This window comes from Amblyomma mixtum, chromosome 3 (assembly GCF_055824585.1).
Source record: "Amblyomma mixtum isolate Tamu chromosome 3, ASM5582458v1, whole genome shotgun sequence".
Classification (NCBI taxonomy): Eukaryota; Metazoa; Arthropoda; class Arachnida; order Ixodida; family Ixodidae; genus Amblyomma; species Amblyomma mixtum.
The window spans coordinates 432,724,817-432,796,905 of NC_143014.1; the positions used below are offsets into that span (position 1 = coordinate 432,724,817).

The following is a 72,089-nucleotide window of genomic DNA, read 5'->3' on the forward strand; positions in this document are numbered from 1 at the left end:
GTTCTTGCTGAGACTGGCAGCGTCATTTCCATATGCCGGAGCCCCTGGTGGCGTATTTTTATTTGACTTGCTTTGTAGGGCATTTATCTAGGACAAACAAGGTGTTTTTGTTCATCTAATATAAAACGCAGACAGGTGACAAAATGTTCACACAATTTGCAGTATATTTACTGTTTGTACAATCATCCAGCTCGCGCCAGATGATGCCATATCCGCTGCTGACACCCGCCACTCTGTGGGGACACCATCAGAGCCATGGACTTCTTTTTGAGAGGACATTAAAATATTAAAAACGGAACATACGCTGTTTTAGCGACGCTAATAGCACCATCGTAACTCACTGTATGCGATCAACAGGCAAAACAGTCAACTAAGATTGTGTTTCTGGGCCCCCTTAAAGCTTTCATATATCGCGGTGCAGGTGTCTGCTATGATGCGATCCACTGTTCAGTGGCCAAGTCTGAACTGCCGTCTCCCTCTCTCACTGTGATGACTTTCCTTTGAGCTTAGCGGTGTTTTGCTGGCATGCTGTTTGCGCGTGTTGGAGTTCATGAGCGAAAAGGGCTTCCTTGGCTGATGAATTGATGATTTATTTCATTCCCCTTGTTAACGAGTTTGCTATTCGGTAGGATACCAGTCGCGATGACTATTTAAAAGCAGGTGATATGGCTGCAGATACGTGGCCAGACGGAGGATACTTGGCCTGCCTACGGGCCTTACACTCTGCACTCTAAACACGATTTCGCTTATACGGGAGTAAAAATGGAGTAGGCTGTCCTTTAGCGCACTCCCTTTTCAAAAAAGGAAGTGCGCTGAAGGACATCTGGACTCCTTTCTGCTTAGAGTGTGGGTACATGCACTGCTTTTTTTTTTTACTGTATTCGTTCCATATTCCCAGTTTGAATGCGAATTACTCATTGATTTTGTGCTACAGTGCACCGGCTTTTAGAGTTTGTTTTGTTTGGTTTTCTTAGCCGCTTGCTCGATCCGTGGCCACCTCTATTTTCCCGTTGTCTGTCGTTGCTTTTCTCAAAGTAGCTCCGTGTTCTATTCGCGCTTTTCACGGCCTATAAGGGGCGCCACCGTTCGGTCAACATGGCCGACAGCATGATGATCGCTGCATAGCACAGCCAGCGCAGCTGCGATGTTTTGCGGCTAACAACGTGTTCACTCGCTGCAAACACGGCCAAGCTCACGTGTGTCTTGACGGTGTGGCACCTCCGGAAATTCTTTCCATAGCGTCTGTGTTTTCTTACGTCCGGGATCGCAAGCGCTGTCTAAACTATGGCGAAGCAGTCCTGGACGCCGGGCACCCTATGTGCTGCGGCCGCCGCCGATATTCAGACCAAGATGTGCAAGCAGTCAGTTTGTGTCTGGACACGAATAACGTGAAAGGACCACCGCATGAAATTCAAGTGGAACTGGACATAAAGGTGAATAAAGCATAAACCATTTGATATATCGCTAGCAGTCAGAAGGAACCATAGCAGAAGCAATGCTGAGTTGCCCAGTTTCGTTTTACAGGACAGGTGCCCTTGTAAAGCTAGACTGTTCGCTTATTGCAAGCATGTGATAGCGACGCAACTGCATGTAAATGGGTAAGTCTCCAATTAATCAAAATAAATAACAAGCGGCATCAAGTACGGCGTATTTCGTTTCACCGCTTTCTTCTTAGCCTTGGTAATTAAGCTGAGATCTTTAATCATTTTGCACTGCATTTGGTTCATTCAGTCATATCTTGTTGCGCATAGAGTCGGGCGCTAATCGATAGTTTTGTCGAAAAAAATTATAGTGAAAAAATTGTGGCCTGTCCACAAAGCATTCAGTATCTGCGCCCTCGCTTTAACCTTCCCCGCCGCTCACCCATAGCTAGCGCAACCTTGCGCGACAAAAACGTGTCTGCTCGCAGCGGAGCCTGATGTCCGATTTGCGAGATGGCTGTGTTAATTGACAGCGTTAATATGTGTCTCGTTAAGCGGGAAACCCGGATTCTAGCGAAACTCCGAGTGGCGTCATGCGTCAATGTCTGCAATGAAATTGATAGAAAGAGGACCTTAATTTGAATTAAAGGACGGCGCATGTCTCAACTGACTTAACTTTGTAAAGTGAGTAAAGAAAATATTTCATAAATCTCATTCGAACCCGTGACCCTTGGGTAGCGAACCAGTCCATGTCCCCACTGGCCACGTTGAGTAAGTGGAGTGGATGTATGTGTTGTAATGTGCTATCCAGTCGAATGGATTAGGTGAGATCATAATTAGAGTAATTAAGTGTACAAGTGAGAAGTTTCTGTCCGCGAACGTAGTTTAGTGATGGGCTAATGAGGGGAGTGGAAGTAGAGGTGTGCTAATTAGTGATATAGTAATTATACTATATATTTATGCATTAATATATTACATTTATATATTAATTATACATTTATACTGGCATCATGTGACTTGAAATATGTGCCCGCAGCGTATAACCGATTGAGATTACTAGTTCTGATATCATATGGCCCATGTGTTGTGTGCTAATAAGTCCCCCGACCATTAAGCAATCACGCCATACCCTTAAAGGCGGAACTTAAGTGTCCTCCAAATTTTTTTCCTTCTTGCAGGCTTGGCCTCAAAAACTTCCAAGTTTTTGCTCTCACTAATGCCCGCAAGGCCACGAGGGTATTTAAATAGATAAAAATAAATAAATCAGAGCTTCAGCAACAGTAGGGCCGGCGCTCGTCGAAAAACCTCTACGATCCAAAGGAGACAGAAAAATTCTGCCACGTGAAAAACATTAGAAACAGTGAAGCTGGACGAGTCTACTCAAAAAAAATCCTGCAGAACTTCTCGCAGGCGGATCTAACGTCGCCCTGCATGTAGGCGGCCGACATAGCGGGAATGTTGTTGAATATGAGATCGTTGAAAGGAAGGCTAACCATTCACTGGTGCAATTTATAACATCAGACACTAGTTTGGATGAGCTTGCAGCGCTCCACTAATTTGTTGTTAAAGATTTGCCGTTGCTGCGAAAAGGCTTCTTAGCCACACGCATTCTTGAAAGATCACTCGGCGAAACAAGCGCACAACACAAGAAACGGTTCACTGACGTCCTATGCAACTACCGCAGACGCCTCTGATTCCCCACCGCCGCTGTTCATCACGGAGACTGGGACGTCTTTCGCCCCACCGCGGCGCTTCAGTGTGTGAAACGCGCCAATAACGTTGTCTGTTGCACTGAGCCACGTTGCACAAGTTCAAAAAGGTACAGTAAATGCACGGCATTTGAAACGGAGGTGACGCTACGTGCTATGAGGTGCCTATAAGTTGTGGCAGTTTTTGCAGGTTTACCTTGTATCATGCGAGTCTGCGAAATTTATTAGTGATTACCTATTCTCTTACTACTACAGAGGTCTTGAAGGCTTCTGATGATGATGATCACCGAAAAGGGGATAATCTCCGACTGCAAGAGCGGACAAGGCTCGAAGGAATAGTATGGAAGAATGTGGCGCTTCTTACGTGCGACGAGATTTTTTAATGCTGTGCCCACGCCAACTCACCGCTCCGTCAGCGACGTGTACGGGCGGGAACACGAAGCGGTATTTATGTCATTCTTCTCCTGCACAGAAAACTGGATTTCATCTAGATTATCCTAAACTCTTGTTCCCTAAACCACACCTGACGTTCGGCCCGATACGCCTGCGTCAGCTCGCTGAAGGTATGCATGTTCTCTCTCGAGTCGTCCAGGTTCGAGTCCGCCGCCGCCCGGTTTATTAGTCCTCGGTCGTGGGCATTGGCGGCCTCGTTACCAGGGTTTCCCGAGTGCGCAGGCAACCAGATCAGCTCCACTTGGCGGGGCAGTGTAGCAGGAAGGAACTGCAAGACGGAGTAGGCGGTCTCGTGGATCCTGCCTCTAGCAAAATTTAGTAATGCGCTTTTAGAGTGAGAGCGAATGTACCGGGCTTCAGTGTGGGCAATGGTAGCGGCCATTGCAGCATCCTCTGCTGACTCGGGGGGGATGCGTGGGCAGTCCGTGTATGTTCGGTGCCCGTAGTATTTATGGAGGGCACGTGTGCATATCGCTCTGCGTGCGGTGTGATACTCCGGGTGTGTGTTAAGTGGGAGGGGCTTATGTTGTGTTGGGTTTAATGGCACATAGGCATCTCAGGCCACCATGCGCCAAACACAACTTGGAGGGGCTTAATTAGGAGGTTGGAGTGTATGTGTGAAGGGAGGGGCAGAAGCTGTGGATGGTTTGCGGGGATTCAGATATGGAAAATGTCTACGTATATGTGTCTGCCTGTAGAGGTTTTAGTGAGCCGCAATTATAGCCGACGCCAACCGTGTGGACCTTTAAGCCTGCTCGGCGGAGGCAACACATCACTTTGGTCCCAGCTTCCTGTAGACGGCACCACCGTTATGATCCGACCAGAGGAAATCGGCACTCCCCGTTTCCTGTCCTCCCCTTCATCTTTCCCTTTCCTATCTTCGTTCTGACCACTCCGCTCTTCTCGGTTTTTCTTTTTCTCCTGGCGGCTAGTGTTTACCTTGTATGGAGTAGTTACACTGTGTTGCTCCATATTGGGTTATAGTTGGGGTATAGAGCTGATGTGGGCAGGACTTCCGAATTCCTGTCCCGTCCCTCGTTGGGCTCCGTGTTGGGCGCCTGGCACCATGACCGAACAATATACTTATTTCATGGCTCCCTCTTCCCAACAAAATGATCGCCCTAATAAAACAGCGCCGACCGGTGCAACACCTCAGCTCCTAACGGTAAAAGAAAAATTTTCAACACACCATGTTATTCATGGTGAAATAATGGAGCAACCAGCCACAAAGATATCCCCGTTCAAAGTTGCTAACAGTCTGACAGATACGTTGGGCCGCGGCTACAGGGTAACAAACTAGCAAGGGGTGTTCTACTGCTCGAAATCTAAGATAATACGCAACATGAAAAACTCCCAAAAGTTGTCTTTTTGAGAGACGGCAGTCTCTATCACCGAGCACCGATCCTTGAGTACTGTCAGTGGGGTAATTTCTGAACATAGTTTTCTTCTGCTCACCAAAAAAGAGATGTTGGATGGACGAACTGACCAATGTGTCGTAAATGTCAACCGAATAAAAATCAGAAAAGGTGACAAGGAAATAGCAAACAAACACTTAGTACTCACTTTTGCCAGCAGCACACTCCATGAATCTATCGAATTTTTATATGACTAAATCCGCGTCCACGGCTATATTCCAAACCACCGTCGATATTTTAATTGGCAGAGGTTTGGCCATGGCTCCCAGAGTTGCCGCGGCCACCAAACATGCGCAAAATGTGCCTCAAGGGAACATAAATCCGAGAGCTGTGAAGCATCACCGCACTGCGCAAACTGCGAAGGCGAACACCCAGCATATTCCAGGTCTTGTCCATCATAGAAGATGGAAAAGGATATAATAACGTTGAAAACCAAGGAAAACATTTCATTCAAGGCGGCACGTAGACGATTTTCACTATCTAATCCAGTCGCCTTCACAACCAAGAAACTTCGCGGATGTGGTGCGCAGGAGCGACGCATCATGCCGCAATCCGGCGCCTGTCCAAGTCCCGTTTACCGGGACACAGGTTAGGACCATCCACGTCCCAGGCGGGGACAGCGAAAGTTGCCCAGTGACCTCCGAAAAAGATCCGGACACTCCTCGAGCCCGCGGACAACCAGTGTACTCACCACAGTGGACGGCCTGAAACCCCTCCACGCGCGGTTTCGTCGAGGGGCTTTCAGCACCTCCTCCGAGACGATGGATGTAACCCCTAGCATCTCCGTCCTGCTCGGGCGGCACAGCTCACTCGAGCGTCGAAGCAAAGTAAGGGCCAGAATAACGAGACCCGAAAAGCCAGAAACAGGTTTCTGCTTGGCCTTTCAAACAAAACAATAAAAACGTTGAAAATGGCATTTTTAATCCAATGGAATGCTGCATCTAACGCAACACGTCGTCCAGCAACAGGTAGCCTCTGATAGCAGCCCAGCAGTAGTCGTTAAGGGCGACCAGCTGGGTGCGGCAGTCGTTGGTCGGGAGGCACTCGACCTGCTTCTTCACTACCCCGGCAAGCCTCATGAAATCGTGCATCGACTGGGCCTGGCGCAGCGCTCTCCGTACCATGGTCGCTGTCTCTCTCTGGCTGGCGGAGAGCATCCTTTCCAGCTCCTCAGTAAGTGTAGGGAACTGGATCACTATTTCTAGTGCCCGGATCCCTTCCCTGTGGAGAAAAAAAAAAGTTGGCACACGTAAGCTGAATGAAGTCTCTCTGCCAAGGCCGAAGCCCGCCCGCTCACTTTGTGAACGCAGTCGCCGCACGCAGCGGCGTGACGAAACCGTACGTAGCCGACGCCACGGCTTGGTCTTTCCGCACTTAACGTTCATAGAGCCCTGGGAGCGATGATACCACTCCTGGCTGCCCTGGGATGGACGGTGCTGCCACCGGTCGAACCATCTTGTCACACATATACACGCACGCACACACACAAAAACGCAAACACACACGCCTGCGCACACACAATGGGACAAGTAAGCCTTGCGCCTTAAAAGGGTATCCGCACTTAAACCGCTGTTCGCCTACGAATATATTGCATTCAGTTCTGCACTTGCATCCGAACTAGACAGGACCGAAATTCAGGGTCGCGTTCACCTTATTCATTAAAATTTAGTGCGATCGATGTTTACCTGCGTGGCAATCTACCAGTACTATCTACCAGTAGGACTGCTGGGGGCAACCACTGCGCTTTCTACTCTTGGGAGGTTGCTCTGTCCAGCACAGACCCACAAGACCCGCCACGGCTGATCTAGCGGGCACGCCGCAGATTAGCCACAGCCAACGGACTCCTGGGCTATGCACACCGCCCGAAGAGGATGGCCACCAGCTGCTAAATAAAAGGCTTTCTGCATCTTCCTCTGAGAGCAAAGCTTCAATACGGAAGAAAATAGCGCTTGTTATCGTTTGATTCTTTTTGATGCCGGAGCGTCCAAGCTGTGTTCCATCAGCACCAATCCAAAGCAGGAACAGGCCAACGCTACCATCAAAACGGGAACGCGTAAATGTTAGCTGCTGGAGAGGATGTCGTGCCTACTAACCCTTCATCGCTGTGGTCTCCGCGCCATCAAAGTGAAAATGAAAGGCCCCATTAATCAGTCTGCCTCGAGTAAAATCTTTTTGTAGCGTGAGCTACATTGGTCACAGTCTCGCTGTTTCGCCTGCCCCCTCCGTCGACCATACCGCGCATGCGCGAGGAGCGAGTGATGTCACTGCGCATAGTTGGCGCGCTCGCCGCTGGCGCAGAGCCACGTGACGTCACTGCTACGTATATCCTGGCATAGCTGAGCTAAGCCACTCCTCCTCCCGTTTCAACTGTCATCTTCGCAGTTCATTTGATCCTAAGAGTACTTTAATTACGGCGTAATTTGTGAACAGAAATCTACATGGGCGCTTTTACCTTCTAAGCGTACCTTAAAGGGGCTGCAAAACACTGCCTGGGGGAATACCGGCTATACTTCAGGTGGGTTCTTTATATCACACAGATGCTGACTTAAAAAGAATTACAGGAATCGATGCACAGGAACGGGAGTTATTCAGTGAAGAAATTTCAAAATACAAGCAAACAAAACGCTGCCCTCAACTCGATTTTGGCGGGGCTTCCCACTCCTATTTCGCTCTCCCAATGACGGCACCTGGCGCAACCAATGAAAACAGCCAGCCAGAGCACGTCGCGGAAGTTTGTACTCCATGGTTGCCTGCTCTCTGTAACTCGTTCTTGCTGAGACTGGCAGCGTTGTTTCCATGCCAGAGCGCCCCTGGTGGTGTATTTTTATTTTACTTGCTTTGCAGGGCTTTTATCTAAAACAAGCAAGTTTTTCTTGTTGATCTAATATAAAACGCAGACAGGTGACATAATGTGTCTCTATTTATTCACACAATTTGCAGGATATTTACTGTTTGTCCAGTCATCAAGCTCGCGCCAGGTGATGTCATATCCGCTCCTAAAAACCCGCCACTGTGTGGCGACACCATCAGAGCCATGAAGTTGTTTTTGGGAGGACATTAAAATATTAAAAAACGGAATGTATGCGGTATTACCGACGCTAATAGCACCATTATAACTAACTGTATGCAATCAGCAGGCAAAACAGTTAACTAAGATTGTGTTTCTGGGCCCCTTTAAGGGCTTGCTGTTCTTTCCAAGGATTCTGTATAAATATTTGAGGCCTAAGTTATGTTAATTTCCGTCCTAGTAACTCCTTTTTTAAATCTATAGTGTATTGCCTAACGCGTGTTCAGGTTGTCGCTATGGCGTAAACAGGACTATAGATTTCGGTAAGTTTACTATGTGATGGCTGTGAGTGATTAAAGCACTACACCTGCGGTGCAACTAATCTTTTCCATAGTCCAAGGCCGGCCAATGAGCGTAGTGCGGAGAGCAACAGATAACACCTGCTTCCAGCAAAAATATTGAGACCACAAGGAAACGTACCTGTCGTTGCGCAAGCCCATCGCACACCAAGCGGCCTGGCACATAGTGGCCGCGTTCCTACAGACTTGCTCTGTGACGTCGATCCACTGGTCAGGTGTCTGGCCTTCGAGGTCGCCCCGAAGGGTGGCCTCTAGTAGCGTCCGGTTGTCCGCGATGTGCGCAGACAGGCCCCGGACGAAGGCGTTTCCTTGCACAGGCCCTTCCGTCTTGAAATCTGCGAAGTGCACGTTTCGGCTGCGGCCGACAGCAGCACCCAGAGACTCAGCGTCTCGCTCGGGTAAGTGTGTCGCTTCAATGCGCAGCTTCCTGATGGTGGAGTTCTTGTGTAGCGATTCGACTATCAGGCTCCAGCAGTCATTTGGAAACGGCCATATGCAGGGATTCCAAGATTCAAGAGTGAAGTCCTTGAGAGAAGTCGTGGTTTGGATAAATTGGGCGATGACTGACGCCATTTGTTCGTCAATGTGGACGGGCTTAATGTCCAAATAGACTTTGGTCAACTGGCGTAGCTCTGGCAAACGGCGCAAAACTAAAACCAGTCCTGTGTAGTTATCTGATGACCTGGCGACTAGTTCCGTCACCGAACTGCCGGCCAGCATTTGGGCTTCACCGGGCTTGCCCCAGACGCGGTAGCACATGGACAGAGCCGTGTTAGCAGCCGGCTCCATGGTTGCAGTCGCAAAGGTCACCAGCCAGCAGATCCTCGGGTATCAGCTGTTTGATGAATGTGGGAAGAAGAAATCGGGTGGGAGTTACCAATATGAAATAGGATGTCTACAACATCGATTTTTATGAAGCGTGAGTAGTAATCTATCGGGTAATGATATATCATCCAAGAGGTATAAAACCTTAAAAACGCGTGAATTGAGACCTATCCACGATGAAAATATGCACTCTCGACCATTACACCTCTCCGAACTTTAATAATAATGTACGAACAGCCCCTTGAACAAGCTTTTCATAAAGTGTTTGATATAGCTTGTGATGTGTAAGAAGTTGAATGTAAAAAGATTAAAGGTGCAAGAATTCAGCTTGATATGCCCTCCACATTCTGTACGTTTAGCAGCACGAATAAGCGTAATATACAAGGTGTTTCAAGTGAGACTGTTAGCAATTTTTTAAATATAGCGCCTGTGCCAGTTAGGAGATCGCACTCTCCGAGATACTATAGTCAGTGATGTTATACATCACAATACAACTAAGACTTGTTAACTAGTAGGCTGCTTGACTATTATTGAAACATTAACTTTTTAGCAACTACCCTCGAGCTTCTCATTAAGAGATTTAAAGCCTACTTTATTACCCAGATGCCGTTCTCCAGCCGCTGCCACGCAATGCACTTTGGGAACGCACAAGGGCGAAACCAAAAGAGCGTGGCTAGAGGAAGTTATCCGCGCCCACGAGCGCGCCTCACACAGCAACACGGTTGTCACAGCCGCACCCACGTGGGAGTGCTGGGCGAGCAGAGAGCACGTGACGGACGCAATAACTAGGCAACCGACAAGTGCAAAACATGGGGCCTCCTTAACCTTCTATCCCAAAACGAAAGAAGGAAAAAAATTGGCTAAGCAAGGCATCGGCCCAGTATGCGACGACATGGAGAAGCAAATGAGTTTTCCCAAGACGTGGAGCATCTTCCGCCACCTATTATGCCCCAAACAATATAAAACCCGCCGGGCATAAACCAATGGAAGATAAAGCACTCTTTCTAATGCTCAGAACCATTAACAAACTCAAAGATAATTATGTTGGAAGCAGCATCATTCAAGCACCTCCAACATACTCGGGACTTAGACAACCCAGAGTTGAACTAGCCCATAACGGAAGCTGAAGTACGAGCAGTGATTACCAGCCTCAAAAGGAATTCTGCACCCTGGCCGGACGACATAACTAATAGAATAATTCGAAACCTAGACGATGACTTCATCGCCAGCCTCACATGCAACAAGTATTGGAGAAGGGAGAACTCCGCAAGCAGTGGAGATCATCGGATGTCATCTTTATGAACCCCAAACCTGTAAAACCGGAGAAACTAGAAAACCTTACCTCTATTTCCCTCACCTCGTGTCTAGGGAAAATGGTGGAAAAGGTCATCAAAACAAGACTTGCCAACTACATGGAAACCGAGAGACTCTGGCCTCATGAAATGGTTGGCTTAAGAAGACTCATATGCACACAGGACGTCAGACTAAAACACGAAATCGTAGGCAAAAGAAGGACTAGGAACACAAATGCCATACTAGGCTTGGACCTCACAAAGGCATTTGACAACGTAAGACTTTATGTAATCCTCAAGCACCTTCAGAGAATGAATGTCGCCGAAAAAAACATTCGCCTACATACCTCTCAGAGAGAAGTTGAAATTCCTTGAGGCTGAATCTCCAGTCATCAAGACAACAGACAGAGGCACATTACAAGGATCTGTACTCTCCCTCTTGCTTTTCTACATAGCAATGATCAACCTCCCGCCTTTGCTCAAAGTAGACATCAAGTTCAGCCTCTACGCCGATGACATTAGCGTCTGGCTAAACAAAGGCTCGGACGCGGAAAGATAAGAGAAACTACACCGCACGGCTGAAACACAGTTACGTAGTACGCAGCCAAAATAGGACGCAAGTGCTCGCCGCATAAATTAGAACTACTAGTATAGACGAGTAAGAAGGAGAAACTAAGTTTAAACATCATAATAGACAGCCAAAAACGCCCCTGGTGAGGCAGATCAGAATCCTCGGCCTCATTATTCAAGCCGACGGCAAAAATCCACAAACTACAAGGATATACCGCACAAGCGACTCGCCTTATCAGAAGAGTGTCTGTCAAAAGCAACAGGCTCAAAGAAAAGAATTTATTAACGCTAGTTCAGACATACATAATCATCAGGGTTTGGTATGCAACACCCTACCTGAACTTGCAACATCAAGAGGAAGAGAACAAATTGATGTCGTGATAAGAAAAAGCGTCAAAAGCGCACTCAGCCTCCCCAACAGTACATCCACAGTAAAATAATGGGAATTGGAGCACATAACACGTGGGCGGAAGTGGCGGAAGCCCCGCGAGTCGCCCAAGTAGAAAGGCTCAGCCAATCCGAAACAAGGCAAAAAATCCTATAATGGGTCGGGCTCCAGCACGACAGAGGGTCAAACCCCAAAGCCAGCCTAAGCCAAGGTTGCAGGGCCAACTTGCTCATCCCACCCATGGCAAGAAATAAGAGTCCCACCCACAGCGCAGACAGAAAAGCCGGGGCTAAGGCCACCGAAAGGGACATTAAAGAACTAGAGCTAAACAGTGTAGCACACACAGACGCGGCTACTGGCAATTCGGGACCTGCAGTCGCAGCAGTGGTAAACGGGACTGGAACCCCTTTGATCTCGGCTTCGGTGAACACAAGAGACGCAGACGTTGCTGAGGAGGTGGCGGTCGCACTAGCCTGCGTCGCCACGAAGGCAAACATAATAATCAGCGAGAACAAAACGGCTATATTAAACCTAGCGAAAGGAAGAACCTCGATCGATGCGAAGTAAATACTCACACCAAGAGAGATCAAGCGCAAGATCCAAGTCAAATGGCCCCCAGACCAGGAATCGGTGTCTGGAAACGAAACCGTTCACGCCCTCCCCCGAGATATCTACTACCGGACGAACGCAAAAAGGCCCCACAACCCAGAGCCCGGGAAGACGATAAACAATACAACATCTGCGAATATTACAGGCCCAGCAGGAAAATAATCCGAACACCACACAAACAACTAAACAACGGAGAGACGATAAGCCTTCGAAGGCTACAGGCTGGAAACTACCCAAATTTCGTATGGGTACACCACCTCAAAATAGATGACAGAGAACACGATAAAAGCAAACAATGTGGACAGAGAGGCACACTAGACCACATCATATGGCAATGCCCCTTCTCGCCTAGGACTATGGCGAACATCCTAGACTTAGAAGCTTGGGAGTCCCTCCTGCGTAACTGAGTAGGGGAGCCTCCTATATTGCTCGAATAAAAAAAAGTGTCAATCAATCATTCCTACGCCCTCGCGTCAACACAGCCCTCTTCGCGAGCTTCGTCCGAGGCGTCAGTCTGGAGGTTTTCGCATCATCGATGGCGCGGCTCTCAATACTGCAAGATCTTCGCCGGCCGCCCTTCATCGCCGCTGAACAGCTTCTCGCTCGGCGACTAGCACAGCTGCGGGGATGCGAGCCTGTCTGTCCACGGCCGGTCTCGACGCGCGCGCTCTCACTCTAGAGAGAGCGAGCGTGCGCGTCGAGACCGGCCGTGGTCTGTCCTGACTCGTCCGTGTCTTTCTGCGCGCTTTATGTCAAAAGCGGTTTTACACTAGCCCAAAACCATACCTTAATGAGAGATTTACTGCCGCGGCTGACTTCCATCGTGGCTCCCCTACCATAGCCTGAGTCGCAAAGATGCGGTGGTGAGCCACCCATGCTCTGGCGGCATAGTTGGAAAATTTTCAGTTTCGATGCTCGAAGAAAGTGGTCACTCATAACGCATATTCCATGCACCGAATGCTACTCACGTGTGCTCCCGCGTTTTCTGCTGAGACGACGAGTGCCTGTTCAGCGCCAGCTAAGACGTTTAGACAAGTTTTTGAACGGTGTCCATAGGCATGCGCAGAGTTCTCCATGAGAATGAGCCAAGTTTCAGCGCAGTGCCCCCTCCCACCAACCTCCTCTCACTTATGCCCCTTTGGCCAAAACGGATCGCAAAGAATGATTATAAAACATTTTGTGATGGAATTGCAAAATACACAAGATATTCACCAGTAGTTTTTATTGTAACCTGCAACATCGGCAGAGGAATATGTGGTATAGAGAAGATAAGCGGCTGGTTTTTTAACACTGAAAATGTGAGCAAGGGAGGAGAAGGCATCAGGGTGCTTGTCAGCGTTTCCACAAGAGGTATTATCTTCACCCAGACGAAGGCTGTTCTCTTATTGAAATGTTCGCAAGCACCCTGACGCTTTCCCGTCCCTTGTTCACCACGTGAGTACCGGCAGAGGAAGGCACTCACTGCATCGCTGAAGCATCAGTGTAATTTCGTGCTTCCGGAGTAATTTTCATCCTCTCTAGACCCCAGAAAATATGACAATTTCTTATTTGGTTACTGTCACTGCAAAAAAGAACCTGAAAATATTGCCTCAAAATGACCCGTCAAGAGTAAACAGTGCTTGAAACACCGCATCATGGAGCGTCGGCCGTTAACATTCCTGCGTGACCATAGCATTGCACTGTAAACAATGACGGAACAAATCGGCAGAGTAAATGTATTGGGCAGACTTCGTGATTAGGGGGCTGAGACGATTAGGGGGAGGGAGCGAACCCCCCTTCCCTTGTGCGCGCGCCTATGAAGGTGTCTAAGTAACAATAATGAGTTTCCTTTGACAATAGCCTTGGATGGTGTCTAATTACCCATATAGAGAGTTTGCACGAACGCTGGCGACGCTATGCATTCTGGGTACTACGCCATCTTGTCTTCCTATCAGCAGTCGTCGCAGCCACCGCACTTGCAACGCAGCCAAGTTTATACGGTTGTGTAGTGCGTGCAAACGGTGCTGGCATGATGGTATACTGTTATGTCATGAGCTTTAACAGCCGAACCCAAATCAAAGCGCAGAAACTAAGAAAGGACGGGCAGACTCTGATACGTCTGCACGAGTGCGAGAAGGCAAACCAGCTCTCAAGGCGACGCCTACGCGAATGGCTCGCGCGGATTAACAGACGCGAGATCGACGCCAGCCTGGACAAGTGTAAAGTCTGTTCATGCCACTTCGTGTCATGTGCGTAAACAATTTGCGACATATGGAGAGTTTGATAGTCGATTTGTTTACTGCAGCTCCTGCGTTCTACGCTTCACAAGGCAGGTACCTGGCGACGCGTCTAATTGCTGCCCACACCGAAGATCTTTGGTTACACGCATACATTTCCTACATCAACCGTCGAAACTTTTCGACGATTACCCCATCGCTGCACCTGCGCTATGACTCGAAATCCCCAAATCAGACGCGCTATCATTGTTGCAAAGCACGATCCCATGGCTGGCCAGCAGCCAGTGTTAATGCCGTCTATGAACGACTGTTTTTGAAGTGCGTGCAAGCCGTACCCTACATAATACAGCAAACAAGGGAAGGGGAATGAGGGGCTCGTTATAAATATGAAAGAAGCCAACAGCCACAGAAACCAAGGGGCACAGGGGATTTTTAATTTATTTATTTACTTTGTGGTGTTGATCAATTTAGGATATTATGAATATGTTATCGCTTAAAGCTAATTGATTAGAAAAGCAGAAGAAAAAACAACCACTGCCGCCGGTGGGATCCGAACCCACGACCTCCGAATTACGCGTCCGGTGCTCTACCTCTGAGCTACGGCGACGGCTGTCAATTGTTCTGCTTTCGGGGGTATTTATGTGTACAAGTAACCTAACTTTGAGAGTGTTCATCAGCGCCACCCACGTTCATAAGCGGCGGACGTAGAACGTCCTGAGTTACCGCAGGTGTGACGTAGAACGTCATCGAACGGAGAGGGTGGAAGCTGCGTGAGAACCCTCTTATGCTTCCTATGGCGTCATGGCTGCCAGAACCGAGGCCCTCGCTAAGCAATTAAGCAAACAAGGGAAGGGGAATGAGGGGCTCGTTATAAATATGAAAGAAGCCAACAGCCACAGAAACCAAGGGGCACAGGGGATTTTTAATTTATTTATTTACTTTGTGGTGTTGATCAATTTAGGATATTATGAATATGTTATCGCTTAAAGCTAATTGATTAGAAAAGCAGAAGAAAAAACAACCACTGCCGCCGGTGGGATCCGAACCCACGACCTCCGAATTACGCGTCCGGTGCTCTACCTCTGAGCTACGGCGACGGCTGTCAATTGTTCTGCTTTCGGGGGTATTTATGTGTACAAGTAACCTAACTTTGAGAGTGTTCATCAGCGCCACCCACGTTCATAAGCGGCGGACGTAGAACGTCCTGAGTTACCGCAGGTGTGACGTAGAACGTCATCGAACGGAGAGGGTGGAAGCTGCGTGAGAACCCTCTTATGCTTCCTATGGCGTCATGGCTGCCAGAACCGAGGCCCTCGCTAAGCAATTAAGCAAACAAGGGAAGGGGAATGAGGGGCTCGTTATAAATATGAAAGAAGCCAACAGCCACAGAAACCAAGGGGCACAGGGGATTTTTAATTTATTTATTTACTTTGTGGTGTTGATCAATTTAGGATATTATGAATATGTTATCGCTTAAAGCTAATTGATTAGAAAAGCAGAAGAAAAAACAACCACTGCCGCCGGTGGGATCCGAACCCACGACCTCCGAATTACGCGTCCGGTGCTCTACCTCTGAGCTACGGCGACGGCTGTCAATTGTTCTGCTTTCGGGGGTATTTATGTGTACAAGTAACCTAACTTTGAGAGTGTTCATCAGCGCCACCCACGTTCATAAGCGGCGGACGTAGAACGTCCTGAGTTACCGCAGGTGTGACGTAGAACGTCATCGAACGGAGAGGGTGGAAGCTGCGTGAGAACCCTCTTATGCTTCCTATGGCGTCATGGCTGCCAGAACCGAGGCCCTCGCTAAGCAATTAAGCAAACAAGGGAAGGGGAATGAGGGGCTCGTTATAAATATGAAAGAAGCCAACAGCCACAGAAACCAAGGGGCACAGGGGATTTTTAATTTATTTATTTACTTTGTGGTGTTGATCAATTTAGGATATTATGAATATGTTATCGCTTAAAGCTAATTGATTAGAAAAGCAGAAGAAAAAACAACCACTGCCGCCGGTGGGATCCGAACCCACGACCTCCGAATTACGCGTCCGGTGCTCTACCTCTGAGCTACGGCGACGGCTGTCAATTGTTCTGCTTTCGGGGGTATTTATGTGTACAAGTAACCTAACTTTGAGAGTGTTCATCAGCGCCACAGTAAGGTAGCAACACGCAAGCATGCTTCGCCGTTGCCATCCATGCAGATACAGTGTGCAGATAAAATGTCGCCGTCGCTTTCGCTCCAGTGGTTCACCTGGGTTTAAATCACAAAGGCAACAAAAGGAATTTGTATCTCTGTCAATAGTATCCTTGCCTGTGTTTTCAGGATCACGGCCTCGGCTGTGACCGTTTTCATCCATGGCTTGCATACGCATCCACTGGTGAGAATGCTATGGCCTTCCAAAGCTTCCTTGTCCTTAAGTTCCTGCTTAGTGACAAAACTAGTTCTCCGAACTAGAAATTCATGACTGCGGACGACGTCGACGGGCGGCCACGTGTCCAAATGCATAGTGATCCATAGTGCAGTGGCCGGCGCGTATTGTGAACGAGTCCACACTGCATTGCTTTGCCTTTTCCTCGTAGCGCACCCGATCTTTTCGGCACAGCTGCACACAACAATCCGGAGCAGAAACTGCTGACATAGTCCATGCGCGTCGGGGTGGCACACGAGCAACCCTGTGTTTGTTTGGTTGACTGTCGAAGACGACGCGGCTCTCGGGTCAGTTCACTGCAGCCTGCCTGTGCGGCGTCGACTGCTGTTTAGGACGGCAAGATGGCGGATTACCCAGAATGCATAGTGCCGCCGGCGTGCGTCAAGCTCCCTGTTTTGTCTTCCTTGACAATGAAATGTCCGTGACTCTGCGTGAATATATTTTAGACAAGTGACGGCTATGAGTACCTTTCGCGGCACGGAAAATAGAGCGTGTTTTTACACGATCGAGTTATTTCCTCAAGTAAAGGGGAATGGGTGGAATAGGCCGCAGGTCGAGGATTTCCCCGCGTAATCACCATGCTAAGGGGAGTTGTTATTATCAATCCATTTACAAAACCTCCTAAGCTTACTACGAATGACTGATATGCAGACATTTCTGCAGAGCAGTATGTTTTCTGGGGTGGTATTCTCCCGGTGTCGCCTTTTGCGACATGTCGCATTCGCTCTTCGCTGATTGGCTCGAGCCGCGGTGACGGCGGCGTGACGACACGGACCCGCTTTCCTGCTACGTCATCGTGACGTCGCCCCAATTTACTACACTTAGTCGAACAACGGAATGTGCTGAAGCGATTCGCGCGGGCGACGGGCTACCGTTAGCGTACGAACGCAATCGGCAGTTGCGGCTTTTGCGCCCTTGGCGTGAAAACATGGCGACGTCCTTTCAAGCGAGAGCCGCCCGCTTCAGCCAATTCAGCAGTCCTTGCGATTCCGGTCGGCATGTTTACCGGCAACTACTGCTGTTGTTACTCTTCGCTATCACTTACCTTGCTTCGACGATAAAGTTTAAGCTGCAATTCAGCCTAGTTTTTTAGATACGCTCTAGATTCTGGAGCGCGCAAGCCTAATGGGTCCTCCAGCTACACTGCTACCGTCTGCAACTGCCCGAAACGCAGCCGAAACCTAGCACAACCGTCCGGAACGAAAGAAAAATAGATTTGGAGCTTTTTCGCGGTGTTTTATAGACTTAAATGAAGTAAAGCGAGTTTATATTAAATTTGCAAATGTTTTTTGAACATTATAGACGTCATGTGATGGCAAATATTCTTCACTGATCTCCACTAGGTGGCTGGATGCCGCATTCCCGCTTTCCGAGACGAGCGCGAGTGAAGCCACCGGAAGTTGGACCGCTTGTCCCGGAAGTCGGGTGTCTGCTGTGTATTTCAATGCAAAAAGTCGTGTCTTTCGCCCTTTCGTTCTCAGTTTTTTGCGTTGTTTTCGTGTGATGTCTGCTGTTATATGAAAGGAAGAAGCAAGCTGAACGCGAGAAATGTGAGCATTGTGTGCAGAACCCTGTAATTTCTGCGAAAGCGAAGAAAACAGGCATGCAGGTCTCACCCTGCCTTGGCAAGGGGGTACGTGCATTAAACACTATGTTCTTGCCTGGTTCGTGTATTCCGAGCGTAAAGGAGAAGTAGTGGAATGACTATGAGGCTAGGTCACCTTAAAACCGAATTTTCGTGCAGTAAAGAAGAGGCACAGCGCGAGAGGAACGACTGACAAGAAAGGCGAATGGTGCAGTGCGCGTGAGAAGCGCTGTTAGAAGTCAACTGCACCAAGCACCACGAATTAAAGACCATTCAGGCTTAACTTGCTACAACACGAAACAGTACATGACACGCTCCGTCGAAAAAGCAGTACCATACCTTTTGGAGGCGCTAATGTGAACCAACCGAACACCGTCGACACCTCACAAGATAGTAGCCTAGCCCTCGCTCCGGTTCGGTCTAAACTTAATTCGGTAAAATGGTCGCTGCAAAGTAAGCTGCCTGGTGAATGTTTCAACCTATTCTTTCTTATATTTATCCCACATTGATAGCATAACTTGGGCTTGAGCGTGGGAACAAGCATCGCAGTAAAGAGCACAGTTGGCGAAGCTAGGCAAAAACGAGACGACACCGAGCCGAGTAGACGAGGCTCCATACTTGCTGTGCGTAGCGGCGTCCTGTCGTCTGCTATTGTCGCCCCATTGAAATGCAATGGGCCCTTATTTTTGAAACGTCCTTCCCGAAGACTTCGCTGGTCTCCTCGCTCAGTTGGCGGCGCAAAAGGTAGGCATTGTCATGGAAAAAGACGAGAACGGCGAAAAGACGAAATGCTAAGTGGGAAAACAAAACTGGAACTGAAAAACCGTGCTGAGCTCCGATTTCATGCACTGCCAAAGGATGACTTCCGGGACAAGGCCGCTTACTTCCGGTGGCTTCACTTTCGGGCGCCCGATGCGGCATCCAGCTCCGCTAGTGGAGATCAGTGATATTCTTGCTATAAAAGATACGAAACTACTGCTGCTAGTGAATCAGTAGTGGTAAATTGTCGCTTCTCGGAGTGAATGAATGCACCGCAGACGAAAGTGCCGGCGGCTTTTTCCGTTTCTTCGAGCATATGTAAGCACTTTTAAGCATGAAATGCTTTTAGCCCCCGTTGTCGGCAGTGTGGTGACGTCACGCCGAGACCGAGATCCACTCATCCGGGCATTGAAATCCACTCATCCGGGCACTGAAATCCACTCATCCGGGCACTGAAATCGAGTCATCCGGGCACTGAAATCGAGTCATCCGGGCACTGAAATCGAGTCATCCGGGCACTGAAATCGAGTCATCCGGGCACTGAAATCGAGTCATCCGGGCACTGAAATCGAGTCATCCGGGCACTGAAATCGAGTCATCCGGGCACTGAAATCGAGTCATCCGGGCACTGAATTCCAGTCATCCGGGCTCTGAAACGAGAACATCCGGGCACCGTACGAGACTTAACGAGATTTAACGAGACTCTCTAAGCCCTCCTACGCGACCGGCATGCAAGCAACGGTTGGTCTCCAAACGAGTCACAAAAAATAACTGCTGCCAGTGCCTTCTCAATGTTTATCAAGATATCAGTCGCGCTGTGCGTTTGATAATGCACGGAATTATAATTTCCGATTTCTAATAACGCCTGCAAAAAGCACATAAATGCCACGTACACTTCGTTGTCGTACGTGATCTCTTAGGGGCTTCGCGCATCGAAGCAAAGCTGCGCAGGTGCACAGGGGCCCGGGGGAGAAGCGCTGCGTTCAAAGGGCAAGGCATCGCGCCGAACGGGTGGTGGCGTTCCTCCCTTGCTTTACGGTGCGGTTCGGGTGTCCACCGAGATGGCAGAGAATTACTGCGCCATTTCCTTTCCTCAAAAAACCAAATGGCAAGGCATCGCGCTGAACGGGTGGTGGCGTTCCTCCCTTCCTGTACGGTGCGGTTCGGGTGTCCACCGAGATGACATTAGGCCCGTAAACATTTCATGCTTACTCTACTCTCGGTTACGGGAGAGGCAGAGGTTTTTTTTAGGCCCCGCCCATATGCGACATGTCGCAAAAGGCGTCACCGGCAGAATACCACCACTGCATTGCACACAATCTTTCTAAAGGAGGTTTTACAAACGAGAGCAGTGTTTTTGAGGCAAGTGCGTGCGGAGAACACATGTGCATCCGCTTAGTAATAGGGTGTGCTTAAATTGCACCACATTATTCTCCAACGTCGTTCGCTGAAGCATGCGTATGCAGCTAACTTGTGAGCCATTTTGTAGCGCTCCCCCTTCTGAAACGGTAGGACTTTACTGGGAAAAGCGCCATCGAGAACGCGGCAAGCAATGGCTTGCCGCGTTCGCGATAAAAGAACTTCCATTCAGTTTTTTCTCTACCAGCCACAACACTGCAGAGAAAGGGGGTGAGTCATGCCAACACCCTCTAGAGAAAAGTCACCCTCGCTACCCTGCGGGATAAAGGGAGCCGGACAATGAAGGATTCCAAGAATACGGGTAAGGTCAAGCCCCCTCCGGGAGCGTATGCGTCACGTGGCATCCCACTGTGCACGTTCTTGTGACAAGGCGGTTCACCGGCTGCACGCAACAATCATTTCTGGCGCAAATTAAAACATCAAATATTAAGCGGGCTCACCAGGAAGAAGGCAACTCAGATTTGAACTTTTTCTGTGGATAGATGGCCACACCTGAGTACCCCAAAAAGGAGGGAAGTTCTATTGCCCCTCCAAGTGTGTAAACTACACCGCGACACGAAAGTATTCGTTCTTCCGCGTACAAAAAGTAGAGCCCATAACTTTCTGTAGGTATGCGGCAAAAGTTCCGGGGACCGAAGCACAAAAAAGTTAACCCCTCTCAAGCCATTGAGCCCAGAAGGATGTGGGGGTCATACAATGGACCACTTCCCAGGAACCCACCAATTTAGCATTTCCGGTTTGGATTGCCTAAGCTTCCTTGAGTCTTTTCTGGGAAAATTCTTTTACAATGGTAGGGTGGGGTTACTGGTTTCCCCTGAGCAGACAGGTGTGGTCGTTTAAAATGGCGGATGCGAGGCTTGGTGCATCCCCAGGAAATTACCCGGAAAAGGGTTCATTGCGTTGAACACCTATGCAGTCAGTCGCTAAATCAAAGGAAAGAAAGGAGCTCCTAGCACAATGCCTTATGACTGGTTTTCTTCCCATTCCCGCGTAGCCTTCCTTACATAGCTACAGAAGCATGTCCTCGGTTGTAGTGACAGCCTAGTCTCGTACGAGCCTTCCCAGCGCCGAACACCCATCTTCCGCTTCTCGGCACCAACAAGGCACCAAGCAAATCAAAGTTGGATGAAACTTAAAAGGACGAGAAGTGTGGTTTGCAAAAGCACTGAGAGCGTCCTGTAGCTATGCATGGTGACTGAATGCAAACTTTGGCATTGTATAAGCGAGTTCTTGCTTAGCTCTGTTTACATGAACCAATAACGCCAGGTTGAGTCAGGGGTCGGGCTGAGCGAAGTCAACCCAACTCGACCAACGCGTAGTTACACGAACTCGATTTTAGCTAGTCGAGACTAGTAGCGAAAAAATAATGTGTCGCCAGGTGGAGTCACGTCTCACTAGTAACACCCGCAGGGACAGACGAAATTACAATTAAGCTGATTAATGAACTTGGCCCAAGAAGCAAGAAAGCGCTGATAAAAGCATTGGAGACAGTCATAACAAATCAGCAAATTCCGCACAGCTGGAGACGGAGTAAAATGAATTTGAGTTATAAAGGGAAAGGAGATAAGATGAACATAAAATCCTTCCGTCCGATTACGATAACATCTGTTGTGTACAGGCTGGCAAATCAGGCTGTGAAATTAAAAATACAGTCATGGGTAGAAGGTAATCGGATACTCGGAGAACTTCAGAATGAGTTCAAAAGGAGTAGGCGCTTAGATGATAGCCTGTTCGTGATTACCCAGTGCATAGAAATAGCTAAGGCGGAAAACAGACCTCTGTTTTTAGCCTTTCTGGACATAAGCGGTGCATACGATAACGTGAACAGGGAACTCCTGTGAAGCATATTGAAAGATTTAGGTATCGTCATGAGGTAATTGATTTTCTACAGGAAATCTAACGAGATAATGAAGTTGAAATTACATGGGAAGGGAAAAAAAGTGCCACAACTGTGGGGGTGCACCAAGGATTAAGGCAAGGTTGTCCTCTATTCCAGAAGAGGGCAAATACGGGCTGGTTGGTACATGTTTTACGAATTGGAAAAACAGCGCAATCAAAGACGAGAGACAAGAGAAGGACAAAACACCAGCGCTGGTGTTTTGTCCTTCTCTTGTGTCTCGTCTTTGATTGCGCTGTTTTTCCAATTTGTCCCCTATCACCGCTGCTGTTCATGCTCTATGTGATAAATATGAAAAGAAGGCTAGAAGAAAGTAATCTAGGTTATAATCTGTCGTACAGATTAGGCGGAAATGTAGTTGAGCAGCGACTCCCAGGTTTAATGTATGCGGACGATATTGTACTGTTTGCAGATAGCCATGAAGATTTACAAACTTAGGGTAATTGCTGTGGAGACCAAGGAGACGCTCTAGGATTCAGTTTTAGCGCAACTAAATCAGGTGTGATGATTTTTAACGATACAACTGACCAGGTGCTTACAATACAAGGCCAAGAAATACCCAAAGTGGCCGAATACAAATAGCTTGGGATATGGCTAAACGAAGGGCAGATATACACGGAAAAGCATGAACAGGCTCTTAGGGCAAAAGGACGAAGAGACGCCGGGATAATGAAACATAGGGCATTATGGGGGTACAACAAATATGAAGTACTAAGAGGTATTTGGAAAGGAATAATGGTGCCGGGACTTACTTTCGGCAATGCGGCTCTGTGCTTAAGGGCAGAAGTTCAGTCGAGATTAAACGTAAATCAGAGACCTGCTGGAAGATTAGGACTAGGTGCCCACGGCAAAACCACAAACGAGGCAGTACAAGGGGACATGGGCTGGGCATCGTTCGAAGCACGGGAAGCTAAGAGGAAAATACTATATGAAGAACGCCTCAGGAAATTGGACGATAAAGGGTTGGCAGGTACGGTATTTAAATATATATACAGAAATAACGTTGACTCACAGTGGCGGAAAAGAACTAGAAAACTAACCCGTAAGTATGACCAAATATTTAGGGGAATCCCCCAAGGTGGAGTAGATTTGTAATAAGGGAGTAATTACTCATTGACGTCCACCCGAGCGCAGCCATACGGCCACAAAGGAAAGCTATACAGCTTTCACAGAAACTTCGTAGTTAAAGAAAAACCATAAGCTTGCCGTCCCGGTTAGCTCAATTGGTAGAGCGACTGCTCCGGTGTGGCGGTGGTTCCGGGTTCGAACCCCGGACCAGGGCGAATTTTTCTTTTTTTTTCTTTAACTACGAAGTTTCTGTGAAAGCTGTATAGCTTTCCTTTGTGGCCGTATGGCTGCGCTCGGGTGGACGTCAATGAGTAATTACTCCCTTATTAACCCGTAAGTATGCCGGTCATGAGGATGGAGAAAGAAAGAGTATTAAACGACAGGCTAAAAACGCGGAAGTTAAAAAATGGATGAATTCAATGGAAAATAAACATAGTGTAGAACTATATCGATACTGGAAAAGGCAGATCAGGAAGGAATTTTTCTATAACTCAAGAGGCAGTGCCCTACTTTTTGAAGCTAGATCAGGGTGCCTTAGAACGCGCAGCTGCAAAAAGAAATTTAACGAAGAAGATGACACATGTGCAGTGTGTGGTAGATCTGTGGAAACAATTGAACACCTCATAATCAAATGTGATGGTATCCATCCGGGTGGCGATGCCGGCACAGTCACTCTTCCCTAGGGTTTAAAGATAACAATGGTCATGTAAATGAATCTGCAGTGGAAGTTAGCAAAAACCGATTGGAGGATTGGTGGCTCAAAAACAGATGTGGCATAAGGTCAGAATTGTACTAAACCGTAAATAAAGATGATGGCGAATCTTAATGAGAATTGCCAACACAGTAAACAAAAAATAGTAAAGAAAAGCTGAGTATGGTGGCAATTGGCACCACCCCGCTTCAAAGGGGGCGCTCCTATCCATCCATCCAAAATTTTAGCGCGAAATTCAAATCCCCGCAGAAAAAAATATGTGCGCACGAACACAGACAAGCAAGAAGTTGGTGGTAGTGTGTAGTAGCGACAAAATAATTTGTCGCCAGGTGGAGCCACGTCGCACTAGTAAAGTTTTAGCGCGAAATTCAAATCCCCGCAGAAAATACATACACAACTTTCAGAGCCTGTAAAACGCAAACAATAGGTTCGATATGGATAAAAATTGCGGCATAACAATCAAGAAAGAAAAAGAGAGGAAATGTTGCGGATGAAATTTTGATATTTGACTTAGTTTTTTCCCTAGATGACATGAAAGTTCGACATATCTAAAAGCACCAGCTTTCTGGAACTTTGAGTCAGTTGCAGTTGAAGAGCTGGGCCAAGTAGGTCAGTTTTTTCGCGTGGGTCCGGCCCAATCGACAAATTACGGCCAGCGCAGAGCTCTGCAATGCGCACACCTGTGCGCAGAAAAAAAAAACCTAAGAGGCCACTGCAGCAGTCGAGAGCCGCATCTTACGGTAGTTATTGCCGAGAAGCGGACAGTCGTTGTTTCAGCATTAAGCATTACAACTTTTCTGGATATGAGATCGAAAAGTGCGGGGAGCGTGGTAAGAGACTATCTATTTTCAGGACGGGCAATGCGAAATTCTGTAAAGGACCTCACAAACCTTGTAGCTGCTCATTGTATCCCCGACGTGCCTGCGCCTGTGCCAACGATGAACTACAGGAGCTCACATTCACTCACTCGCACTAACACTCATCTCCACTTATATCCCCTCACTCACACTCATGTCCACCCATGCACTGACTAACACTCACACTCAAAGACGTGAGGGTGAGTTTCAGTCAGGCAATACGAGTGCACTCATGAGTGAGTCTGCCGATCTATGCCTATTTTGCATTGCAATTCACTGATAATTACGCCGTCCACGTGTAGTCCATCAGGTGGGAAGCGGGACTTCCTTCATTCATTCCTCATTCAAATAACGAATGCATATTGATATCAATCTGAGAAATATCTGAACAGACCTCGAACGCCATCGGCAGTATGCAAGCATCTACAACATTGTGAGAACAGGAGCGCTATCGAGACTTCAACAAGTGGATATGTCAAATAGAACGATAATTTCTCGGCAGACAAGCGTGAACAGCTGGATCGACTCACCTCAGGAATTTCTGGGTTGCAGTTCGCTATACGGCAGGTTCAACCTCCACACTTTCCTCACGTCGACTGTTCAGACGTCCCCGAATACACGATTCGAATCAACTTCGGACCAACTCGGTACACAAACGGTTTGACAACTGAGGGCTCCATCCTGCGGGCTCTATTTTTAAAGGCAAGGTGACCCAGGTCACGTGTGATGAGAGAGAGAAATTAAGGGAAAGAAGTAAAGGGAAGGCGATGGGTCTGGGCGTGACGTTATTGGTTTGTGACTCATGTGAATGACGGTCAACCCCTAGCACAATAGCAACCTCTAGCACAACCACAATATTCTCAGAATATTGAAGTGAGTAGGAGGACCAACAAGACGAGATAAAGAAGGAAAGGAGAAAAAAGAAGGGGCCGGAAACACGTTCCCCATACAGTACAGTACAACACTAGAACCCAGTGGCTCTTGCCTGTCAAAGGTGCCCCTTCCAGGAATGTTAGGACTGGCATCCCTCGGAATGGCATCCCTCGATTTTCATGACCCTGCTAGTGTGACAATGCAGGGAGCGGGGCCACAATGGAGAGAGCTGTCCATCCCTCACCAGAGGGAAGGGGTTTTCCCCTTTCTTCGACCAATAGGTGCTTTGCCACACATCACGTGTTCATGCGTCACCACATTGAGAGGCGCGCTTTCGGCCCTCGTACACAGACGGCAATCTCGCATTCTTCTTCGAAAAGGAAGAGGAAAGACGTCCCCTTATCTCAATAGAGCCCAGGCACGAACGACAGGAGCGGGTCGAGACAGGTACTTGTCAAGGGAATGCATCATTGTAACCTTTGCAGCTCTTTCCTTTACACTCTACCTCGAAACCTGGCAATGTCCGGCGGGGCTTCAGGTTCACGCAGATTTGGGGGCAGCCCCGCGCTCGTTTTCGAAGAAGGACACAGTGCAGGGCTGCTGACTCATCTCCTCTCGCGCTAAACCCTTCATGCAGTATTGCAGGAAGCGAAAACGTGTCTGTGAACGAGGGTTTTTGGTTGCAAAACGTCTTCCTCTAAGTCAGCCTTCCCGCAATTTTGCAAGTTGTCCATTAGCGGTGGCTCGCGAAGATCCGCGCGCTACCTCTGGCAACCGCCGCCTCTTGCCAGTTTTCGGTCGGCTTGCGCATTTCGCTGAGTGACGCGCTGTTTTGATAAATTGCAGTGCGTTCGCTACCATGACGTCGTGGCCGGCTGAAACGACAGTTTATTTTATTTATCTTCTTAAAGAGTTCTCAACTCTGTGGAATAGGCCGGTATGATTATTTGAACACACAAAAGAAGCAGGTGCAGTGGGCTCAAATACGGGACAGAATGGAGGATAATAATGGAGGATACATGGCCTGGCTACATGCCATTCACTGTTGTCACGTACGCTTTTTATTTCACTGTGTTTGCGGCATAAAACAACTGGATTCTTCGCTAATGTTTTGTGCCACTCATTTATAATCTGGTTTGTTTTTTTTGTTTTATTAGCCGCTTCATTTTAATCACCTGCGTGCCTACCTCTCGTAGCTGGCTTCTGTGTTTACGTTGCCTGTCGTTGCTTTTCTCAAACTAGCACCCTGTTTATTTTTTTTTTAAAAATCCTTGGCTTGACTGTTGAGGCGTGCTGCTCAATATGAAAAAGTTCAAGCGAAATACACAGTGGCACGAGGTGAAACGGGGAGTGCCTCTTATAAATGATTTATTATTTTGTTATAAGAGAGGCCTTGAAGACCCAGTTTACGAAAAAGCGCCGCACATACCGCAAAGAAAAACAAAAAATGTCCCAGTCAAAGAGCGGGCAGGGCTCTGAAGAGAGGTACTTGCGGAGGTGGCGGTTTCTTGCGGTGCCCAGTGGCGGTGCCCTCTCCGCCCACCGCTCTTCCAATGACCCGTATGGAGTGCCACAAAAAACGGTGTGTCATTCCTCTCTTGCACAGAAGGCTGGTTGGAAGCCAACGCACGTGGTCATCGCGCTGCCCGCTGCAGGTGCCATCCGCTTCCTCGGAAATGGACTGCGTGTGAGTCATACACGCCGACGGGGCGCACGTGTGAACCAGTGGCGTGGAGAAAAAGACAGAGGGAGGAGAAGCATACATGCGAAATATGACTGGGTAAGAATATGCGAGTAAATGCATGGGCGTCTTCCTTTCATTCATATCTGAACGATCTTACATGAATGTAACCGCCGATTTCCTACTAAAAAACCAAGGTTTACATTACGACAGAAATAATGCACCATTTCTAGTAGCGCTGTCACAAACCTCCTCGTTCGCCGTCTTTGCCAGCTAGAAACCCAGATAAGTTCGCTGAACGTATATTTTAGAAAAGCGTTCGATGAAAAAAACGACAACAAAATATGGGTGCAGTGCTGGTTTCTTTTACACCCTGTTTTTCTTGGCACTGTCAGACTGCAATTACGCGGATAAAGGCAAGACTCCCTCCCCTCCCCGTCACTTTAAACGAATTATTTTTCTGAGAGGTAGCCTGGAAGTAGTAGTTCGCCGAAGGCAGCACCAGTAATGCGCAACTAGTAAAGGGGCACTGACAAGTAGCAGGGGTAATTCTATTAGAGTACGAATGCTAAATTCAACTTGAACGAAAAAAAAAATTTTTTTTTCCCAAGAAAACTCGTTTACACTCTGCTGCGCAGACTACAATGGTGCCCTACCCTTTCAACCTGTCAGTACTGCATCACTCGCCGCGCTGCTTTTTTTTTTTTTTTTCATTTTGGTGCTGCCAATTGACCGCGCCTGCGGAGGGGGCGGCGAGTGTTATTTTTCGCTGTGCCCCACTGGCAGCGCGAAGTAGAAACAAGCAAGCCAGCGAGAAATTTTGCAGTGAACAGAATGGAAAGGTGCAAAATTAGCTTGAAAGCAACAGTGGCATCACCGCGCACTGTTTCAACATTTAAAAACGTTTATAAGTAATTTACCTGTACGTCCCACATGATTGCAGATTGCACAACAAGAATTCCATTTTTTCTGTCTGGTTGTATAGTCATGCAAATTCTACATTCGCATTACAGCTTGCAGAGGGCACCGTCGCATCAATAGGTGGCATCTTGAATGAGGAGAGCCCTGATGTTGAAGCTGTCACTGCCGGCAAACTGCACTCCATTCGGCTTAGCGCACTTCAACAACTCTCGGCCAAAAAGTTGAAACCAAGAAAAAGAGCGGAGATGTGGGAGGAGCGAAAGAACGCGCTCGCGACCATTGCGGGCGCGATGCGGCCAGCAGAGGGCAACGATGCCGCTGCGCACTTGGCAAAACTGTCGCAGCGATGCTGAGGAATTTGGATGGTGTTAAGCTTTCTCGCTGCCAGAAAGAGTTATTGGATGTACTAGAGATGCATTTCACCACGGAATAACCACACTTCGACTTCCTGATATTGTTTTATGGGGTCTGCATGGGCAGCGCGAATGGTCTGGGCAGGTAGTACATGTTGTCTACGCACAGCTGTACAATACAGTCCTATGTTTCACTTCTTTTTGCTTAGCTCTGGGCATATACACTGTGCCAACATGCGCAGACTCTCGCTGCCATGGCACAGCACCTTTGCCTTTGAAGTACGCGAATATTTTGTCACGAACAGCAGCACCATATGCAGCACCGTATGGCGGTATCCCGAAAAAAATGGACCCTCCCGCGCTTCGCCACCTCCTTCGGCAGCACCTTGTCCATCTTTAGACACAAAAATGTGCGTCCCACACACCGCATTAGCCATGGCAGCGACTCTCTCCGGCTTCGCGCTGATGACGGTTTGCAGACAACGAACACGATTCGCCAAGATCCCGAATGCACATCCGACAACGCGCCGGGCTCTTGACAGCCTACAAGAAAAAGGAGTGTTTATACGAAAAATTCAAATGCGTAACTAAGTGATGCATCAGTGGGCTGGACGCGTGGAACAGCACTTCTCTTGCGCACTAATTATTTTCCTCAGTTGTTTACTAGCAAAACGGACACCAACAGTACTTAATATGCTTGAAAAGCTTTTCACTTTCGGGGTATTCCTTTAATCAATCTTAAGCTGTACAAGAACTCATCGTTGTATGTGCATTTAGGAAAATAAATATGTGTGTCAGCCGAATAGGTGAAACTGCCCAAAACACACTGTCATGAAGCCGTTAACTACGAGAATACTAAGTTTACCTGTGACTAAATATCCTCTGCTCATCCGACAGGGTGGTTCCTCCGTATGGCTTCATTAGGTTTCTGCCGATAGGGCACGCGTCATGCGCCACGAACACAGGCGGCAGAAGCAACTCTGCCGGTCCTCCCACAATAACTGCCTCTGGCAGGTTGGCTCTGTTCTCCGTCAGGGCACGCTGCAACGCTCTCGTTTGCCCGACACCTCCATCGCCCTGGGATCCTGGCGCACCGACCTCGATGCAGATAAATCGGTACTTTGAGTACACAATACCAAATAGAACAATACTGTATGATTTTTTGTAGCTAAAATAAATTGAGCCTGATTTTGTCGGTTCGGTATGCAGACAAGTTTTCCGTCCATTGCAATGGCACAATTTGCATATTGCCAATCTTCATTAAATGCCGCTATATTGTTTTGCCAATCTTTTTTTGTTGTTTCCGGCGCCCTTTGGCAATCCCCTTAAAGGGGCTGCAGAACACTGCTTGGGGGGATACCGGCTATACTTCAGGTGGATTCTTTATGTCACACAGATGCTGACTTAAAAAGAATTCCAGGAATCGATGCACAGGAACGGGAGTTATTCAGTGAAGAAATTTCAAAATACAAGCAAACAAAACGGTGCCCTCAACTCGATTTTGGCGGGGCTTCCCACTCATATTTCGCTCTCCCAATGACAGCACCTGGCGCAACCAATCAAAACAGCCTGCCAAAGCACGTCGCGGAAGTTTGAACTCCATGGTTGCCTACTCTCTCCAACTCGTTCTTGCTGAGACTGGCAGCGTCATTTCCATATGCCGGAGCCCCTGGTGGCGTATTTTTATTTGACTTGCTTTGTAGGGCATTTATCTAGGACAAATAAGTTGTTTTTGTTCATCTAATATAAAACGCAGACAGGTGACAAAATGTTCACACAATTTGCAGTATATTTACTGTTTGTACAATCATCCAGCTCGCGCCAGATGATGCCATATCCGCTGCTGACACCCGCCACTCTGTGGGGACACCATCAGAGCCATGGACTTCTTTTTGAGAGGACATTAAAATATTAAAAACGGAACATACGCTGTTTTAGCGACGCTAATAGCACCATCGTAACTCACTGTATGCGATCAACAGGCAAAACAGTCAACTAAGATTGTGTTTCTGGGCCCCTTTAAAGCTTTCATATATCGCGGTGCAGGTGTCTGCTATGATGCGATCCACTGTTCAGTGGCCAAGTCTGAACTGCCGTCTCCCTCTCTCACTGTGATGACTTTCCTTTGAGCTTAGCGGTGTTTTGCTGGCATGCTGTTTGCGCGTGTTGGAGTTCATGAGCGAAAAGGGCTTCCTTGGCTGATGAATTGATGATTTATTTCATTCCCCTTGTTAACGAGTTTGCTATTCGGTAGGATACCAGTCGCGATGACTATTTAAAAGCAGGTGATATGGCTGCAGATACGTGGCCAGACGGAGGATACTTGGCCTGCCTACGGGCCTTACACTCTGCACTCTAAACACGATTTCGCTTATACGGGAGTAAAAATGGAGTAGGCTGTCCTTTAGCGCACTCCCTTTTCAAAAAAGGAAGTGCGCTGAAGGACATCTGGACTCCTTTCTGCTTAGAGTGTGGGTACATGCACTGCTTTTTTTTTTTACTGTATTCGTTCCATATTCCCAGTTTGAATGCGAATTACCCTTATAAAAATGGTCTATAGACTTTCTATAGACTTTTTATAGACTCTATAGCCATCCTATAGACTTTTCCTTTTGTCTATAGACAGTCTATAGAAAATCTATGGACTAAAGTCTATAGCTGCTTCAATTTCCTTTTGTCTATAGACGGTCTATAGACTCTCTATAGACTAAGGTCTATAGCCGCCTCAATTTCCTTTCGTCTATAGACTGTCTATAGACCCTCTATAGACTAAGGTCTATAGCCGCCTCAATTTCCTTTCGTCTATAGACTGTCTATAGACCCTCTATAGACTAAGGTCTATAGCTGCCTGAATTTCCTTTCGTCTATAGACTCTCTATAGACTCTCTATAGACTAAGGTCTATAGCTGCCTCAATTTCCTTTCGGCTATAGACTGTCTATAGACACTTTATAGACTAAAGTCTATAGCTGACTCAATTTCATTTTGTCTATAGACGGTCTATAGACTCTCTATAGACTGAAGTCTATAACTACCTCTATTTCCTTTTGTCTATAGACGGTCTATAGACTCGCTATAGCCTAGGGTCTATAGCTGCCTCAATTTCCTTTTGTCTATAGACTGTCTATAGACTAAAGTCTATAACTGCTTCAATTTCCTTTCGTCTATAGCCGGTCTATAGACTCGCTATAGACTAAGGTCTATAGCTGCCTCAATTTCCTTTCGTCTATAGACTGTCTATAGACTTAAGTCTATAACTGCTTCAATTTCCTTTCGTCTATAGACGGTCTATAGACTAAGGTCTATAGCTGTCACAATTTACTTTCGTCTATAGACGGTCTATAGACTCTCTATAGACTACGGTCTGTAGCTGCTTCAATTTCATTTCGTCTATAGACGGTCTATAGACTCTCTATAGACTACGGTCTATAGCTGCTTCAATTTCCTTTCGTCTATAGCCGGTACTTCAGAAGAATGGCCTGAGGGGCGAGTTGGTGCATGATGAAATGAACGGCGGCGCAACAAGAAGAACACAACAAGAGAGGGGACACCACATGCGCACATGCGCACACCACATGCGCACCACGTGCGCATGTGGTGTCCCCTCTCTTGTTGTGTTCTTCTTGTTGCGCCGCCGTTCATTTCACTATAGCCGGTCTATAGACTCTCTACAGACTACAGTCTACAACTACCTCAATTTGCTTTCGTCTATAGACTGTACACTATAGATAGTCTACTGCCTACAGACCAGTCTATAACAATCGTAATTTTATCTAACAATGTTCGATACACTGACCTTCGACTAAGTCCAGAACAATGTCAATTTGCACTGTATGTTGAGGGGACCTGCATCTAGTGACCGCAACTATGTCGGGATTCCCCCACCTCCTTCGCTATTACGGAAATTAAAATGTATTGCGTAAGGCCATCACAACACCCTCCTGTATATTGTTTTCAGGAGCCTTGACAAGCTCCTTTTCGTTATACCGTGACGTATATTGTCAATACAATTAAATATTTAATGCTAACAAGTAAGCCGAGGAAAAGCAGCCGTTCTTGAAGTAAGGGCGCCCGCAAACTGTACTACATCGAACGAATACGCTGTCCCTTAAAGGAATCGCTCGACAAAATTCCATTCCATCTTTCAATCGTTACTGTCCAACGTGCTGAAATCAGAAACATTTTATCAACGGATCTACATTTCTCTTTATAACGTCCTGAAAATAAAGGGGGAAATACGGGTGTGAGAATTCAAGGAAGCGCCCATGCCTTAGAAACATCTTAGATTAATCTCAAAGAGCCTGGTCCTTTCTGCGATTAACATCTGCCATTTCTACCTTTGCAGTTTCTATTCACGTGAATAAGTGCTGCGACGCAACACTCACAAAGCCAGTATTTTTTCGTTCCTACCCTTGCACCTGTTGCTTCGGAGCCGATGACACGCTGATGTGGCGCATATCAGTTTTCTAAACACGAACACACGCAAAAAAGACGTTATGCTATGTAACCTTATAATTATTATTTGAGAATTGTACCACATACTATTCGGTGGGAGATGCGGCGCGTATATCGACAAGAAGTTAGATTTCGGTTGTGTTTTCACGAAAACAATAAACTTTTTAGGGGGTAAGCGAAGAATTTAAGCTTATAAACCCATTGCCTTCTGTGGTCTTGGATATCAGATCAAGCTGCACACGGGAAGAGTGCGAGCGATAAAGATACGACCGTGAAATGGGTTTCTGTTTCACGTTTTACCCATTTTACCGCGAGACGGCGGAAAATCTTTCGGGCTGCAAACAACCCTGTGCGTGGCTGCATCAATGGCGGTGGCGTGTTTTTCGCGGATTACGTTTTCTTCAAAATCCAGCTTCATCGTCCCCTTACGGTAAGTCTACACGTTTATATTTTATTCATTTGGTCTCCTAAACCACTCTAAGCAGAGCTGTGTGTGCAGAACAGATTATGTGCGCAGTTACAAACGTCCTATCTTCGTTTCTAAGGCGGAAGCCATCGGGCTCTCGACTAATGCCGCTTATCTCTGTGCCGCTGTCTTTACTAACGCGCGGAAAGGCAGTCTGTGCGATGCCCTTGATGATAAGCCGCTCCTCGCGAGCTGTCTACTAGATTTTTCGTGTTTCAAGGTAGATGCGCGGCCAGAAATGTCGTTTAGCCTGTGAATGACGGCCGAAATGGAACTGTGTGTTAGCGCCGTGTGAGCTCTATTTACTTTGCACTTCCGAAAACGTACTTACATACAGTCTCGTTCAGTGGTGGATTACATTTATTTCCTTATCTTTGTGTTATCGCCTGTCTGGACCATGGAGTGCTGTTCTTTTGGAGGTGTGCATTGCTTGCTACGTATGGACGCTCGCTCGGTGCGCGTCGTGGACGCCGACGTTTCAGCAAAGTTGTCTTGTAACGCTATAGACTGAAGCGCGAGACGTTTGTCAAAGTTGTACTCAAGCGGCGCTGGAGGAATCCTTGTAGTGTGATGGGTGAATAAAATTCGTTGCCGGCGCGAATGGCCGGCGTGCTCAAACACCGCGAAGAACCCACGAGCTCCATCCCATCTCCCCTTCGTTGCACACGTATGGATTCGTCCGTGTCTGTCATCAGAGCCGTTGGCCGCCGCCGTTGGCTTGCGGGCACTTCATTTTGAAAGCTGGGTAAAGGTCGGCTCGACAAGAGGTGGCTTACATTTCGTTCCGAGTGGTTCGTTCATGGATCCCGCTCACACGTGCACAGATTTCTCGAATACCATTTGCGCTAGAGGCAAAGCATGTGTTTTTGATTTAAGACTTCTACGTTATGAAAGCGGCGATGTGACTCGCCGATTATTTGCGCCTAAAATTAAATTAAGCTCTCGTGTTATTATAGCTGCGACTGTAATTGTTTCATTGAAATACTTCCTACTTTGAGCACGTTCAATGCTTTCGCTGATTTTTCTAGCAGCGTTGGGTTAGGCTACCTCCATGCAATAAACACACCTCTTTACTGCGCTGTTGGGGCTGCACTTGAAGGAAAAACTAAGTAAATTTCAGACGGTATTTTATCGTGACAGTAATTTGCTGTCTCAACCTCACGACTGCTTTTGAAACGGCGCAGCTGCAGCCTCTATGTGCTGTATTAGTATTCTGAATAATGAGCGCGGCATGGAAGCGCTGCAACCCGCTTGTTTCTAAGAGCGCGCGCAGATGTATGAGTATGCTGTTCCGTCTTTGTGCTTCAACCCTATTGAAAAAACTCTGCGTGAGTTTGCACGAGAACAGTGATTTTTGTACGATCACGTTCATTTTGCACACGAATGGGCAGAAATTGTGCGTTACCTGTACGCATTCTGTGCGTCCTGTGTGTACATGATCGCGTACTGTGAGCTGAAAGACGTACACGCACACTCTTTGTGTGTAAAAAATCGTGGACTCTCGTGGACAACTCTCTGTGCGTGGACATCTGCGTGCTGAGAGGGGGCTTGCCGAAGCTGTGCGTGCTTATGTGCACACTGAGCAAGCTCAGTGAGGCTGCGTGTGGCCATGTGTGCGTTTGCTTGCTTAGTAGCAACTTGTCGAGACTGTAAAGGCCCATTTAGGGTGAAAGCAAACAAAGTTCGAGCATTCAGTTATTGATTACTTCTCAATAATGAGCAATAAGCTCACGTTTTGCTGTTTTATAATTTTCGTCTTGGCGTAAGTACCCATTAATCATTTTCAACTTCAGCAAACAAATAACCAAAAAATTATCTTTTAGTGCAAAATGGTTCCCTTCGAAACTGCAGGGACCTGTACATGACAACATGCACACTGAGCAAGAACTTGTCAACATTGCAAGTTCATTATAAAATAATGTAAAAAACAAGCTTCTAACGACTCTTACAGCATCCTTCAGTTCTTCCTTTAACCAATTCTGAAAGTTACAGATATCTTATAGATGCATGATGAAAGCCATCCAGAGCATTTATGTTGTCGCCCGTCATGCAGACAGCCATATTTCGAAATCGGAAGCAACACAACCATTTGTTGCTTGCACTCGAAAGGAGTCAATCAATGGAATAACTCTGAAAGGGCAACAGTGTCTGTTAGGTGCAACAAACAAGCTTGGGGATATAATCAGGTTCAATCAAACATGACGTGCAGAAAGCGAATTGTGAGCTGTAACAGGAATGTTACGAGGCAATTTCTAAAACCATTTCCAAAGCAATTTCCAAAGTCATTAGCATAAATTTACATACACGTAAAAAAGCCATGTAAGCCTACATGAAAAGACAGTTTTGAATTCACAGTTGGTGTCAAAAGTTCAGAAATTAGTGCCCTCTCTCAATTTCAGTGACAAATCACAGATCGATTAATTAATTCCCAGTATGGCTCCAGAACAAATCCAATGAATCTCAAATGTGCGAAGTATATATACCACACATGTTGCCTGATTAGCACCAGCATTGCATGATGCATGACGAAGTATCACACTCTTCATTCTTCTTCAATCTGTTTTGAGATTTGCACTACCACAAAGACCATCTGGATGGACTAGGATTCCATCATATTGCTGAGAGTCACATTTGGAGACCAAGAGCAACACAACAGTGTGCTGCACATGAGTGGATATAATGCACTGGGACAACTGTGCACAGTAAGGAACGCTTGTAAGGCGTCAGGTATTTGCTTGGGGAATGTAATCAAGTTCAGTCATGTTTCATGTGTAGAAAGGAAGATAAAAGTTGTAGCAGAACTATGAAATCCAACATCCAATACTGAACTTCCCCACGTGATCTACACACACATAAAAAGCACGAAAGGATAAGCTCAGCGGTACTGTTAAGTTTGATGCCCTTTGAGGTTTGACTTGCGCGTCTGTATGCAACCATCAAATACCATCTTGAAGTTACCAGAATGCCCAAAACAACTTTGTTGAACTGTTCTACTCTAAACTGAAATACTTTTCCTTAAAACATTTTTTTGCAACATGCTGTGTAGCTAATTATAAAATAAAGAAAAGAAGCTGATAAAATTTTCTCATCTCAAACGTACTGATAAGTACACAAATCTGAGTGCTTTCAAGAGAGGTGACGCACCCGGTATTCAGTGTCCAGAAGCATACATAATGCTGCAGAATCCTATAGCAAAAAAATTTCTTTTAGTTGACAAATGGCTATGTCTGGTCACAAAGTCAATACCAAGTAAGGCGCATATCCTAACCTGCAGTTACATGAAGCTGCACGTGCTTCATAGGCTGTAACTCCGCCAATAACTGCTACATATTTCCCACCTCTAGCACGAGTGCGGAATCAATATACAGCATGGAAACAGCAGTTTTGTTGCTTTAGCTTCTTTACTATGCTGTTTAGGCAAGAGACGAGTTGAAATATTTGCATGGGCAGTTCTAGATTGAAGTAACGTAAAAAACATCCGCACTCCTTTCTGCTGAAGCGACTGGTGGACCACTTTTGCATGTTGCATCTCGTATGACTTGCTAAGGGTCCAGACTGACACACGCACTTCGTCAAACCTTCACAGAAAACACTCTTCGCTTTTGCTATAAGCTCCGGCCACAGGCAGTAAGTGTCCCGTCACCGTTCACATCGCAAAAGAAGGCAGCGCTCGCAGGCGGTCAGTTTGAGCTGACAGCGACAGGCGTTGCAGGCACACCGCCGACTAAGTTTCCAAGGAAGCCACACTGTAGAAGGGCGCCGTCTTGTAATCGAAACACACCACAGAAACAATGGCCACTGTCGCTGCTTATGAGCCAGGCATTTTTGCAACGAAGTTAGCAGAGCAATAGGCCGAAAGGTTCGACTCATCAAACGACGGCACCGCACTGCTGACCTCATTATCGTTGTCGACCAGACAACCATAACACATATGCCCCGACGGATCGCTTAATTGGGAGCTGCTACTACTCTTGGATGAGAGCGCGCCCACCGGCAGCACACACCGGTAATCCTTCTTCTTTTGCGATTCCAGCACAGTAACAGCGGCGCACAAGACCGCCCAGCAGCAGCACGAGAAAACAAGCGAAGCTCACGGCGGTGATCTCAGAAACCATGCAGCATGTCGGATAGGCTTTGGATTTGACGCGCTAGACCATGCCCACTCACGCACGCACGCACGCACGCACGCATGTACCGACACGCATATTCATGCGTCCACGCGTCACAAATTTCTCAAGTTTTTAATGCTAATATGTGCACAAGAACTTAATTATTTTTGTAACGAAAGTTTCATTTGGTTTTAATCCTTTGCTATCGCACTGCCCAAAAGCATAGAGCCCGAAAGAGACGACCTGGAGGAATGCCTGGAGGCGATGCCTTTCTAAACGGGCCGAAGGAAGCCGGAACTGGCCGAAGCGCTAGCCAACGAACGCAGCGTCTGGGAAGGGACAGCATGGCGGACAGCGTTGCTACGTTTGTCGTGGTCGGTCGTGGTCCTCCTTTGTGGTGCCGAGGGCGTGAACCATCGCTGGAATGAGCATTTGTCACTCTTCCGATATGTGATGTGCCGACAGCAGTGAAATTCGCTAAACCTGTGTTTATAGCGTGCGTCAGCGGGCTCGACGGATAGCGCGTCGTCCTTTGCGCGCCTTCACTGGAAACGCTATGCTGACGGCGGGGCTCATTTCCTCCATGGCGGAGCAGCTGGTGGGAGACCACTACCCGGGTGACATCTCGCATCTTGGGGGTAAGTTAATTTTCTTCGAACCTGTTCATTATTTCAAAGCCTTTGCGCACAACTGGCCACGTCAACACAGCTAGTACAGAGACGCGAAGACGCAGTGCCTATCGCGGCAGCACGCAGCGCTGAAAGGTTGTTTGCTGGCGGCACACGGGCATGAATGCGCGTGTAGTGTCAGTGGTCACACGGTCATGGTCAGTATTCCATGCAAATATGCACAGCTGATCCGATCGCGGGGTGCACGATATCGGCGCCGTACTGCCGCCGTACTGCCATTCATCTCTCGCCGAGAATGGAATATGTGCCCGCGAATAGATCTTCGGCCCGGGCTTTGCATTCTCGCCGCATGTTACGCTGTAATTGAAGTAACAGCGCTCGAGCAGTATAACTACGTAGACTGCGATTCAGCTGTATGCCTTAGGATTGAGCTTCCTCCTCTTTCACTTGTATTTCACTTGTACTTTTATAAATTGTGTATTTAAGGTACGAAGCTCCGTATGATCCAGCTGCGTTCGTACTTATAGCCGAGCCAGTGTAGTCGAGCCTTGAATAGCAGAACGGTGAGATAAAAACAAATTGCTCTGAAGTTTTTCGCCTCTATTTTGGCATTCGCTTTTTCATACTTTGGCTCGGAGCTGAAATGGTACAAACAACTGCAAAATGCACACAGGTGCCCTAGCTCCATTTGGCCTAAATCCCGAAGTTGCAGTGGAATTTAAGGGTAATTGAGCCTTTAATATGTACGAAGAATAAACTTAATTGTTTCATGATTATAACCAATGGCGCAAATAAATCTGACTTTGACTTAAATATGCTGAGGTACCTCTCCAATACCTTATTTGATGTTAAAGGAAAAAGTGTGGTTTTTCTGCAATTGGCACTATTAATTCATCATACCTGTGAGAATGTGAAATCAGTGCTAATCATGCCAGATTTCAAATTGAGGGACGCATGCAGAATTTGAAGCAAACCAGCCTTCTACTGAAAATATCGTTCTGCTGTGGTCTGTTCTTTTGAATGGTGGCATGTATTGTAGAAACGATGCTGGATATCGATATGCAAGTGATGTCTCGTCTGAGGCTAGCTTGTGAATGACTGCCGTGGTTATGAATTTCTTGTTGCCTGGCCCACTTCGAAATGTGGTTAAACAGTCGTGTTCCATTCTGCGACCGGCTCCTTTTTGTGCCTTGCATTTTGCCTTACATGCTTGATTCTAGTCCATTTTTTGCACTGTGCTGCTGTTAAATGTGTCTTTTTACCTTGCAGCAAGCTCCACATAGCTTTACCAGCAATGCCTCTTCCAAGCTCTCCAGTATAGCTGTGCCAGCCTTTCACTTGGTGCTAGGATGCCCAGCAAGCAAGCAGGCTTTTGAGGTAAGCACTGAAGACATCTTCCGACACAAGTAGCTTTTATTTTCCTAGTCCACTGCTACTTGTGTGACCCCTCGTTATGTTGATTTTTGCAAGTTAGGTTGCCTATTAAGGGCTCTCTTTTGTTTTTCACCTGCTGCTGTGGCCTACTGCATTGGTGTTCGGCTACTGAGCCCAAAGACGTGGGATTGAATTGTGGTGGCTTCGTTTCGACAAGGCGAAATGCATATTTGCTCGTGTGTTATGCAATGTCAGTGCATGTTAAAGAATCTTTGGTGGTCGAAATTTATGCACAGCCCTCCTCTATGAATGGAGCTATTGTTCAACTTTGAGGCATTAAAAGGACACTGATGGCAAGCTGAAGTTGACCTGTGATGATGAAGTTCCGCATCCTAACCACAAAGACGACACTTTTTCTGAAAGTGGAGCTTTATAAGCCAGAGAAAGCAAAATATACAATTGTCATCAGCACTGGCTGATATCGGAAATAAATTGCGATGCGCTGACTCCGTTTTTTTTGGCACAGATTCCAGAGGCTAGGCTGAACTGCCATTCACCTCAGAACGGTTATCATGGAGTCCTTTGTGTAGACTTCATGAGTTCAAATCAAAGTGTCGGGAAAATTTTTAAATGTAATTTTTGCGCCAATCATTGTGTTGATGGCCTTTGCGCTGCTGTTAAAACCCGGGATAGCAGTATGGTATCCCATAAAACTAGGTTCAGGACTTGCAGGAAGTGGTTTATCACATTCCGCTAGCTTGTGCAAGAAACTACTTCAGGGATATGTGCAGGTGTCTTTAATGTGTTCCTGAGTGAGCACTAACTCGTTAGGGGGAAGGCAGCTTCTAATCTGGCACTACAGTGCCAATGTCGTGAGTGTAAATCATAAGATGACCCATCAGTGTGTACGCCTGATTTCTGTGACACTTGAGTGGTGTATAGAAGTGGTAAACAAATCTGTAAGGTATTTGATGCATATCTCCAAGGCAATGGCTGTATGAGTAGCGAAGCCATTAGCCAATCTTCAACGGAAAGAATTTTCTCTTTTAGATGACGTGCTTGTATATCAGTGACAGTTATTTGTTGTCCTGCCTTTCGCTGGTGTGGGTCATGTGTGGCGCATCTTCATGCGAGCCTTCTTTTCCTTCACAAAAAATTCAATTGATAGTCCAACCTGTTTTCTTCTCTTTTCCTGTGTTGCATCTTTTGGCTGGTTTTAAATCTGTAACTGAGCTCAGACCGTGATAATTACAGCCGGAAAACAGGGCTACTGAATGTGAGCTTGGCATACATGCGTACTGTATGTGTGAAAGTGCAGTTTACAATATTCAGAAATGCTTGATAGCCTTACAAGAATCTAAAATTTTGTTGGTATTCCTATTTGTTCTCTGTTCAAGTGTCGAGAGTTTTTCCGCTTCATCGTGTGATTAGAGCCACTTTGGTACTTAAGCTGAAATCTTTTCTTTAGCCTGCATGTTTCTCACTTTTGGGACAGAAATGTGGAGGCTAATTAAAAGAGTTCAGCTTAAAAGAGTATAGACACCTAATCTTGGTGGCATGTTTTCTTCTCTATAATGCTGCGGAAGACACTACTATGCATGAATCACCATCTGGTATTCGCGTGAGACCGCTGAATAATTTATAATCAACTTTTTCTGCCATCCTGTTTCGGTGAACAATTTGACTATGGCTATGACATCAAAGAGAGGTTATAGGTCACGTGAGGCGTGGTAAAACTGCACTTATAATCGCTGCTTCATCATTTTAATTCGCTACAGCGCTGACACCAGCATTCCTTAAGAGCCAGAAGTACCAATTGTATTGCAGTTTTTCATGCCTCACGTGACCAATAACCTCGCTTTGACGTCACAGCCATCATTCAGCTGTCGAAACCGAAACAAATACAGCAGGAGAAAGAAATTTGATTATAAATTATTTAGCGGTCATAGGAGGATGCCATGTGGTAATTCATGTATAATACTTTATGCCTTATTACAAAGAAAAAAACACGTGCCAAACAATAAGGACAGCAAAGTGTGCTATGGAAAGAAAAATGATAAGTCTAACATTACGAGACCAAAAGGGGGCGGAGTGGGTGAGGGAACAAACGCGGGTTAATGACATGCTACTTGAAATTAAGAGGAAGAAATGGGCCTGGGCGGGGCTTGTAATGGGAAGACAACATAACCGCTGGTCCTTAAGGGTAATGGAGTGGATTCCAAAAGAATGCAAGCATAGCAGGGGGCGGCAGAAACTTAGATGGGCGGATGAGGTTAAGAAGTGTACGGGGATATGGTGGCCACACCTAGCAAAGGACAGGGTTAATGTGGAGACATGGGTGAGTCCTTTGCCCTGCAGTGGGCCTAGTCAGGCTGATGATGATGGTATGTGTCGCACCTGCTGCTTCGTGCTATCAGCTGGCCCATGCTTGGCCGACCAGACTAGCCAAATTTGTGATGTGGGTTTTCTATTGCACCTGCATTTGTGTACACAGAGGACTTGAATGGTAGCAGGCGATCCTGTGCATGTGTTCACGCCACAGCACACATGACCCACACTGAAAGCTTCTCTGCCTTTAGTAAGACAGCTGCATCAGTCTGGGGCATAACGTATCCCAGTGCTAGAGTATGAGTAAATTGCTCTCGAATCTTAATCTGGTATCAGGTAGCATAGCGCTAAAGAAGGCTAGCGCGGCTGCCTAATATTCTCTTGGGCAGCTGTGTTGGATTTTCAGTGCCTGTTAGTGTAATCCGTGAAAGTTCACTGTAAACCATTCGTTTCGATGTAAATTAGGAAGTCCTTAGAGCCCTGTACTTTTTAATGATAACAAGGTAATGCAGTAATTCAATTGTACCTGTTCTCTTTCAACACAGTAAAGTGCTGCTGGGTCGAGTTCACAGTTTTACTTTGTAGGTGTGCTCAGGCTGTCATCATCATCATCAGCAGCAGCAGCAGCAGCCTGACTACACGCACTGCAGGGCAAAACCTCTCCCATGTCTCTCCAATTAACCCTGTCCTCTGCCAATTGTGGCCACCGTATCCCCGCAAACTTCTTAATCTCATCCGCCCACCTAATTTTCTGCCGCCCCCTGCTACATTTACCTTCTCATGGAATCCACTCTGTTACCCTCAAGGACCAGCGGTTGTCTTGCCTTCGCCTTACATTCCCTGCCCGAGCCCATTTCTTCCTTTTGATTTCAAATAGGATTTCATTAACCCGCGTTTTTTCCCTCACCCACTCCGCCCGCTTCCGATCTCTTAACGTTACACCTATCATTTTTCTTTCCATAGCTCGCTGCGTTGTCCTTGAAATAAGCTGAACCCTCATTGTTAGCCTCCACATTTCTGCCCCATAGGTGAGTACCAGTAAGATACAGCTGTGTTAGACTTTTCTCTTGGGGGATATTGGCAACTGGCTTTCACGATCTGAGAGAACCTGCCATATGCGCTCCACCCCGTTCTTATTCTTCTAGTTATTTCCCTCTCATGATCCGGATCAGCGGTCACTACCTGCACTAAGTATACATATCCTCTTACTACTTCTAGCACCTCGCTACCAATTGTGAACTGCTGTTCCCTTGCTAGGCTGTTGAGCATTACTTTGGTTTTCTGCGTGTTCATTTCTAGCCCCACAATTCTGCTCTGCCTGTCTAACTCATTCATCATGCTTTGCAGTTCATATCCTGAGTGGCTTAGCCAGGCAATGCCATCAGGGAATCTCAAATTACTTAGGTATTCTCCAGTAACTCTTCTCCCCAACTGTTCCCATTTCAGGCCCCAGAATACCTCCTGTAAACAGGCAGTGAATAGCATTGGTGAAATCGTGTCTCCCTGCCTGACACCTTGCCTTATTGGAATTTTATTGCTGACCTTATGGAGAACTATGGTAGCTGTGCAGTCGTTATAAATATCTTCCAATATTTTCACATAACACTCTTCTACACCCTGATTCCACAATGCCTGCATGACAGCTGTGGTTCCACCGAGTCAATTGCTGTCTGGTAGTCAATGAAGGCTATATATTGGGGTTGGTTGTATTCTGCCCATTTCTCTATCACCTGATTGATTGCATGAATGTGGTCTCTTGTTGAGTATCCTTTATGAAAGCCTGCCTGATCATTTGATTGATTGAATTCGAAGGTTGTCCTGAGTCTATTAGTGATTACCTTAGTAAATACCTTGTAGACAATGGATAGTAAGCTGATCGGTCTGTACATCTTCAAGTCCTTGACATCTTCTTTCTTATGAATTAAAATAATGTTCGCATTCTTTCAAGCTCCTGATACGCTCGTGGTCACGAGGCAAGCGTATGCAGGGTGGCTAGTTTCTCTAGCATAATCTCTCCTCCATCCTTCAACAAATCTGCTGTTACCTGATCCTCACCAGCTGCTTTACCCCTTTGCATTGCTCCTGAGGCTTTCTTTACTTCCTCCCTCGTTACTGGCTGGTGTCCCATTGCTGTGCTCTACTGCCTCTCTCTGTAACCTTCTGATTACATTCACTACTGTAGAGATTTGTGTAGAACTCTTCGGCTACTTTAACTATCTTATCCATATTGCTTATGACATTGCCCTCTTTGTCTTTCAGCGCATACATCTGGTTTTTACCAGTGATTAGTTTTCTCTTCACTGATTTTAGGCTACCTCCATGCTTTAGAGCATGCTAGGTTTTCTCCATGTTAAACTTTCTTATGTTGGCTACCTTGCACTTATAATTAACTTCGATAGCTCTCCTAGTCCTATTCTATCTCTGAAGTTAGACGTCCTGATGCTTTGGCGTTTCTTCATCAGATCTTTCGTCTCCTGAGATAGCTTGCAGGTATCCTCTCGAATGATCTGACCACATACTTCTGCAGCATGCTGCAATGAATTTAAATATGTATTTAAAGATAACAGTTAAGGTGGGAGATTGAGCTTTGAGATTTGCACTTCAACTCGGGAGTTATGCCGCTGCTACACAGAATACTTGATCGCCGTAGAGATATTTCATCATCTCGCACCAAACTGCTGTGGAGCCACTGTCACAGTTGATAATTTTGCTGGGAAGCTGTTGTAGCACTCACGCAGTTTTGAAAAGGTGGTATTCATTGTTTTTGTGCTATTGGCAACAGTGATAATACGCTTGCTGCAGTGTTTTGTGGCCAGCCTCCTTTTTTTTTCAGTGAAATAAGTTGTACATTTCATGTTGAGTATTCTTTCAGCGATTAAATTGCTTTGATTTTATTCCTTAGTGTAAGTTGCGAGTGCTCCATGTCTGAGTGCAAATTTCTACCACTGAAAAGCCTTCAAAATCTTGATAGATGTCCACACTGTTCTAGGGACTCTGTGGCTATTGGAAATGCCCATTTAGCTGCATTCAAGTGCCACTGAGTTGATGGCCATTTGAAAGCCTTCAAAATGCCTGTGTGACACGGTTATTAGATTTTGTGCAGGTTTGATGCTGAGCAGCCTGCGTGCTTGAGTCGGGTTTTCCAATGTCTGTATTTCAAACCTGATACTTTTCGAAATCATCATTAGTTCATTAATGGAAGAACTACTTGTGCCCTTTTCTGGAATTTCGAGAAAACAAATTAACTGAATTTTTTTGCATATACTGCTACCTTTTTGCAGGTGCTGCATAGTGAGAACCTGGATCAAGACGCCAACCTGCTGGACTTGGAGAAGCTGAAGAAATTGTTTAGCCACTGTGTGGCACCCGTCATGAGGGATGTGGCATTAATAAAGCCAGTTAAGGTGACCTTATCTATGTCCTTTTGCAAGCATGCTACACACATGAGAGTCATCCCACGAAGCACCATTGCTGCAAAGCTTGTTATCTCACAACATGCATGCTGAATGAGGCAGTGACAGACAGGTGAGGAGGCCTTTAGGTAGGGCATTGGCGTAACGTGTTGAGCAGTGATGTAGGAGCCTTGCAGCCATGCAAGGTATTATCGGTATCTTGATGGTAACTCCATTTGACACTGTCTAGTGCTCTGTGAGCCAGACAAGGCTCTTGAACATTCTGGGACTCACCCTTGGCTCTCGGACATTCTGGAAGCCCCACCCGGCTTGCGCATATCACGCGAGGATGTCTCCTGCTGTACGAGCCTTACGCGGCTTGCGCACTTATGTGAGAGATGTCTCGCGTTTGCGAGCTTGCTCGGCTTGCGCAAATTATGTGAAATATGTCTCGCGTTCTGCGACCTCGTTCAATCGTCGCATTTTGCGTGGCAATAAACACGCAAAGATAGGCACGCAGAATCCACGTTCAGTATTTTCAATAGGGAAGTTATAGGCGAAAATCTGTGGTGAACTGGTTGCTTCTGCCTGCTGGTTTTGTATAGCTTGTGCCCGTTTGAGTATCAGCTTACGTACACTCGGCCAAATCTTTAACTGGCTCAGGTGTTGCATCGCTAAATGCACCTTGTAAAAAGGTGCCTTTTGGCTACACTGCTGGCATATTCATGTTGTAATTTGACGCGTGAGATGGCATTTCATAGTTTATTTTTGTTAATATAATGTTTGAGTGGAGTACGTGCATGTTTAGATCAAAGTTATCAGAAATATTCATCGTCTCCCGCTGTACGAAGAGCCGAAACAAGCGGAATACGAAGCAATGGTTCTGGTGGCGCATTTGCACTAATCTGGCTAAACAACTTGTCCGCCATGAAAGGAGTGGTACTTTACCCAGATAATGAGGCCATATGGACTAGATCCATTTCTGCGTATGCCGCTTATTTCAGCTGTTCGTAGTGGCAGACGAATGTTTCTGATAACGTTGATCTAAACACGTAAGTACTGCACTCAAACATTATATGAACAAAAAGGAAGCACGAAATGACATTTCACTCGTTAAATTACAGCATGAATATGCCAGCAGTGTAGCCGAAAGGCACCTTTTTTGCAAGGTGCATTTAGCGATGCAACACCCGAGCCAGTTAAAAATTTGGCCGGGTGTACCAGGCTTCACGCAGGGTATTTTGAAGCGCTTCTTCTATAGCGGTTATAAGAATAAATGCTGCAATATTCTCCTTTTTGGATCCCTGTGTGAGGTGCACTGAATCTGTATTTTATGGAGGTGGCATTCTTAACAGCTCCTTGCGAGTCAATGCATTATATGTGGCACAATTGTTCGAAGTCTTCTGTTACAAATAAAGTAAAAGGATTGCCATAAAGAGGTCAGTATTGGCTGTAACAGTATTGCCATACAGAAATCAGTATCAGTACTGGATTCAGAGTAGAGTGCTCCAGGGATTAGGGTTCTTTGTTACAATGTTTTATGACGACGCATATAATCTTTCGTGTATTTACTGATATGATTGAGCCGGCGTGATAGCTCAGTGGCTATAATGTTCGTATGGCGACCTGAAAGATGCAGGTTCGATTCCGGCGTAGGCGGTCGCATTTTAATAGAGGCAAAATGCTAAAGGCCTGTGTACTCTGCACAGGTGGCCGAAATTATTCCCCAGCCTTTCACTTCAGCGTCTCGTAGCCTGTGTCGCCTTGGGTTTTTGAACCCCATAAAACCAAACCAAAAGATCAAGATTGCCTTTCTAGAATGGCATAGCCAGGATAGCCTTGCATTGTAAAGCACATGTGTAGAGATGGAATGGGAATTTTTTTTTTCAGTTCCTCTTATATTATTTTTTTCCTTTGTGCTGTACAGGTAAACGTGCCCGGACGATTTACTGCAGACAACAGGCCACAAGAATGCTTCTGAGGAAACTAGCCGGACTGTTACTTTCAACTTTTATGTAACTGTGGTGCATTCTTATGGTGCATGTATTGCATATTCCCAGCCTGGATAGCTTGGAAATAAACTAAATTTGTAAGTATATTGATTGTTTCATGTGTGAACTCTGTCTGGTGACCTTTTTCAATGATTGTAGACAGTCTATATGCAGTCTATAGATAATGGTCTACTAACAGTTTAGTAGACAGAGGTCTATAGACTGTCTATAGACTGCCAGGCCACACACCTATGGAATGTCTATAGACAATCTGTAGACATATGTCTACTGGACCAGTAGACTTTTGTCTGTAGACTGTCTATAGACGGTAATCTACAGGAAGTCTATGGCCATAAGTCTATAGGTCGTCTATAGTCCGTCTATAGACAAGTGTCGATAGACGGTCTATAGACACCTCTATAGTAAATGTATGACCATAAGTCTATAGATCGTCTATAGACTGTCTATAGACCTGTGTCTATAGACTTCCTATAGACCCATAGACTTTCAGTAGACATTTGTCTATAGACTGTCTATAGACAAAAGTCTACTAAAAGTGTATGGCCATAAATCTATAGACTGTCTATAGACCAGTCTAAAGGATTTGTCTATAGACAGTCTATAGACTTGATAGACTAAAGTCTATAGACAGTCTATGGACTGTCTATAGAAATTTTTATAAGGGTACTCATTGATTTTGTGCTACAGTGCACCGGCTTTTAGAGTTTGTTTTGTTTGGTTTTCTTAGCCGCTTGCTCGATCCGTGGCCACCTCTATTTTCCCGTTGTCTGTCGTTGCTTTTCTCAAAGTAGCTCCGTGTTCTATTCGCGCTTTTCACGGCCTATAAGGGGCGCCACCGTTCGGTCAACATGGCCGACAGCATGATGATCGCTGCATAGCACAGCCAGCGCAGCTGCGATGTTTTGCGGCTAACAACGTGTTCACTCGCTGCAAACACGGCCAAGCTCACGTGTGTCTTGACGGTGTGGCACCTCCGGAAATTCTTTCCATAGCGTCTGTGTTTTCTTACGTCCGGGATCGCAAGCGCTGTCTAAACTATGGCGAAGCAGTCCTGGACGCCGGGCACCCTATGTGCTGCGGCCGCCGCCGATATTCAGACCAAGATGTGCAAGCAGTCAGTTTGTGTCTGGACACGAATAACGTGAAAGGACCACCGCATGAAATTCAAGTGGAACTGGACATAAAGGTGAATAAAGCATAAACCATTTGATATATCGCTAGCAGTCAGAAGGAACCACAGCAGAAGCAATGCTGAGTTGCGCAGTTTCGTTTTACAGGACAGGTGCCCTTGTAAAGCTAGACTGTTCGCTTATTGCAAGCATGTGATAGCGACGCAACTGCATGTAAATGGGTAAGTCTCCAATTAATCAAAATAAATAACAAGCGGCATCAAGTACGGCGTATTTCGTTTCACCGCTTTCTTCTTAGCCTTGGTAATTAAGCTGAGATCTTTAATCATTTTGCACTGCATTTGGTTCATTCAGTCATATCTTGTTGCGCATAGAGTCGGGCGCTAATCGATAGTTTTGTCGAAAAAAATTATAGTGAAAAAATTGTGGCCTGTCCACAAAGCATTCAGTATCTGCGCCCTCGCTTTAACCTTCCCCGCCGCTCACCCATAGCTAGCGCAACCTTGCGCGACAAAAACGTGTCTGCTCGCAGCGGAGCCTGATGTCCGATTTGCGAGATGGCTGTGTTAATTGACAGCGTTAATATGTGTCTCGTTAAGCGGGAAACCCGGATTCTAGCGAAACTCCGAGTGGCGTCATGCGTCAATGTCTGCAATGAAATTGATAGAAAGAGGACCTTAATTTGAATTAAAGGACGGCGCATGTCTCAACTGACTTAACTTTGTAAAGTGAGTAAAGAAAATATTTCATAAATCTCATTCGAACCCGTGACCCTTGGGTAGCGAACCAGTCCATGTCCCCACTGGCCACGTTGACTAAGTGGAGTGGATGTATGTGTTGTAATGTGCTATCCAGTCGAATGGATTAGGTGAGATCATAATTAGAGTAATTAAGTGTACAAGTGAGAAGTTTCTGTCCGCGAACGTAGTTTAGTGATGGGCTAATGAGGGGAGTGGAAGTAGAGGTGTGCTAATTAGTGATATAGTAATTATACTATATATTTATGCATTAATATATTACATTTATATATTAATTATACATTTATACTGGCATCATGTGACTTGGAATATGTGCCCGCAGCGTATAACCGATTGAGATTACTAGTTCTGATATCATATGGCCCATGTGTTGTGTGCTAATAAGTCCCCCGACCATTAAGCAATCACGCCATACCCTTAAAGGCGGAACTTAAGTGTCCTCCAAATTTTTTTCCTTCTTGCAGGCTTGGCCTCAAAAACTTCCAAGTTTTTGCTCTCACTAATGCCCGCAAGGCCACGAGGGTATTTAAATAAATAAAAATAAATAAATCAGAGCTTCAGCAACAGTAGGGCCGGCGCTCGTCGAAAAACCTCTACGATCCAAAGGAGACAGAAAAATTCTGCCACGTGAAAAACATTAGAAACAGTGAAGCTGGACGAGTCTACTCAAAAAAAATCCTGCAGAACTTCTCGCAGGCGGATCTAACGTCGCCCTGCATGTAGGCGGCCGACATAGCGGGAATGTTGTTGAAGATGAGATCGTTGAAAGGAAGGCTAACCATTCACTGGTGCAATTTATAACATCAGACACTAGTTTGGATGAGCTTGCAGCGCTCCACTAATTTGTTGTTAAAGATTTGCCGTTGCTGCGAAAAGGCTTCTTAGCCACACGCATTCTTGAAAGATCACTCGGCGAAACAAGCGCACAACACAAGAAACGGTTCACTGACGTCCTATGCAACTACCGCAGACGCCTCTGATTCCCCACCGCCGCTGTTCATCACGGAGACTGGGACGTCTTTCGCCCCACCGCGGCGCTTCAGTGTGTGAAACGCGCCAATAACGTTGTCTGTTGCACTGAGCCACGTTGCACAAGTTCAAAAAGGAACAGTAAATGCACGGCATTTGAAACGGAGGTGACGCTACGTGCTATGAGGTGCCTATAAGTTGTGGCAGTTTTTGCAGGTTTACCTTGTATCATGCGAGTCTGCGAAATTTATTAGTGATTACCTATTCTCTTACTACTACAGAGGTCTTGAAGGCTTCTGATGATGATGATCACCGAAAAGGGGATAATCTCCGACTGCAAGAGCGGACAAGGCTCGAAGGAATAGTATGGAAGAATGTGGCGCTTCTTACGTGCGACGAGATTTTTTAATGCTGTGCCCACGCCAAATCACCGCTCCGTCAGCGACGTGTACGGGCGGGAACACGAAGCGGTATTTATGTCATTCTTCTCCTGCACAGAAAACTGGATTTCATCTAGATTATCCTAAACTCTTGTTCCCTAAACCACACCTGACGTTCGGCCCGATACGCCCGCGTCAGCTCGCTGAAGGTATGCATGTTCTCTCTCGAGTCGTCCAGGTTCGAGTCCGCCGCCGCCCGGTTTATTAGTCCTCGGGCGTGGGCATTGGCGGCTTCGTTACCAGGGTTTCCCGAGTGCGCAGGCAACCAGATCAGCTCCACTTGGCGGGGCAGTGTAGCAGGAAGGAACTGCAAGACGGAGTAGGCGGTCTCGTGGATCCTGCCTCTAGCAAAATTTTGTAATGCGCTTTTAGAGTGAGAGCGAATGTACCGGGCTTCAGTGTGGGCAATGGTAGCGGCCATTGCAGCATCCTCTGCTGACTCGGGGGGGATGCGTGGGCAGTCCGTGTATGTTCGGTGCCCGTAGTATTTATGGAGGGCACGTGTGCACATCGCTCTGCGTGCGGTGTGATACTCCGGGTGTTTGTTAAGTGGGAGGGGCTTATGTTGTGTTGGGTTTAATGGCACATAGGCATCTCAGGCCACCATGCGCCAAACACAACTTGGAGGGGCTTAATTAGGAGGTTGGAGTGTATGTGTGAAGGGAGGGGCAGAAGCTGTGGATGGTTTGCGGGGATTCAGATATGGAAAATGTCTACGTATATGTGTCTGCCTGTAGAGGTTTTAGTGAGCCGCAATTATAGCCGACGCCAACCGTGTGGACCTTTAAGCCTGCTCGGCGGAGGCAACACATCACTTTGGTCCCAGCTTCCTGTAGACGGCACCACCGTTATGATCCGACCGGAGGAAATCGGCAGTCCCCGTTTCCTGTCCTCCCCTTCATCTTTCCCTTTCCTATCTTCGTTCTGACCACTCCCCTCTTCTCGGTTTTTCTTTTTCTCCTGGCGGCTAGTGTTTACCTTGTATGGAGTAGTTACACTGTGTTGCTCCATATTGGGTTATAGTTGGGGTATAGAGCTGATGTGGGCAGGACTTCCGAATTCCTGTCCCGTCCCTCGTTGGGCTCCGTGTTGGGCGCCTGGCACCATGACCGAACAATATACTTATTTCATGGCTCCCTCTTCCCAACAAAATGATCGCCCTAATAAAACAGCTCCGACCGGTGCAACACCTCAGCTCCTAACGGTAAAAGAAAAATTTTCAACACACCATGTTATTCATGGTGAAATAATGGAGCAACCAGCCACAAAGATATCCCCGTTCAAAGTTGCTAACAGTCTGACAGATACGTTGGGCCGCGGCTACAGGGTAACAAACTAGCAAGGGGTGTTCTACTGCTCGAAATCTAAGATAATACGCAACATGAAAAACTCCCAAAAGTTGTCTTTTTGAGAGACGGCAGTCTCTATCACCGAGCACCGATCCTTGAGTACTGTCAGTGGGGTAATTTCTGAACATAGTTTTCTTCTGCTCACCAAAAAAGAGATGTTGGATGGACGAACTGACCAAAGTGTCGTAAATGTCAACCGAATAAAAATCAGAAAAGGTGACAAGGAAATAGCAAACAAACACTTAGTACTCACTTTTGCCAGCAGCACACTCCATGAATCTATCGAATTTTTATATGACTAAATCCGCGTCCACGGCTATATTCCAAACCACCGTCGATATTTTAATTGGCAGAGGTTTGGCCATGGCTCCCAGAGTTGCCGCGGCCACCAAACATGCGCAAAATGTGCCTCAAGGGAACATAAATCCGAGAGCTGTGAAGCATCACCGCACTGCGCAAACTGCGAAGGCGAACACCCAGCATATTCCAGGTCTTGTCCATCATAGAAGATGGAAAAGGATATAATAACGTTGAAAACCAAGGAAAACATTTCATTCAAGGCGGCACGTAGACGATTTTCACTATCTAATCCAGTCGCCTTCACAACCAAGAAACTTCGCGGATGTGGTGCGCAGGAGCGACGCATCATGCCGCAGTCCGGCGCCTGTCCAAGTCCCGTTTACCGGGACACAGGTTAGGACCATCCACGTCCCAGGCGGGGACAGCGAAAGTTGCCCAGTGACCTCCGAAAAAGATCCGGACACTCCTCGAGCCCGCGGACAACCAGTGTACTCACCACAGTGGACGGCCTGAAACCCCTCCACGCGCGGTTTCGTCGAGGGGCTTTCAGCACCTCCTCCGAGACGATGGATGTAACCCCTAGCATCTCCGTCCTGCTCGGGCGGCACAGCTCACTCGAGCGTCGAAGCAAAGGAAGGGCCAGAATAACGAGACCCGAAAAGCCAGAAACAGGTTTCTGCTTGGCCTTTCAAACAAAACAATAAAAACGTTGAAAATGGCATTTTTAATCCAATGGAATGCTGCATCTAACGCAACACGTCGTCCAGCAACAGGTAGCCTCTGATAGCAGCCCAGCAGTAGTCGTTAAGGGCGACCAGCTGGGTGCGGCGGTCGTTGGTCGGGAGGCACTCGACCTGCTTCTTCACTACCCCGGCAAGCCTCATGAAATCGTGCATCGACTGGGCCTGGCGCAGCGCTCTCCGTACCATGGTCGCTGTCTCTCTCTGGCTGGCGGCGAGCATCCTTTCCAGCTCCTCAGTAAGTGTAGGGAACTGGATCACTATTTCTAGTGCCCGGATCCCTTCCCTGTGGAGAAAAAAAAAAGTTGGCACACGTAAGCTGAATGAAGTCTCTCTGCCAAGGCCGAAGCCCGCCCGCTCACTTTGTGAACGCAGTCGCCGCACGCAGCGGCGTGACGAAACCGTACGTAGCCGCCGCCACGGCTTGGTCTTTCCGCACTTAACGTTCATAGAGCCCTGGGAGCGATGATACCACTCCTGGCTGCCCTGGGATGGACGGTGCTGCCACCGGTCGAACCATCTTGTCACACATATACACGCACGCACACACACAAAAACGCAAACACACACGCCTGCGCACACACACTGGGACAAGTAAGCCTTGCGCCTTAAAAGGGTATCCGCACTTAAACCGCTGTTCGCCTACGAATATATTGCATTCAGTTCTGCACTTGCATCCGAACTAGACAGGACCGAAATTCAGGGTCGCGTTCACCTTATTCATTAAAATTTAGTGCGATCGATGTTTACCTGCGTGGCAATCTACCAGTACTATCTACCAGTAGGACTGCTGGGGGCAACCACTGCGCTTTCTACTCTTGGGAGGTTGCTCTGTCCAGCACAGACCCACAAGACCCGCCACGGCTGATCTAGCGGGCACGCCGCAGATTAGCCACAGCCAACGGACTCCTGGGCTATGCACACCGCCCGAAGAGGATGGCCACCAGCTGCTAAATAAAAGGCTTTCTGCATCTTCCTCTGAGAGCAAAGCTTCAATACGGAAGAAAATAGCGCTTGTTATCGTTTGATTCTTCTTGATGCCGGAGCGTCCAAGCTGTGTTCCATCAGCACCAATCCAAAGCAGGAACAGGCCAACGCTACCATCAAAACGGGAACGCGTAAATGTTAGCTGCTGGAGAGGATGTCGTGCCTACTAACCCTTCATCGCTGTGGTCTCCGCGCCATCAAAGTGAAAATGAAAGGCCCCATTAATCAGTCTGCCTCGAGTAAAATCTTTTTGTAGCGTGAGCTACATTGGTCACAGTCTCGCTGTTTCGCCTGCCCCCTCCGTCGACCATACCGCGCATGCGCGAGGAGCGAGTGACGTCACTGCGCATAGTTGGCGCGCTCGCCGCTGGCGCAGAGCCACGTGACGTCACTGCTACGTATATCCTGGCATAGCTGAGCTAAGCCACTCCTCCTCCCGTTTCAACTGTCATCTTCGCAGTTCATTTGATCCTAAGAGTACTTTAATTACGGCGTAATTTGTGAACAGAAATCTACATGGGCGCTTTTACCTTCTAAGCGTACCTTAAAGGGGCTGCAAAACACTGCCTGGGGGAATACCGGCTATACTTCAGGTGGGTTCTTTATATCACACAGATGCTGACTTAAAAAGAATTACAGGAATCGATGCACAGGAACGGGAGTTATTCAGTGAAGAAATTTCAAAATACAAGCAAACAAAACGCTGCCCTCAACTCGATTTTGGCGGGGCTTCCCACTCCTATTTCGCTCTCCCAATGACGGCACCTGGCGCAACCAATCAAAACAGCCAGCCAGAGCACGTCGCGGAAGTTTGTACTCCATGGCTGCCTGCTCTCTGTAACTCGTTCTTGCTGAGACTGGCAGCGTTGTTTCCATGCCAGAGCGCCCCTGGTGGTGTATTTTTATTTTACTTGCTTTGCAGGGCTTTTATCTAAGACAAGCAAGTTTTTCTTGTTGATCTAATATAAAACGCAGACAGGTGACATAATGTGTCTCTATTTATTCACACAATTTGCAGGATATTTACTGTTTGTCCAGTCATCAAGCTCGCGCCAGGTGATGTCATATCCGCTCCTAAAAACCCGCCACTGTGTGGCGACACCATCAGAGCCATGAAGTTGTTTTTGGGAGGACATTAAAATATTAAAAAACGGAATGTACGCGGTATTACCGACGCTAATAGCACCATTATAACTAACTGTATGCAATCAGCAGGCAAAACAGTTAACTAAGATTGTGTTTCTGGGCCCCTTTAAGGGCTTGCTGTTCTTTCCAAGGATTCTGTATAAATATTTGAGGCCTAAGTTATGTTAATTTCCGTCCTAGTAACTCCTTTTTTAAATCTATAGTGTATTGCCTAACGCGTGTTCAGGTTGTCGCTATGGCGCAAACAGGACTATAGATTTCGGTAAGTTTACTATGTGATGGCTGTGAGTGATTAAAGCACTACACCTGCGGTGCAACTAATCTTTTCCATAGTCCAAGGCCGGCCAATGAGCGTAGTGCGGAGAGCAACAGATAACACCTGCTTCCAGCAAAAATATTGAGACCACAAGGAAACGTACCTGTCGTTGCGCAAGCCCATCGCACACAAAGCGGCCTGGCACATAGTGGCCGCGTTCCTACAGACTTGCTCTGTGACGTCGATCCCCTGGTCAGGTGTCTGGCCTTCGAGGTCGCCCCGAAGGGTGGCCTGTAGTAGCGTCCGGTTGTCCGCGATGTGCGCAGACAGGCCCCGGACGAAGGCGTTTCCTTGCACAGGCCCTTCCGTCTTGAAATCTGCGAAGTGCACGTTTCGGCTGCGGCCGACAGCAGCACCCAGAGACTCAGCGTCTCGCTCGGGTAAGTGTGTCGCTTCAATGCGCAGCTTCCTGATGGTGGAGTTCTTGTGTAGCGATTCGACTATCAGGCTCCAGCAGTCATTTGGAAACGGCCATATGCAGGGATTCCAAGATTCAAGAGTGAAGTCCTTGAGAGAAGTCGTGGTTTGGATAAATTGGGCAATGACTGACGCCATTTGTTCGTCAATGTGGACGGGCTTAATGTCCAAATAGACTTTGGTCAACTGGCGTAGCTCTGGCAAACGGTGCAAAACTAAAACCAGTCCTGTGTAGTTCTCTGATGATCTGGCGAGTAGCTCCGTCACCGAACTGCCGGCCAGCATTTGGGCTTCACCGGGCGTGCCCCGGACGCGGTAGCACATGGACAGAGCCGTGTTAGCAGCCGGCTCCATGGTTGCAGTCGCGAAGGTCACCAGCCAGCAGATCCTCGGGTATCAGCTGTGGATGAATGTGGGAAGAAGAAATCGGGTTAGAGTTAACAATATGAAATAAGATGTCTACAACATCAATTTTTATGAACCGTGAGTAGTAATCTATTGGGTAGTGATATATCATCCAAGAGGTATAAAACCTTAAAAACGCGTGAATTGAGACCTATCCACGATGAAAATATGCACTCTCGACCATTACACCTCTCCGAACTTTAATAATAATGTACGAACAGCCCCTTGAACAAGCTTTTCATAAAGTGTTTGATATAGCTTGTGATGTGTAAGAAGTTGAATGTAAAAAGATTAAAGGTGCAAGAATTCAGCTTGATATGCCCTCCACATTCTGTACGTTTAGCAGCACGAATAAGCGTAATATACAAGGTGTTTCAAGTGAGACTGTTAGCAATTTTTTAAATATAGCGCCTGTGCCAGTTAGGAGATCGCACTCTCCGAGATACTATAGTCAGTGATGTTATACATCACAATACAACTAAGACTTGTTAACTAGTAGGCTGCTTGACTATTATTGAAACATTAACTTTTTAGCAACTACCCTCGAGCTTCTCATTAAGAGATTTAAAGCCTACTTTATTACCCAGATGCCGTTCTCCAGCCGCTGCCACGCAATGCACTTTGGGAACGCACAAGGGCGAAACCAAAAGAGCGTGGCTAGAGGAAGTTATCCGCGCCCACGAGCGCGCCTCACACAGCAACACGGTTGTCACAGCCGCACCCACGTGGGAGTGCTGGGCGAGCAGAGAGCACGTGACGGACGCAATAACTAGGCAACCGACAAGTGCAAAACATGGGGCCTCCTTAACCTTCTATCCCAAAACGAAAGAAGGAAAAAAATTGGCTAAGCAAGGCATCGGCCCAGTATGCGACGACATGGAGAAGCAAATGAGTTTTCCCAAGACGTGGAGCATCTTCCGCCACCTATTATGCCCCAAACAATATAAAACCCGCCGGGCATAAACCAATGGAATATAAAGCACTCTTTCTAATGCTCAGAACCATTAACAAACTCAAAGATAATTATGTTGGAAGCAGCATCATTCAAGCACCTCCAACATACTCGGGACTTAGACAACCCAGAGTTGAACTAGCCCATAACGGAAGCTGAAGTACGAGCAGTGATTACCAGCCTCAAAAGGAATTCTGCACCCTGGCCGGACGACATAACTAATAGAATAATTCGAAACCTAGACGACGACTTCATCGCCAGCCTCACATGCAACAAGTATTGGAGAAGGGAGAACTCCGCAAGCAGTCGAGATCATCGGATGTCATCTTTATGAACCCCAAACCTGTAAAACCGGAGAAACTAGAAAACCTTACCTCTATTTCCCTCACCTCGTGTCTAGGGAAAATGGTGGAAAAGGTCATCAAAACAAGACTTGCCAACTACATGGAAACCGAGAGACTCTGGCCTCATGAAATGGTTGGCTTAAGAAGACTCATATGCACACAGGACGTCAGACTAAAACACGAAATCGTAGACAAAAGAAGGACTAGGAACACAAATGCCATACTAGGCTTGGACCTCACAAAGGCATTTGACAACGTAAGACTTTATGTAATCCTCAAGCACCTTCAGAGAATGAATGTCGCCGAAAAAAACATTCGCCTACATACCTCTCAGAGAGAAGTTGAAATTCCTTGAGGCTGAATCTCCAGTCATCAAGACAACAGACAGAGGCACAATACAAGGATCTGTACTCTCCCTCTTGCTTTTCTACATAGCAATGATCAACCTCCCGCCTTTGCTCAAAGTAGACATCAAGTTCAGCCTCTACGCCGATGACATTAGCGTCTGGCTAAACAAAGGCTCGGACGCGGAAAGATAAGAGAAACTACACCGCACGGCTGAAACACAGTTACGTAGTACGCAGCCAAAATAGGACGCAAGTGCTCGCCGTATAAATTAGAACTACTAGTATAGACGAGTAAGAAGGAGAAACTAAGTTTAAACCTCATAATAGACAGCCAAAAACGCCCCTGGTGAGGCAGATCAGAATCCTCGGCCTCATTATTCAAGCCGACGGCAAAAATCCACAAACTACAAGGATATACCGCACAACCGACTCGCCTTATCAGAAGAGTGTCTGTCAAAAGCTACAGGCTCAAAGAAAAGAATTTATTAACGCTAGTTCAGACATACATAATCATCAGGGTTTGCTATGCAACACCCTACCTGAACTTGACATCAAGAGGAAGAGAACAAATTGATGTCGTGATAAGAAAAAGCGTCAAAAGCGCACTCAGCCTCCCCAACAGTACATCCACAGTAAAATAATGGGAATTGGAGCACATAACACGTGGGCGGAAGTGGCGGAAGCCCCGCGAGTCGCCCAAGTAGAAAGGCTCAGCCAATCCGAAACAAGGCAAAAAATCCTATAATGGGTCGGGCTCCAGCACGACAGAGGGTCAAACCCCAAAGCCAGCCTAAGCCAAGGTTGCAGGGCCAACTTGCTCATCCCACCCATGGCAAGAAATAAGAGTCCCACCCACAGCGCAGACAGAAAAGCCGGGGCTAAGGCCACCGAAAGGGACATTAAAGAACTAGAGCTAAACAGTGTAGCACACGCAGACGCGGCTACTGGCAATTCGGGACCTGCAGTCGCAGCAGTGGTAAACGGGACTGGAACCCCTTTGATCTCGGCTTCGGTGAACACAAGAGACGCAGACGTTGCTGAGGAGGTGGCGGTCGCACTAGCCTGCGTCGCCACGAAGGCAAACATAATAATCAGCGAGAACAAAACGGCTATATTAAACCTAGCGAAAGGAAGAACCTCGATCGATGCGAAGTAAATACTCACACCAAGAGAGATCAAGCGCAAGATCCAAGTCAAATGGCCCCCAGACCACGAATCGGTGTCTGGAAACGAAACCGTTCACGCGCTCCCCCGAGATATCTACTACCGGACGAACGCAAAAAGGCCCCACAACCCAGAGCCCGGGAAGACGATAAACATATACAACATCTGCGAATATTACAGGCCCAGCAGGAAAATAATCCGAACACCACACAAACAACAAAACAACGGAGAGACGATAAGCCTTCGAAGGCTACAGGCTGGAAACTACCCAAATTTCGTATGGGTACACCACCTCAAAATAGATGACAGAGAACACGATAAAAGCAAACAATGTGGACAGAGAGGCACACTAGACCACATCATATGGCAATGCCCCTTCTCGCCTAGGACTATGGCGAACATCCTAGACTTAGAAGCTTGGGAGTCCCTCCTGCGTAACTGAGTAGGGGAGCCTCCTATATTGCTCGAATAAAAAAAAGTGTCAATCAATCATTCCTACGCCCTCGCGTCAACACAGCCCTCTTCGCGAGCTTCGTCCGAGGCGTCAGTCTGGAGGTTTTCGCATCATCGATGGCGCGGCTCTCAATACTGCAAGATCTTCGCCGGCCGCCCTTCATCGCCGCTGAACAGCTTCTCGCTCGGCGACTAGCACAGCTGCGGGGATGCGAGCCTGTCTGTCCACGGCCGGTCTCGACGCGCGCGCTCTCACTCTAGAGAGAGCGAGCGTGCGCGTCGAGACCGGCCGTGGTCTGTCCTGACTCGTCCGTGTCTTTCTGCGCGCTTTATGTCAAAAGCGGTTTTACACTAGCCCAAAACCATACCTTAATGAGAGATTTACTGCCGCGGCTGACTGCCCTCGTGGCTCCCCTACCATAGCCTGAGTCGCAAAGATGCGGTGGTGAGCCACCCATGCTCTGGCGGCATAGTTGGAAAATTTTCAGTTTCGATGCTCGAAGAAAGTGGTCACTCATAACGCATATTCCATGCACCGAATGCTACTCACGTGTGCTCCCGCGTTTTCTGCTGAGACGACGAGTGCCTGTTCAGCGCCAGCTAAGACGTTTAGACAAGTTTTTGAACGGTGTCCATAGGCATGCGCAGAGTTCTCCATGAGAATGAGCCAAGTTTCAGCGCAGTGCCCCCTCCCACCAACCTCCTCTCACCTATGCCCCTTTGGCCAAAACGGATCGCAAAGAATGATTATAAAACATTTTGTGATGGAATTGCAAAATACACAAGATATTCACCAGTAGTTTTTATTGTAACCTGCAACATCGGCAGAGGAATATGTGGTATAGAGAAGATAAGGGGCTGGTTTGTTAACACTGAAAATGTGAGCAAGGGAGGAGAAGGCATCAGGGTGCTTGTCAGCGTTTCCACTAGAGGTATTAGATACTTTTAGCTGAGCGGGTTTGCGGCCAGCGGCGCTGAGCGGCCCAGCGGATACACCAGCGGAGCGTCGAGCGAGAAAAGACTTTTAGCTCGGCGGGTCCGGAACCCGCCCGAGCGGAAAAGATCGGCGCGCTCTGTTGCGCGATCTCGTGGTCAGAATTGGAGCTAGCGTAATATGAATACGCGTCGCGCTTGTTTTTATTATGCTATAACTGCGGAATAAATGTAATTTTCTTTTGTTTTCTCTATATTAGTTTAAAATAGGGGTGTTCTGGATGCAGTAGAGAAATATTTGTGTTAGAAAAAATGTTTGCGACTGCGACGCTACGAAAATGAAGCCAAGTGCTAACCGCCAGGTCAGTTGTTCTTTCGCGCGCTTTTTTAGTTGCTTCTGCTCTGCTTATATCCGTTTCCAAGATGCCGAAAAGCATATTGCAAGATCCGCTACTCCTGTCGAGACTTAAATGGTCCAAGATAGAAGATCGCCGCGGTCGTAACCGACGAAACAGCGTTGCCAGCGGTCGTGCTCGCGGCCGCCATCTTGAATACCCATACACGCTCGCGCGCGCTCACGCACACTCGCGCGCTCCGCTGAGGAAGGCCTCCCAGCGGGGCGCCGTAAACGCGCTCGCCGCCCCAGCGCACTGCGCATGCGCAGTGGCGTCCGCGCTCGTCCGCTCGGCTCCGCTGGCCGTAAAAACGCTCAGCTAAAACTCTTTATTGTCTTCACCCAGACGAAGGCTGTTCTCTTATTGAAATGTTCGCAAGCACCCTGACGCTTTCCCGTCCCTTGTTCACCACGTGAGTACCGGCAGAGGAAGGCACTCACTGCATCGCTGAAGCATCAGTGTAATTTCGCGCTTCCGGAGTAATTTTCATCCTCTCTAGACCCAAGAAAATATGACAATTTCTTATTTGGTTACTGTCACTGCAAAAAAGAACCTGAAAACATTGCCTCAAAATGACCCGTCAAGAGTAAACAGTGCTTGAAACACCGCATCATGGAGCGTCGGCCGTTAACATTCCTGCGTGACCATAGCATTGCACTGTAAACAATGACGGAACAAATCGGCAGAGTAAATTTATTGGGCAGACTTCGTGATTAGGGGGCTGAGACGATTAGGGGGAAGGAGCGAACCCCCCTTCCCTTGTGCGCGCGCCTATGAAGGTGTCTAAGTAACAATAATGAGTTTCCTTTGACAATAGCCTTGGATGGTGTCTAATTACCCATATAGAGAGTTTGCACGAACGCTGGCGACGCTATGCATTCTGGGTACTACGCCATCTTGTCTTCCTAGCAGCAGTCGTCGCAGCCACCGCACTTGCAACGCAGCCAAGTTTATACGGTTGTGTAGTGCGTGCAAACGGTGCTGGCATGATGGTATACTGTTATGTCATGAGCTTTAACAGCCGAACCCAAATCAAAGCGCAGAAACTAAGAAAGGACGGGCAGACTCTGATACGTCTGCACGAGTGCGAGAAGGCAAACCAGCTCTCAAGGCGACGCCTACGCGAATGGCTCACGCGGATTAACAGACGCGAGATCGACGCCAGCCTGGACAAGTGTAAAGTCTGTTCATGCCACTTCATGTCATGTGCGTAAACAATTTGCGACATATGGAGAGTTTGATAGTCGATTTGTTTACTGCAGCTCCTGCGTTCTACGCTTCACAAGGCAGGTACCTGGCGACGCGTCTAATTGCTGCCCACACCGAAGATCTTTGGTTACACGCATACATTTCCTACATCAACCGTCGAAACTTTTCGACGATTACCCCATCGCTGCAGCTGCGCTATGACTCGAAATCCCCAAATCAGACGCGCTATCATTGTTGCAAAGCACGATCCCATGGCTGGCCAGCAGCCAGTGTTAATGCCGTCTATGAACGACTGTTTTTGAAGTGCGTGCAAGCCGTACCCTACATAATACAGTAAGGTAGCAACACGCAAGCATGCTTCGCCGTTGCCATCCATGCAGATACAGTGTGCAGATCAAATGTCGCCGTCGCTTTCGCTCCAGTGGTTCACCTGGGTTTAAATCACAAAGGCAACAAAAGGAATTTGTATCTCTGTCAATAGTATCCTTGCCTGTGTTTTCAGGATCACGGCCTCGGCTGTGACCGTTTTCATCCATGGCTTGCATACGCATCCACTGGTGAGAATGCTATGGCCTTCCAAAGCTTCCTTGTCCTTAAGTTCCTGCTTAGTGACAAAACTAGTTCTCCGAACTAGAAATTCATGACTGCGGACGACGTCGACGGGCGGCCACGTGTCCAAATGCATAGTGATCCATAGTGCAGTCGCCGGCGCGTATTGTGAACGAGTCCACACTGCATTGCTTTGCCTTTTCCTCGTAGCGCACCCGATCTTTTCGGCACAGCTGCACACAACAATCCGGAGCAGAAACTGCTGACATCGTCCATGCGCGTCGGGGTGGCACACGAGCAACCCTGTGTTTGTTTGGCTGACTGTCGAAGACGACGCGGCTCTCGGGTCAGTTCACTGCAGCCTGCCTGTGCGGCGTCGACTGCTGTTTAGGACGGCAAGATGGCGGATTACCCAGAATGCATAGTGCCGCCGGCGTGCGTCAAGCTCCCTGTTTTGTCTTCCTTGACAATGAAATGTCCGTGACTCTGCGTGAATATATTTTAGACAAGTGACGGCTATGAGTACCTTTCGCGGCACGGAAAATAGAGCGTGTTTTTACACGATCGAGTTATTTCCTCAAGTAAAGGGGAATGGGTGGAATAGGCCGCAGGTCGAGGATTTCCCCGCGTAATCACCATGCTAAGGGGAGTTGTTATTATCAATCCATTTACAAAACCTCCTAAGCTTACTACGAATGACTGATATGCAGACATTTCTGCAGTGCAGTATGTTTTCTGGGGTGGTATTCTCCCGGTGTCGCCTTTTGCGACATGTCGCATTCGCTCTTCGCTGATTGGCTCGAGCCGCGGTGACGGCGGCGTGACGACACGGACCCGCTTTCCTGCTACGTCATCGTGACGTCGCCGCAATTTACTACGCTTAGTCGAACAACGGAATGTGCTGAAGCGATTCGCGCGGGCGACGGGCTACCGTTAGCGTACGAACGCAATCGGCAGTTGCGGCTTTTGCGCACTTGGCGTGAAAACATGGCGACCTCCTTTCAAGCGAGAGCCGCCCGCTTCAGCCAATTCAGCAGTCCTTGCGATTCCGGTCGGCATGTTTACCGGCAACTACTGCTGTTGTTACTCTTCGCTATCACTTACCTTGCTTCGACGATAAAGTTTAAGCTGCAATTCAGCCTAGTTTTTTAGATACGCTCTAGATTCTGGAGCGCGCAAGCCTAATGGGAAAGAAAAATAGATTTGGAGCTTTTTCGCGGTGTTTTATAGACTTAAATGAAGTAAAGCGAGTTTATATTAAATTTGCAAATGTTTTTTTGAACATTAGACGTCATGTGATGGCAAATATTCTTGCTATAAAAGATACGAAACTACTGCTGCTAGTGAATCAGTAGTGGTAAATTGTCGCTTCTCGGAGTGAATGAATGCACCGCAGACGAAAGTGCCGGCGGCTTTTTCCGTTTCTTCGAGCATCTGTAAGCACTTTTTTAGGCCCCGCCCATATGCGACATGTCGCAAAAGGCGACACCGGCAGAATACTACCACTGCATTGCACACAATCTGTCTAAAGGAGGTTTTACAAACCAGAGCAGTGTTTTTGAGGCAAGTGCGTGCGGAGAACACATGTGCATCCGCTTAGTAATAGGGTGTGCTTAAATTGCACCACATTATTCTCCAACGTCGTTCGCTGAAGCATGCGTATGCAGCTAACTTGTGAGCCATTTTGTAGCGCTCCCCCTTCTGAAACGGTAGGACTTTACTGGGAAAAGCGCCATCGAGAACGCGGCAAGCAATGGCTTGCCGCGTTCGCGATAAAAGAACTTCCATTCAGTTTTTTCTCTACCAGCCACAACACTGCAGATAAAGGGGGTGAGTCATGCCAACACCCTCTAGAGAAAAGTCACCCTCGCTACCCTGCGGGATAAAGGGAGCCGGACAATGAAGGATTCCAAGAATACGGGTAAGGTCAAGCCCCCTCCGGGAGGCGTATTCGCCAACTGCAGCCTGTACAGCCACATGGCTTGAAACAACGGTGAATTGATCACGGTGACTGAAGAGTGTCACAACGGCTTACCTAAAAGGGATAATAAATGCTCTTAAACGGCGTTATATGCCACTAAGCATCACGATTTGCGACCTAAAAGGGGAAAAATGCTAAAAAATGAAATTAAAAAAACAATAAAATTACAGTACAGAGAGCGGAGTCGAACGGCCGACCTTCCATACGCAACACGTGCCTCTAATCCACCGCGCCATAGCGGCGATGTCAAGCCGTCGTTCTCAATGAATATTTATAACAAGCCTTAATGTGGCTGCTACCTGCCGGTGGGCGGCGCTGTCATCGCTGGCTGTACCGGCTGCATTTGGCGAACACGCCTCCGGGAGCGTATGCGTCACGTGGCATCCCACTGTGCACGTTCTTGTGACAAGGCGGTTCACCGGCTGCACGCAACAATCATTTCTGGCGCAAATTAAAACATCAAATATTAAGCGGGCTCACCAGGAAGAAGGCAACTCAGATTTGAACTTTTTCTGTGGATAGATGGCCACACCTGAGTACCCCAAAAAGGAGGGAAGTTCTATTGCCCCTCCAAGTGTGTAAACTACACCGCGACACGAAAGTATTCGTTCTTCCGCGTACAAAAAGTAGAGCCCATAACTTTCTGTAGGTATGCGGCAAAAGTTCCGGGGACCGAAGCACAAAAAAGTTAACCCCTCTCAAGCCATTGAGCCCAGAAGGATGTGGGGGTCATACAATGGACCACTTCCCAGGAACCCACCAATTTAGCATTTCCGGTTTGGAATGCCTAAGCTTCCTTGAGTCTTTTCTGGGAAAATTCTTTTACAATGGTAGGGTGGGGTTACTAGTTTCCCCTGAGCAGACAGGTGTGGTCGTTTAAAATGGCGGATGCGAGGCTTGGTGCATCCCCAGGAAATTACCCGGAAAAGGGTTCATTGCGTTGAACACCTATGCAGTCAGTCGCTAAATCAAAGGAAAGAAAGGAGCTCCTAGCACAATGCCTTATGACTGGTTTTCTTCCCATTCCCGCGTAGCCTTCCTTACATAGCTACAGAAGCATGTCCTCGGTTGTAGTGACAGCCTAGACTCGTACGAGCCTTCCCAGCGCCGAACACCCATCTTCCGCTTCTCGGCACCAACAAGGCACCAAGCAAATCAAAGTTGGATGAAACTTAAAAGGACGAGAAGTGTGGTTTGCAAAAGCACTGAGAGCGTCCTGTAGCTATGCATGGTGACTGAATGCAAACTTTGGCATTGTATAAGCGAGTTCTTGCTTAGCTCTGTTTACATGAACTAATAACGCCAGGTTGAGTCAGGGGTCGGGCTGAGCGAAGTCAACCCAACTCGACCAACGCGTAGTTACACGAACTCGATTTTAGCTAGTCGAGACTAGTAGCGAAAAAATAATGTGTCGCCAGGTGGAGTCACGTCTCACTAGTAACATCCGCAGGGACAGACGAAATTACAATTAAGCTGATTAATGAACTTGGCCCAAGAAGCAAGAAAGCGCTGATAAAAGCATTGGAGACAGTCATAACAAATCAGCAAATTCCGCACAGCTGGAGACGGAGTAAAATGAATTTGAGTAATAAAGGGAAAGGAGATAAGATGAACATAAAATCCTTCCGTCCGATTACGATAACATCTGTTGTGTACAGGCTGGCAAATCAGGCTGTGAAATTAAAAATACAGTCATGGGTAGAAGGTAATCGGATACTCGGAGAACTTCAGAATGAGTTCAAAAGGAGTAGGCGCTTAGATGATAGCCTGTTCGTGATTACCCAATGCATAGAAATAGCTAAGGCGGAAAACAGACCTCTGTTTTTAGCCTTTCTGGACATAAGCGGTGCATACGATAACGTGAACAGGGAACTCCTGTGAAGCATATTGAAAGATTTAGGTATCGTCATGAGGTAATTGATTTTCTACAGGAAATCTAACGAGATAATGAAGTTGAAATTACATGGGAAGGGAAAAAAAGTGCCACAACTGTGGGGGTGCACCAAGGATTAAGGCCAGGTTGTCCTCTATTCCAGAAGAGGGCAAATACGGGCTGGTTGGTACATGTTTTACGAATTGGAAAAACAGCGCAATCAAAGACGAGACACAAGAGAAGGACAAAACACCAGCGCTGGTGTTTTGTCCTTCTCTTGTGTCTCGTCTTTGATTGCGCTGTTTTTCCAATTTGTCCTCTATCACCGCTGCTGTTCATGCTCTACGTGATAAATATGAAAAGAAGGCTAGAAGAAAGTAATCTAGGTTATAATCTGTCGTACAGATTAGGCGGAAATGTAGTTGAGCAGCGACTCCCAGGTTTAATGTATGCGGACGATATTGTACTGTTTGCAGATAGCCATGAAGATTTACAAACTTAGGGTAATTGCTGTGGAGACCAAGGAGACGCTCTAGGATTCAGTTTTAGCGCAACTAAATCAGGTGTGATGATTTTTAACTATACAACTGACCAGGTGCTTACAATACAGGGCCAAGAAATACCCAAAGTGGCCGAATACAAATAGCTCGGGATATGGCTAAACGAAGGGCAGATATACACGGAAAAGCATGAACAGGCTCTTAGGGCAAAAGGACGAAGAGACGCCGGGATAATGAAACATAGGGCATTATGGGGGTACAAAAAATATGAAGTACTAAGAGGTATTTGGAAAGGAATAATGGTGCCGGGACTTACTTTCGGCAATGCGGCTCTGTGCTTAAGGGCAGAAGTTCAGTCGAGATTAGGCGTAAATCAGAGACCTGCTGGAAGATTAGGACTAGGTGCCCACGGCAAAACCACAAACGAGGCAGTACAAGGGGACATGGGCTGGGCATCGTTCGAAGCACGGGAAGCTAAGAGGAAAATACTATATGAAGAACGCCTCAGGAAATTGGACGATAAAGGGTTGGCAGGTACGGTATTTAAATATATATACAGAAATAACGTTGACTCACAGTGGCGGAAAAGAACTAGAAAACTAACCCGTAAGTATGTCGGTCATGAGGATGGAGAAAGAAAGAGTATTAAACGACAGGCTAAAAACGCGGAAGTTAAAAAATGGATGAATTCAATGGAAAATAAACATAGTGTAGAACTATATCGATACTGGAAAAGGCAGATCAGGAAGGAATTTTTCTATAACTCAATAGGCAGTGCCCTACTTTTTGAAGCTAGATCAGGGTGCCTTAGAACGCGCAGCTGCAAAAAGAAATTTAACGAAGAAGATGACACATGCGCAGTGTGTGGTAGATCTGTGGAAACAATTGAACACCTCAGAATCAAATGTGATGGTATCCATCCGGGTGGCGATGCCGGCACAGTCACTCTTCCCTAGGGTTTAAAGATAACAATGGTCATGTAAATGAATCTGCAGTGGAAGTTAGCAAAAACCGATTGGAGGATTGGTGGCTCAAAAACAGAGATGTGGCATAAGGTCAGAATTGTACTAAACCGTAAATAAAGATTATGGCGAATCTTAATGAGAATTGCCAACACAGTAAACAAAAAATAGTAAAGAAAAGCTGAGTATGGTGGCAATTGGCACCACCCCGTTTCAAAGGGGGCGCTCCTATCCATCCATCCAAAATTTTAGCGCGAAATTGAATCCTCGCAGAAAAAAATATGTGCGCACGAACACAGACAAGCAAGAAGTTGGTGGTAGTGTGTAGTAGCGACAAAATAATTTGTCGCCAGGTGGAGCCACGTCGCACTAGTAAAGTTTTAGCGCGAAATTCAAATCCCCGCAGAAAATACATACACAACTTTCAGAGCCTGTAAAACGCAAACAATAGGTTCGATATGGATAAAAATTGCGGCTTAACAATCAAGAAAGAAAAAGAGAGGAAATGTTGCGGATGAAATTTTGATATTTGACTTAGTTTTTTCCCTAGATGACATGAAAGTTCGACATATCTAAAAGCACCAGCTTTCTGGAACTTTGAGTCAGTTGCAGTTGAAGAGCTGGGCCAAGTAGGTCAGTTTTTTCGCGTGGGTCCGGCCCAATCGACAAATTACGGCCAGCGCAGAGCTCTGCAATGCGCACACCTGTGCGCAGAAAAAAAAAACCTAAGAGGCCACTGCAGCAGTCGAGAGCCGCATCTTACGGTAGTTATTGCCGAGAAGCGGACAGTCGTTGTTTCAGCATTAAGCATTACAACTTTTCTGGATATGAGATCGAGAAGTGCGGGGAGCGTGGTAAGAGACTATCTATTTTCAGGACGGGCAATGCGAAATTCTGTAAAGGACCTCACAAACCTTGTAGCTGCTCATTGTATCCCCGACGTGCCTGCGCCTGTGCCAACGATGAACTACAGGAGCTCACATTCACTCACTCGCACTAACACTCATCTCCACTTATATCCCCTCACTCACACTCATGTCCACCCATGCACTGACTAACACTCACACTCAAACACGTGAGGGTGAGTTTCAGTCAGGCAATACGAGTGCACTCATGAGTGAGTCTGCCGATCTATGCCTATTTTGCATTGCAATTCACTGATAATTACGCCGTCCACGTGTAGTCCATCAGGTGGGAAGCGGGACTTCCTTCATTCATTCCTCATTCAAATAACGAATGCATATTGATATCAATCTGAGAAATATCTGAACAGACCTCGAACGCCATCGGCAGTATGCAAGCATCTACAACATTGTGAGAACAGGAGCGCTATCGAGACTTCAACAAGTGGATATGTCAAATAGAACGATAATTTCTCGGCAAACAAGCGTGAACAGCTGGATCGACTCACCTCAGGAATTTCTGGGTTGCAGTTCGCTATACGGCAGGTTCAACCTCCACACTTTCCTCACGTCGACTGTTCAGACGTCCCCGAATACACGATTCGAATCAACTTCGGACCAACTCGGTACACAAACGGTTTGACAACTGAGGGCTCTATCCTGCGGGCTCTATTTTTAAAGGCAAGGTGACCCAGGTCACGTGTGATGAGAGAGAGAAATTAAGGGAAAGAAGTAAAGGGAAGGCGATGGGTCTGGGCGTGTTTGTGACTCATGTGAATGACGGTCAACCCCTAGCACAATAGCAACCTCTAGCACAACCACAATATTCTCAGAATATTGAAGTGAGTAGGAGGACCAACAAGACGAGATAAAGAAGGAAAGGAGAAAAAAGAAGGGGCCGGAAACACGTTCCCCATACAGTACAGTACAACACTAGAACCCAGTGGCTCTTGCCTGTCAAAGGTGCCCCTTCCAGGAATGTTAGGACTGGCATCCCTCGGAATGGCATCCCTCGATTTTCATGACCCTGCTAGTGTGACAATGCAGGGAGCGGGGCCACAATGGAGAGAGCTGTCCATCCCCCACCAGAGGGAAGGGGTTTTCCCCTTTCTTCGACCAATAGGTGCTTTGCCACACATCACGTGTTCATGCGTCACCACATTGAGAGGCGCGCTTTCGGCCCTCGTACACAGACGGCAATCTCGCATTCTTCTTCGAAAAGGAAGAGGAAAGACGTCCCCTTATCTCAATAGAGCCCAGGCACGAACGACAGGAGCGGGTCGAGACAGGTACTTGTCAAGGGAATGCATCATTGTAACCTTTGCAGCTCTTTCCTTTACACTCTACCTCGAAACCTGGCAATGTCCGGCGGGGCTTCAGGTTCACGCAGATTTGGGGGCAGCCCCGCGCTCGTTTTCGAAGAAGGACACAGTGCAGGGCTGCTGACTCATCTCCTCTCGCGCTAAACCCTTCATGCAGTATTGCAGGAAGCGAAAACGTGTCTGTGAACGAGGGTTTTTGGTTGCAAAACGTCTTCCTCTAAGTCAGCCTTTCCGCAATTTTGCAAGTTGTCCATTAGCGGTGGCTCGCGAAGATCCGCGCGCTACCTCTGGCAACCGCCGCCTCTTGCCAGTTTTCGGTCGGCTTGCGCATTTCGGTGAGTTACGCGCTGTTTTGATAAATTGCAGTGCGTTCGCTACCATGACGTCGTGGCCGGCTGAAACGACAGTTTATTTTATTTATCTTCTTAAAGAGTTCTCAACTCTGTGGAATAGGCCGGTATGATTATTTGAACACACAAAAGAAGCAGGTGCAGTGGGCTCAAATACGGGACAGAATGGAGGATAATAATGGAGGATACATGGCCTGGCTACATGCCATTCACTGTTGTCACGTACGCTTTTTATTTCACTGTGTTTGCGGCATAAAACAACTGGATTCTTCGCTAATGTTTTGTGCCACTCATTTATAATCTGGTTTGTTTTTTTTTGTTTTATTAGCCGCTTCATTTTAATCACCTGCGTGCCTACCTCTCGTAGCTGGCTTCTGTGTTTACGTTGCCTGTCGTTGCTTTTCTCAAACTAGCACCCTGTTTACTTTTTTTAAAAAAATCCTTGGCTTGACTGTTGAGGCGTGCTGCTCAATATGAAAAAGTTAAAGCGAAATACACAGTGGCACGAGGTGAAACGGGGAGTGCCTCTTATAAATGATTTATTATTTTGTTATAAGAGAGGCCTTGAAGACCCAGTTTACGAAAAAGCGCCGCACATACCGCAAAGAAAAAGAAAAAATGTCCCAGTCAAAGAGCAGGCAGGGCTCTGAAGAGAGGTACTTGCGGAGGTGGCGGTTTCTTGCGGTGCCCAGTGGCGGTGCCCTGTCCGCCCACCGCTCTTCCAATGACCCGTATGGAGTGCCACAAAAAACGGTGTGTCATTCCTCTCTTGCACAGAAGGCTGGTTGGAAGCCAACGCACGTGGTCATCGCGCTGCCCGCTGCAGGTGCCATCCGCTTCCTCGGAAATGGACTGCGTGTGAGTCATACACGCCGACGGGGCGCACGTGTGAACCAGTGGCGTGGAGAAAAAGACAGAGGGAGGAGAAGCATACATGCGAAATATGACTGTGTAAGAATATGCGAGTAAATGCATGGGCGTCTTCCTTTCATTCATATCTGAACGATCTTACATGAATGTAACCGCCGATTTCCTACTAAAAAACCAAGGTTTACATTACGACAGAAATAATGCACCATTTCTAGTAGCGCTGTCACAAACCTCCTCGTTCGCCGTCTTTGCCAGCTAGAAACCCAGATAAGTTCGCTGAACGTATATTTTAGAAAAGCGTTCGATGAAAAAAACGACAACAAAATATGGGTGCAGTGCTGGTTTCTTTTACACCCTGTTTTTCTTGGCACTGTCAGACTGCAATTACGCGGATAAAGGCAAGACTCCCTCCCCGTCACTTTAAACGAATTATTTTTCTGAGAG

General features: G+C 47.1%; 2 long non-coding RNA genes across 2 annotated transcripts; both read left to right on the forward strand.

The window, feature by feature from the left end:
* The first annotated feature begins 33,613 nt into the window (after window positions 1-33,613).
* LOC149358123 (uncharacterized) lies at window positions 33,614-47,668 on the forward strand. Its single transcript, XR_016291927.1, has 2 exons — window positions 33,614-33,702; window positions 47,498-47,668. It is a non-coding gene; the product is annotated as an uncharacterized LOC149358123 (long non-coding RNA).
* On the forward strand, window positions 37,364-45,586 carry LOC149358124 (uncharacterized). Its single transcript, XR_016291926.1, has 3 exons — window positions 37,364-38,485; window positions 39,746-39,853; window positions 45,460-45,586. It is a non-coding gene; the product is annotated as an uncharacterized LOC149358124 (long non-coding RNA).
* Window positions 47,669-72,089: the final 24,421 nt, after the last annotated feature.